This window comes from Phyllobates terribilis, unplaced genomic scaffold (assembly GCF_046119375.1).
Source record: "Phyllobates terribilis strain yellow unplaced genomic scaffold, ASM4611937v1 Scaffold_3__8_contigs__length_932513732, whole genome shotgun sequence".
In the NCBI taxonomy this organism is placed as follows: domain Eukaryota; kingdom Metazoa; phylum Chordata; class Amphibia; order Anura; family Dendrobatidae; genus Phyllobates; species Phyllobates terribilis.
This window is the reverse complement of record NW_027362763.1, coordinates 840781004-840853092: the sequence shown is the minus strand read 5'-3', so window position 1 is coordinate 840853092 and position 72089 is coordinate 840781004.

The following is a 72089-nucleotide window of genomic DNA, read 5'->3' as shown; positions in this document are numbered from 1 at the left end:
TGTGCAGTCTTTACAGGTTTCCACCCCAGGGAAGATCCAGCTGGCATCCGGACCGGAGGACATCCCGTGGCGTCGACCAAGGAGGACCCCACCGGCCAGAGGAAGACCCAGTGACCGATACAGCGAGGACGGACGACCCATCTGCCGCCGCTGCAATCAACCCGGACATATGGAAAGGTACTGTTCTTTAAACGGGCACAACCTGGGGTAGAGGGCCAACCCCCAGGAAAAAGATCACCAGGCCCATCGAACTGGCGCGACAGATATGTGGGAGGACGTCCAGTCTTGCCTGTGGTACTGGATGGCATTCCCATGAGTGCCCTACTGGATACCGGGTCACAGGTCACCACCATCCCGTACGTGCTCTTCAAGCAGTACTGGAATGACTCGGATATTACCCACTACCCTGACGACGACTTGAGTATCATCGCCAGCAATGGCCAGCCCGTGCCACAGATCGGATTTAAGGAGGTGGCCCTCAAAATCGGTAGAGTCGAACTGGCCGCACAGGGACTGATCATTGTAGATATTGATAAACATGAGAGTCACCCAAAAATAACTCTAGGAACTAACGTAATTGAAAATTGTCTTGCAGAGGTGATTTTCCTTTTACAGCAGGTTGCCAAGAACGCCAGCTCCGGCGAGCAGCGGGTGCTCCAGAAAGAGATCCGGGCACTGATGCAACGGCAACAAGTGGAACTCTCCGGCGGTGAGATTGGTAGCGTAAGAATGTGTGACCCTTTTCCTATTGCCATGCCCCCAAAAAGTGAAATGATGATTTGGTGCCGGGCAGCTATTGGTCTGAGAGGAAGAGATTACCAGGCAATGGTAGAACCAGTTTACTCAGACAGTAGGCCCACCATTTTGACAGCACGGGGGGTGGTCAATGTACGCCATGGGAGGGTGCCCATTCGCATAATAAATATCGGGGAGAGGGAAGTGTACCTGCCCCGGTATGCCACGCTAGCCAAATTATATACCACTAATCAAAATTCTATACATTCTGTGGAACCCTTGCCTCCATCTCACCCGGAGGAAGGTAACGGCTCTAAGAAAGACATGGAGGACTGGTGTCAGCAACTACATTTGGGTACTGATTCCACTCCCTCACATCAGAAACAAGGAGTCTATCGGGTGGTTCAAGAGTATGAGAGAGTGTTTAGTAAACACCCGTTAGACTTCGGGCGAGTCAAGGGGGTAGAACACCGCATCCCCACGGGAGATCATCCTCCCATAAAAGAGAGGTATCGACCCGTACCCCCTGCACATTACCAACACGCCAAGGGGATGCTTAGAGACATGAAGGAGGCTGGGGTAATCCGGGATAGCTGTAGCCCCTGGGCAGCCCCACTAGTTTTAGTCAAAAAGAAAGACAACACCATGAGGATGTGTGTAGATTACCGGAAAATCAACCGTATCACACACAAGGATGCGTACCCCTTACCAAGGATAGAGGAGTCATTGGCTGCTTTAAGATCTGCTAACTTCTTCTCTACCTTGGATCTCACTAGCGGGTACTGGCAGGTTCCTGTAGCAGAGGCGGACCGGGAGAAGACCGCATTCACCACCCCGATGGGACTTAGCGAGTTCACCTGCATGCCGTTCGGACTCTGCAACGCCCCAGGAACCTTCCAACGATTAATGGAGTGCTGTCTGGGCCACAGAAACTTCGAGACGGTCCTGTTGTACCTGGACGATGTCATCGTATACTCCAAAACTTATGAGGACCACCTGAAACACCTGGCGGAGGTGTTCGAAGCTCTGGCGAGTTACGGCCTAAAGGTGAAACCCTCCAAGTGTCACCTCCTGAAACCAAAGGTGCAATACCTGGGACACGTGGTGAGCGCTGACGGAGTGGCTCCCGACCCCGATAAGATCACCGCAATTAAGGGATGGCCAAGCCCCTCCAGCGTAAAAGAAGTGCGGCAGTTCCTAGGGTTGGTAGGCTACTACCGAAGGTTTATTCCCGGTTTCACCAAAAAGGCAGCGCCTATGCAGGACCTCCTGATAGGCCAGTCCCGGAAGGCCAAGAACCAGAAGCCGCCCTTCAAATGGGAAGAGCTAGAAGAAGAGTCCTTCCGCCAGCTGAAGATGGCCCTCACGGGGGATGAAATCTTGGCGTACCCAGACTATAGCCAGCCCTTCATCCTCTACACCGACGCCAGTAACATCGGGCTAGGAGCCGTACTATCCCAGATTCAGCAGGGGAGAGAACGAGTGATCTCCTATGCCAGCCGAAAACTGCGACCCACCGAAAGGAACCCCGAGAATTACAGCTCATTTAAGCTAGAGTTCCTGGCCGTGGTATGGGCAGTCACCGAGCGCTTTAGGCATTACCTCGCTTCTTCCCGGTTCACCGTATACACGGATAACAACCCGTTGATACACCTGGACACGGCAAGACTCGGTGCCCTGGAGCAGAGGTGGATGGCCCGTCTGTCCAACTACGAGTTCACAATCAAATACCGGGCAGGACGCTCCAATACTAACGCGGATGCCCTGTCCAGGATGCCCAACCTGCCGGACGAAGGAGAAGATCCGGAGGGACTGGAAGAAGTTGAACTCCCTGCGTTCCACCGTCATGGGACTATCCAGTATTCCCACCGGGTAAGGGGTAAACAGGCTGCTACGTTGAACCCCTTACCCCACTACAACTGGGCGGAAACGCAAGACAGCGACCCTGCCGTCCGACTGGTGAAGGAGATGCTGACTCGGCCGGAGGCTCGACTTGAACCAGACGCTCCGGAGGAAGCCAAACAACTATGGGCGGAGAAGAGTCGACTATTCCTTTACAAGGGGAAGTTGTGCCGCAGAATGGTCAACTCCCGGACGCATGAACTACTCTGGCAAGTAGTGGTGCCACGAAGAGACGCAGCCATGGTGATGGAGGCATACCACGACGGAGCTGGACACTTCGGGTGGAAAAAGCTGGAGTTCCTGCTGCGCGAGCGGTTCCACTGGGTAGGCATGAGGGGAACCATCGAGAAGTGGTGCAGAGACTGTGGCCCGTGCAATCTGAGAAGGAAGGACCGGGCCAGCCAGAAGACTCCCCTGCAGTCCATCGTCACCCGGCAACCGTTGGAACTGGTAGCCTTGGATCATGTAAAACTGACCCCAAGCAGAAGTGGCTACGTCTACGCGTTAACCATCGTGGATCATTACTCCCGGTTCTTGGTTGTCGTCCCCGTCAAGGACTTAACGGCTCAAACAGCAGCTAGAGCCTTCCAGCAGCACTTCTGCCGTCCACACGGGTACCCGGACCAAGTGCTGACGGACCAGGGACCTGCCTTTGAAGCGGAGGTCTTCCAGGAATTCTGCAATATGTATGGCTGCCGGAAGATAAGGACGACACCCTACCATCCGCAAACTAATGGACTTTGTGAAAAAATGAACCAGGTGGTAATGGATCTGCTAAAAACATTGCCCCTGGAAGAACGCAGTCTGTGGCCTGAGAAGTTGCCCGATCTGGTGGACCTATACAACCACATCCCGGTAGGTTCCACCAACTGTACCCCGGCTTACCTAATGAGGGCGAGACCTGGTAAGTTACCTGTTGACCTGGAAATGGGAGTCCTGACACCTGAGGACACTTCACCAGAAACAGACTGGGACACAGAGAGGCAGCAGCAGTACCGGAGAGTACAAGAGAGCGTGGAGCGAAGTCTCTGTCAGGCTAGGGAAAGACAAGAGAAGACTTACAACCAGTATGCTCCCGCTGTTCCCCTGGTACCCGGAGAGCAGGTCTTGAAGAGGAAAAGACGGCTCCACAAGTTGGATGACCAGTGGGAGGAGGACCCGTACACCGTACTGCCCTCAAGCCACGAGAACCCGAAGGTCTGTACCATCAGTAAAGACGGAGGGGAAACCACAGCCATTGTATCCCGGGACCACCTGAAGAAGTGTCCCGAACAACTGAGGAACCCTGAAGAGGAACAAGAAGACCATCGACCCGTGGAAGAAAGGGAAGATATGGTTAGTACCGTGCTCGGGGACTTCCCTCAGTCTTGGACTCAAGTCAATGGTGCAGTTGTGGTACCCGTACTCACCTTCCTCCAACCATCATCCCAAGAACCTACGGAGCAACGGGTAGAGCTGGAAGAACAGCCGGTCCAGGAGGCAGAAGACTCCACACAAACAGAACAGGAGAATCAACCCTCTGCTTATAGTGAGCCTGCCGTACCCCTAGTGAGACAAAGAGCCGGTAGACAGCTGCCCAGTTTACCCTTGACAGCTCCTACACCCTGTAGTTCAGGGCCAGACAGTCAGCTCCGTAGGTCCACTCGGGCCACTAGAGGCCAGTTACCCGCACGCTGGAGAATTTAAAGTGTATAAATTGTTTTATTTATGTTTTTCTGTGTATTGTTGCTTGTGAATAATTTTGTGTTTCCAGTTGTTTTTAGGAAACCTTGGTGGATTTACCGGGAATCCTTGTATATAGTTGGAGCGTAACCCAGGATGGACTAGAGACTGTTAAGGACTCGGGGTAGGACAGACCCCTACCTGGTTACGTCTCCCTGTGTTGGTGAAATGGACACCTTTGCTTTTCTTCAAAGACTGCACCCGGTTGCGGACACGCCGCAACCATCTTATGTGTTTTTCTTATTGTGTTGTTATTGTTATACTTTGTTATGTTTTTCTAAATGTGTTTAGTCCCGGAGTACTAAATTTCACTAGGGGGGAATGTGGCACCCCAGGGGTCTGGTTTTCCACAGTAATGTAATGTTATGTCTGAGAGCAGGTGGGAGGTCCTTTGGTCAGGGATCCTGTGCATGCCACACCTCCTGCCCAGTCTTGGGAGGGGAAGAGCTTCCCCTGTAAAAACCCGGGGCTGAGGCAGGGAGAGTCAGACAAGGAGAGTGGAGACAAGAAGCAGCATAGGAAACAGCAGAGTTCCAAGGAGTCAGGGGCTGGCAGCTGCAGCGCTCGCCCTGACTAAGAAGATTCTTTACCGGACCCGGAGTCCGAGGCTGTGGGGACTAACTTCTACCCAGCAGCAGAATCCGTCAGGCAGGGGATTTCAGGTCCTCTGGCCCAGAAGCCCGAAGGCACGGTCACACGCGTGGGACCAGCACCGCCATCATGGAGCGGAAGCCATTAGAAGGCCCCGAGTCACCGGCCATACGGGTGAGCACCACACGGTACACTCAGGGACGTGGGCTACTTACATCAGCTTCTAGCAAGGTAGCCAGAAGAGTACAGTCAGTTTGTGAGGCCTACAACTACGCCTGGCCAGGGGAGATCCCATCTGCTCAAAGACTGACCAGGCCCCGTTTGCTAGCAAGTACTCCGGGAGGGTCTATCGTTGTTACCAGTAAAGACCCTGAACTACACCGTACCGTCTCTGAGTGGTTCCTGCTACCCCCATCATCCACGTCGGCTGCCCTGAGGCCATACCCCTCCCGTTGGGGGTTATACTATCACGCTGCACAATCCTACCACCGGCCTCAGCGGTCTGCCCTGCAGCAGCAGCTCCCTGGCTGCACTCAACGGGTGGCGTAGTCATCAACTATTTACTACTAATAGACTGCCGTCTAGTTTGACTCCCTGGGCACGGACCGGGTCACCGCCACGAGACTACAACCCTCTACTGATCCGGCTCCGGGTAGGCTCCCGCATGCGCAACGCAGCGCGACACAGGCCCAGGGGCGCGTCATATGCATGTGTCACACAGCACATGGCCAGATAAGGTTGTAAAATGTTAAAATGACATTTCCCAATGAATGCATTTGTCACGGTTGAAAGCAATACAAAAGTGCAAAAACGCATAAAAAATGCTACTTGTGAACATAGCCCAAGGTGTGGAGGAGTATTTTTGTTTTTGGTTATTTATTTTGCCTTATACACAAGTCTTTACCCTGGAAAGGAAGTTCCTTAACATATTTCACAGGAAAACCGTTTCAGTTTAGTTTTTGAACGTTTTATTGTGAGCCCATAAAAGTGGCTTAATACCTCTGACCACGTTGTTGACAGCAGTGACTTGGGGGTCAGAAATGCTTCCTGGGGCGATCCCCATGCTGTCCCCATGTCTTTTGAGCACTGTCTCTATAGTTTTGGACACTTTTTAGGCTTTCTACAGACTGACGGGGGTGCCGCCGCAAAAATGCTCGGGTCTCCCATAGACTAACATTGGGCTCGTTGCTCGGGTCGAGCACCCGAATATCACTGTGAGCTCGGCCCGAGCTTCGAGCACCCGAGCATTTTAGTGCTCGCTCAACACTAATAATTACCACAGGGGAGGTTGTGAGTTTTAAATCACATTATATTGTTAAATAGGAAATTTAATCAGATGTCGATGTGGATTAAGCTGCTGTTATCTAATACTGATAGAATAGCCCTGATTAAGATGATGGTATCTCGCCTCTAGTTCTTTATGTCCTCAGGGTCTGCCCGGTATGGGTGAATGAGAGAATTATTAAATTAATAAAAACTGTTCTGAACAACCTGATTTGTTGGCGAGAAACGGTGAGAATAAAAGTAAATATCTTCTGAAGTCTCAGGAAGAAGGAGGCTTGGCCGTCCCTTACTTCCACAGATATTTCTGGGCAGCACAATTACTTACATTTCAGGATCAGGAATTCTCATTGGGAAAGATTTTTACTAAATAAGAGAAAAGAGGAATTTTGTTACATTGATGAATTTTTGAAATCAGGAATCTTGTTTCACGGAAATCTAGTAGCTGACCAATGTTTTATTCTTGGTATTATACTTGGGAATCTTTAAAGAAGATATTAAATATTAACAGGGCAATTGGATGCACCTTATCATGGGATAATATAAATATACATAAAATTGTTACGATACAAGATACAGGGTTTTGAAGGTGAAAAGGTTTTACTTGGTTAAACATTTAATCCATGACGATAATTTGATGCCATTTATTGTGTTGGAAACACAGCTTAGTTTAAGTAAAGTGCACGATTTTAGATATTGTCAGATTCTACATGCGGTGAAGAGGTTGAAGGAATCAGATAACTTTCACATCGCCTCTCATTGAGGAATGGATTATTTGTTGATTGGTTGCCATTTAAAAAATAATCTATTAAATATTAATAAACTTGTATATACTATACAATATTCTGTAACAAAATATGAATAAAATAGTGGCCATTGATTACTTGTATATTTAATCTTTAAGAAGAAGATTAGTTGAGAAAATATAGAGTAAATACTGCAGAGGTTCAATATATATAAAACATAAGTGGGATGTCAATCAATCAAATCATAAATTAATCCAATTGATCCATTGGTTCTATTATTTTCACCAGGTATTATACAGTATGGAGAAGACAGCTGACAATACTTGTAAACTGTGTAAGAAACAAGGGCAGATTTGATACATTTATCATAGGGTATAAACATATAGAGGGGAAACTGGGGACTTAGATCTCCATTGAGGTCAAATCAACAATTGTAACCTGCTCTCTGGAATGGAAGAGATGAAATGATGAAGAAGAGCTCATAAGTAGATAGCTTTGTACAGCAAGAGTGGATTTTGTTAGAAAATGGATAAGGAAAAAATCAAATACTACAGAATGGAAGAATTTATTTCATAGAGTTATAAAATACGAGAGGGTATAGTTTTGCTCCTCATAGAATTTTAAAAATTGGGGAAAAATTTGGTAAAAAATGTAACACAGAGCATTAAAACTTGATGGAGAGGGATAATCAACCTATAGATTAGTGGAGGTTTCTTTGTTTGTTTGATTTTTATGTTAGCTTTTGTGGATTTTTCTGTTTATTATTTTTTTGTCTGAACAATCAGAAAAAAGGCAGGATTTAGAAGGATTGTTGTCTTTGATGTAATTTTTTGGGTTTGTACAGTATGTTTTGTATATTTAAATAAAGTTATATAAAAAAAAGAAACAATCGCATCATTCCGATGATGCCACAAATGACTGGACGTTATAGAACGCCCGTCATCCAGAGTTCTGTTGAGGGGTGTGATGAACCTGTAGCCGCCATCTTGGTAATGATAAATCATATCCAGGGATGGCCACACTTCAGCAGCCCCCACCCTTGGGACCTTCTGTTAAAACGTCAACTAGATAGTTTCCCCCCATCCAGGCTCCTGTAAGATAAGAAGCCTACTTAACACTTGAATGCTAGGAGCTTCAAAGACTTCGAGAGGAAACACAGCCAGCAGGGGGGGGTGCTTCGTCTATCTGTACCTGACCATTTGTCCCATAGGACTAGTTTCTTTGTCTGTCACAAGCATGGAGGCATAAGATATAGAAACATGAATAGTACACGCATGTTGCGTGGGATGGGCCAATAAAAAAATATCACGGCGTCCTGGAGCCATTGCGCACACAAGCCTCCGCGGTAGACGTTTGTACGTGCTCTGGAAGCCAAGATATAGCGCGGAGCCATTCCTGAGGACCGTATGGTATCATAATTGATATCAAAAGGTCGGTTACGGCGGCCCGAATCCATGGGAACCCCTGGGGGTATCATGAGACCATCCCAGAAGAAGTTATTGGGTTCCATAGAATTTGGGCTTCTGATCGAAGTTAGATGAGGGTGGAGACTGAGCCAGCTGACCTCACCAGCAGTGGGCGGGACGGGGCAGGTAAGATAGCAGGACAGACAAGAGACAAGTCAGTCTTGACCCAAGAGTGGTGTGCTGAACATCTGAGCACCAGCTGAGGCCACCAAGGGGAGGAGCAGTTTGACCATGCGGTGGTAGGCCTCAGCCTGTAACAAAGAACCGTGCCTGCGATCGCAGAATCCTCTCCCTGCGTCACAAGAAAATCAAGAAACCGGTAACTGATATGCTGTGGTGATTCTGTGTGTTGTATTCCATTGTTGTATAGTTTAGCCTGACCTTATACCTGTGTATATTTAGTTGTATATCGTGTATCTAGTGTATTATTATAATCAATTACCTCAAGTAATTGTGGGCCTGCCTTTTATTCTGCATAACGAACGCACGTCCGTGTGAGCTCGGCTCAAGCCAAAAACGCTACCCAGGGTTGGTTCCTGACCCGATATAGGCCCATTCACGGACTGGGCGTATATCTAAAATAGGGACTGGTGGCAGCATACCAACTGGGGATTGGGGAAGGCTGGTAGTGACGGTCGGAGGTTCAGATATATATATTCCTGGCGCGGCCAAGGAAGATATATATACCGCCCTCACTACAGAGGGCCCCGATACCCAGTAGGTTACAGGACAGTCTCTCTGGCGACCGCTTATCCTAGGTGCAGTTCCTTGACTGACCTGAGGCTAAGAGGGCGCTAGCGAGTTGTGCTGTGTAGTGACGTTGAAGGGATAACACACTACCGTGTTCCCTGCGCTGGTTGCAGCTACCTGGCACTACTTTCTCTAGGTGCAGTACCTTGACTGACCTGAGAGGTAAGGGGGCGCCAGAGAGCTGCACCCACCGGCCGGCTTTCATCACATTGGTGGCAGCGGTGGGATTGCAGAATAATAGTGTTGTGGGACCCCTACTCCCAGGCACTAAAGACTGCCAGTGGTAACTTCCACTGCTGGAGTCTTAAGGTCAGCCCAACGTTAGACGGTCAGGCTAAAAGTATAACAAGGTGTGTGCAAACTCAGGGTTGCAGCGGTGTCGGTTACCAAGATGGCAGACGGCACCAGGAGCAAGACCCTGCAAGAGGCTAATGCTACGGTCCGTGTGGCAGGAGGGGAGGACATTGTTACTCATGGCGAGGAGGAGTCCAGCCCGGGCACCTCAGGGAGCCAGTCCCCAGTATACGGTCCCGCAGTGGGCTGCCCACCACCTACCCAGCCCAGCCTGTCCAGATCACAAGCCCTTTTACAAGCGGCTATGGCAAGTCTCCAGTCTCATGGCGATGCCGTCTACAAAACCCTCCTGGCAGCATCAGAGAAGGCAGCGGAGGAGGAGCGTGCAGAGCGGGCTGCGGAGCGGGCTGCGGAGCGGGCTGCGGAGCGTGAAGCTGCAGAGCGCCGGGAGGCTGCGGAGCGTGAAGCTGCAGAGCGCCGGGAGGTTGCGGAGCGTGCAGAGCGAGCTGCGGAGCGCCAGCACCAACTGGACCTGGCCCAGCGGGGGCTTCCGCTAGAGCAACCAACCCATCAGGAGACCAAGTCGTCCAAAGTCCGAGCTGAGGACTTCCCTCTACTGGAGAAGGATGGGGACCTGGACTCCTTTCTGGTGGCATTTGAACGGACCTGTCTTCAGCACCATCTGGCCCGGGATCAGTGGGCCAGATACCTGACCCCCCGTTTGAGGGGTAAGTCCCTGGATGCCTTGGGGGACTTACCTGCCGGGGAGGTACAGAACTACGACTGCATCAAGCGGGCCCTGATCCGGCAGTACAACCTCACTCCCGAGTCGTACCGCCAGAAGTTCCGGAGCCTGCTGCGTGGCCCCAAGGACACCTGGACCGATCATATGCGGGCGCTGTTGAGAGCCGCAGAGCACTGGACCTCGGGTCTAGCGCTTACTACCCGCCAGGAGGTCCAGGAACTGTTCGTCACGGAGCAGTTCTTGTGGAACTGCCCAGAGGACCTCCGACAGTTCCTCCGTGACCGAAAACCAACAGGGGCTTCTGCTACAGCCGCCCTGGCAGACGAGTATGCCAATAACAGGGCGCCTGAGCTGAAGAAGTCTGCCAGCAGCACCTGGAGAGGGGGTAAGCCCAGTCATGCCCCTGTTTCCCCGGCCCCTAGAACACAAGGGGTGTATCCCCCTGTTGCCCTCTCCAGGCAAGGACCAGACGTAAGACGTTGTCATCTATGCAACAAACCAGGACACTTTAGGGCTGAGTGTCCCCAGCGCCAAAAGACCCCATCCCAGTCCCAGAGAGCGCCCAATGTTTTGTGTGTGGGAGGGGGTGGTGGTAGGTCCCTGGACAACATCCAACCCGTCACCATAGGCCGTTCTGCGGTCATGGGACTGCGGGACACTGGCGCTGAACGAACACTGGTACGGCCTGAGGTGGTGTCCCCCCAGGACTTGGTACCAGGAAAGACTCTTTCCGTCTCCGGGGTTGGAGGCGTGGAGCCGGCACTTCCCGTTGCCATGGTGTATTTGGACTGGGGTGCCGGGAGGGGGATGCGGGAGGTGGGAGTAACGCCAAATATTCCCGCAAATGTTTTATTAGGGACCGACTTGGGGCGTCTAGTATCGCAGTATGTACCCTCTGAACCCCCAAGTTCGGCCCCCCAAGAGTGTATTGATTTGTCTGCTGCTAATGCCAACCATGTTGTATGTAGTGTGTGTCCTGCTGAGGAGGAGGGAGTGAAACCTGAGGGTAACACCTGCACAGACACAACACAAACAGGGTTAGTGAAAGCAGGTGGGGAGTGTGGGGATGCCCGCAGAGGTGCTCAGCCGGCGTGCCGTGACCTCTTGTCCTCCGGTGAGGGAGGGGGCGGGCAGGATTCTGTAGAGGGAAGCTCAGGGATGGAGAGGGGGGCAGCTACCGGCAGTGTAGGGCTCCCAGGGGTATCCAGGCTGCTGAGTATAGGCCCACTGCAGGGGGAGGAACAGGCCATGGGAGGTGGGGGTGTCCCAAGAGAGGAGCCGCCAGGTAAGACCCCAGGGCAGGAGTTCCCCACATCCGAGATGTCCAAAGGCCTAGGAAGCCTGCCTGATCGGGCGGCTTGGTCAGAAACAGAGGGGAAGCAGGCACTACCCACGGTCACAGCGGTCATAGCCGCTGTCACCAGGAGTGGGAGCGCCGGAGCCCAAGGAGCCTTGCAGAGGTCCGACGGCTTCCCCACTTCTGACCAAGTGTCTGCTGGGTCAGACAGCGGCCAGGTGACATGCCCGGAGGGGCTGACAGAGGATGTGGCAGTTTCGTCGATTCTGGCCACATCAAGTCAGGAATTTCAGGCTGCGTTGGAAGCAGACGACAGCCTGAAAGCTCTCAAGGAACAGGCGGCACAGCCTCCCATGGAGTCAGACTGCGAGCGTGTGGTCTGGGACCAGGGACGGCTGTACCGGGTAACGGTCCAGCAGGGTTCACCGGAGGCGTGGCCCAGGGACCGACAGTTAGTGGTACCCTATCCGTTCAGGGCGGAATTGTTGCGGATCGCACACGAGATTCCGATGGCCGGACACCTAGGGATCGCTAAAACCAAGGCCAGGATAGCTCAGCATTTCTACTGGCCTGGGATGGGAGCCGCGGTGGGTGCCTACTGCCGTTCGTGTGACACCTGTCAGAGGGTGGGGAAGGCGGGGCCGCGCCCCAAAGCCCCACTGGTAACTCTGCCAATCATCGAAGAGCCTTTCTCGAGGGTCGCTGTGGATCTTATTGGACCTCTGTCCACTCCCAGCCACTCCGGGAAATGCTTCATACTCACGGTAGTGGACTATGCCACCCGGTACCCGGAAGCGGTAGCTTTGTCGTCCATTCGGGCCGACAAGGTGGCTACCGCCTTACTGGAGATCTTCTCCAGAGTGGGTTTCCCCCAAGAAATGCTCACCGACCGAGGGACCCAGTTCATGTCGCGGCTGATGGAGTCCCTCTGTAAGCAAATGCAGGTGCAACATCTGGTGGCCAGCCCGTATCACCCACAGACTAATGGCCTGTGTGAGCGGTTCAATGGCACCTTAAAGCAGATGCTTAAGATGTTGGTCGACTCCCACGGGAGAGACTGGGAGCGTTACCTCCCACACCTCCTATTTGCTTACCGGGAGGTTCCGCAGGCCTCAACGGGGTTCTCCCCCTTTGAGCTCCTGTACGGGCGACGGGTACGGGGCCCCCTGGCTCTGGTGAAGGAAGCATGGGAAGGGGATTTGGCCACCCCCGAGGTGTCGGTCATCGAGTATGTCGTGCGCCACCGGGACAGGATGATGGCCTTGGCAAAGCTGGTGCAGGACAATATGGCCCAGGCCCAGGCCGACCAGAAGCGGTGGTACGACCAGAATGCTTGTGAGAGGACCTACCAGGTGGGTCAAAAGGTGTGGGTACTGGTCCCCGTACCACAGAACAAGCTTCAGGCAGCCTGGGAAGGTCCCTACTTCGTGCACCAGAAACTCAATGCCGTCACCTATCTGGTCACCCTGGATCACGCCCGTGGAAGGAGGAAGGCCTTCCACGTGAACATGATGAAGGCTCATCATGAGCGGGAAGCGACTGCCCACCCAGTGTGCAACCTTCCCGAGGAAGGAGAGGTAGAAACCCTCCTGGATCTGCTCACCCAAGCCAAGGCGGGTGGGTCCATCGAGGATGTGGGGGTTGGCCACCAGCTCACGGAGGACCAACGGTCCCAGCTGGGGACCACCCTGCACCCCTTCCGGGGGCTGTTCAGCAGCCTGCCCGGAAGGACTGAGATGGCTGTCCACGACGTGGACACTGGCGATCACCCGCCGATCCGGCGTTCAGCATATCGGGTCTCTTTCGAGGTGCAGGGAAACATGCGCCAAGAGATAGACGAGATGCTGAAGCTGGGGGTGATCCAGGCATCCAGCAGCGCGTGGGCCTCGCCTGTAGTCCTCGTACCAAAGAAGGACCGAACTACACGGTTCTGCGTGGACTACCGGGGGCTCAACGCTGTAACGGCCACCGATGCGTCCCCCATACCACGCATCGATGACCTGCTCGATCGGATGGCCGGGGCTAAGTACCTGACCATCATGGATCTGAGCCGGGGGTACTGGCAGATTCCTCTGACCCCCGCGGCAAGGGAACGCTCTGCCTTTATCACCCCTTTTGGACTGTACGAGTCCACAGTGATGCCATTCGGCATGAAGAATGCCCCTGCCACTTTTCAGCGGATGGTCAATACGCTGCTTGAGGGACTTGAAGGGTACGCGGCTGCGTACTTGGACGATATTGCAGTCTTCAGTCCCACTTGGGAGGATCACCTAGAGCACCTGCGGCAGGTGCTCGGTCGGATCCACCGGGCAGGCTTGACCATCAAGCCGGAAAAGTGCCAGCTGGGCATGAGTGAGGTCCTCTACCTGGGTCACCGGGTAGGCGGGGGGGGTTCTGAAGCCAGAACCTGGGAAAGTGGATGCCATCGCATCCTGGCCCACTCCTAGGACCAAAAAGCAGGTGATGTCCTTCTTGGGGACCGCCGGGTACTATAGGAGGTTCGTCCCACACTATAGCACCCTGGCCAAGCCCCTGACGGACCTCACCAAGAAGAAGCTGCCCGTCGCAGTCGACTGGACAGTCGCCTGCGAGACAGCTTTCGGGGCACTCAAAGCCGCCCTAAGTAGCTCCCCTGTACTGCAAGCTGCCGACTTCGACCGGCCGTTTGTGGTACAGACCGACGCCAGTGACTTTGGCCTCGGTGCTGTGCTAGGTCAGGTCAACACGACAGGCCAGGAACATCCTGTCTTGTACCTGAGCAGGAAGCTACTGCCCCGGGAGGTGGCTTACTCCACGGTGGAAAAAGAATGCCTGGCAATTGTATGGGCCTTGCAGCGTCTGCAGCCCTACTTGTACGGGAGCCATTTCACCGTGGAGACAGACCACAACCCCCTCAGCTGGTTACACACGGTCTCTGGGTCGAATGGCAGGTTGCTACGCTGGAGCCTCGCTCTCCAGCAGTACCACTTCTCCATTCGCCACAGAAGAGGCCGTGACCACGGTAACGCTGACGGGTTATCCCGGCAAGGGGAGGGTGCAGAAGGACGCACGGGGGAACACAGGAATGTGCTACCCCCTCGCGCCCTCGTATAGGGGGAGGTGTGATGAACCTGTAGCCGCCATCTTGGTAATGATAAATCATATCCAGGGATGGCCACACTTCAGCAGCCCCCACCCTTGGGACCTTCTGTTAAAACGTCAACTAGATAGTTTCCCCCCATCCAGGCTCCTGTAAGATAAGAAGCCTACTTAACACTTGAATGCTAGGAGCTTCAAAGACTTCGAGAGGAAACACAGCCAGCAGGGGGGGGTGCTTCGTCTATCTGTACCTGACCATTTGTCCCATAGGACTAGTTTCTTTGTCTGTCACAAGCATGGAGGCATAAGATATAGAAACATGAATAGTACACGCATGTTGCGTGGGATGGGCCAATAAAAAAATATCACGGCGTCCCGGAGCCATTGCGCACACAAGCCTCCGCGGTAGACGTTTGTACGTGCTCTGGAAGCCAAGATATAGCGCGGAGCCATTCCTGAGGACCGTATGGTATCATAATTGATATCAAAAGGTCGGTTACGGCGGCCCGAATCCATGGGAACCCCTGGGGGTATCATGAGACCATCCCAGAAGAAGTTATTGGGTTCCATAGAATTTGGGCTTCTGATCGAAGTTAGACCTGAGGGTGGAGACTGAGCCAGCTGACCTCACCAGCAGTGGGCGGGACGGGGCAGGTAAGATAGCAGGACAGACAAGAGACAAGTCAGTCTTGACCCAAGAGTGGTGTGCTGAACATCTGAGCACCAGCTGAGGCCACCAAGGGGAGGAGCAGTTTGACCATGCGGTGGTAGGCCTCAGCCTGTAACAAAGAACCGTGCCTGCGATCGCAGAATCCTCTCCCTGCGTCACAAGAAAATCAAGAAACCGGTAACTGATATGCTGTGGTGATTCTGTGTGTTGTATTCCATTGTTGTATAGTTTAGCCTGACCTTATACCTGTGTATATTTAGTTGTATATCGTGTATCTAGTGTATTATTATAATCAATTACCTCAAGTAATTGTGGGCCTGCCTTTTATTCTGCATAACGAACGCACGTCCGTGTGAGCTCGGCTCAAGCCAAAAACGCTACCCAGGGTTGGTTCCTGACCCGATATAGGCCCATTCACGGACTGGGCGTATATCTAAAATAGGGACTGGTGGCAGCATACCAACTGGGGATTGGGGAAGGCTGGTAGTGACGGTCGGAGGTTCAGATATATATATTCCTGGCGCGGCCAAGGAAGATATATATACCGCCCTCACTACAGAGGGCCCCGATACCCAGTAGGTTACAGGACAGTCTCTCTGGCGACCGCTTATCCTAGGTGCAGTTCCTTGACTGACCTGAGGCTAAGAGGGCGCTAGCGAGTTGTGCTGTGTAGTGACGTTGAAGGGATAACACACTACCGTGTTCCCTGCGCTGGTTGCAGCTACCTGGCACTACTTTCTCTAGGTGCAGTACCTTGACTGACCTGAGAGGTAAGGGGGCGCCAGAGAGCTGCACCCACCGGCCGGCTTTCATCACAAGGGGTTTTGTAGGCGTTTGTGGAGAGAGGAGTGTTGTAAGTGACTTTTGCAAATATGATGAGAAAAAAGCGATTTAAGCGTATTATAGTTCTCTCTGACACCGAGGACAGCAGTGATGATGACGATTTCCATCAGGTGAGCGTCACTTTTATATTTTTGAAAAATTAGAAGAAATTTGGAATAAAAATCCCAGAAAAAGATGGGGACACAAAAAATATAGCTCCAGGAAGAGGGATGATGGGGTGATAGTTTGGGTCATGTTTACAGAGTAATGACTGCCCTCAGTTGTGGTACTTGTGACAATTTGTCCATGTACAGGACAGATAATAATATTGTATGAAGACAAGTAAATGTCACCACCGCCCCTATCCATATCCTAACCATAAATGTCCCGTACACCCGTCATACTCTGCACATGAATTAAGCGCAGGTCAATGGTAACTATATTCATATAGGTGTCTACCTGTAAGTCAATAGAATATGGAGTAAGATTATAAATTGGAGATCTTCATGTTTATAGATTTTCTCTGACATCTTTGCCATTTTTTCAGTATCATCCACGAAAGAGGCCACTACCGAGGTCTCCAAGCCAGGTTATCATCAGTGGCTTCAATTCGGGCCCAACTCCGAGTTTACCAGGTACTGTGCTCCGATCCAGTAGAGGCTCTTATATATTGATGTGTAATTATAGCCATTGGGTGCAGCACATTGTGGTCAGGGCTTGAATTTACCTCTATTGTACATCTAAGTTAATGAGTTCATATTAAATATTTCTTTTCAGCATTTGGTCAGGAATATTTATGCAGGCGTTATAAAGTCAGACAGAAATGGGATTTGGGAATTTCTTCTCATGGTGGCCATGCACTGGGCAGGTTACTGTATCTGAATGTGGTCTTTTGCCTCATGTACATATAGGGGTACACTGAATACTGTATTAGGATTTATTTCTTTGATGTCCTTCAGTCATTGTTATTACAATATTCTAATAAGAGATTTATGTTGTGTTGCCCCCACAGATCTGATTTTACCAACTTCAGATCCTGATCCGGACAGTACCACCTGGTAAGAATCACATTTCTCCCATTACTAGGTACATGATGGGGATTAATGATTAATGGTCGGCTCATTATTTGTTACATTTATTTCACAGCTCCGATGACATCATTCTTATTGATGATGAGAATTCCAATAGAGCAGGAACTTCCGCATCTAATAGTAAGTGATCATTTCTAGATACAATCCAGAGATATGTTATTGTAGAAAGAACAATGAGTTTTCTGTACTCTCAGAGATCAGTTTCCAAATGTAACAATTCAAGACAAATTATAGCTTAGTCTGTACATTTTTAAATTAAAGATACATTAAAGGGGTAATCCTATTTTACATAAGCTTTATTGTTGTGGGTCCTATGTCTAGGACACTTTCATAGTGGGAGAACAACATTTCTTTTCAGCATTTGGTCAGGGACATTATTGATGTATTCGCTCTATAGTCAGGCAGGAATGGGATTTGGGGATTTCTCCTCATGGTGGCCATGCACAGGGCAGGTTACTGTAGCTGAAGGTGGTCTATTTTCCAATCTACATATAGGGGTACAATGAATACTGTATTAGAATTTATTTCTTTGATGTTCCTCAATCGTTGTTATTACAATATTCTAATAAGAGATTTATGTTGTGTTGCCCCCACAGATCTGATTTTACCAACTGCAGATCCTGATCCGGACAGTACCACCTGGTAAGATCCACATCTCCTCCATTACTAGGTAACTGATGGGGATTAATGACTAATGGTGACTCATATTCTGTTACATTTATGTCACAGCTCCGATGATGACATCATTATTACTGACGATGATGATTCCAATACTGGAGAATCTTCCATATATAATGGTAAGTGATCATTTCTAGATAAAATTCAGTGGGTTTTCTGTACTGTCACAAATCAGTTTCCAAACCTAACAACTAAACGCAAATTACAGATGAGTCTGTGCCTTTAACCCCTTAGGGACTGGTCAGATTTTAGTTGCCTTATGTCTTTTCCTCTCCTTCTTCCTTGAGACATATCTTTTTTTATATTTCCACCCACATTGCCGGCTTGTTTTTACTGCAATGAGATGTTCTTTTCAATGAAATCCAATTGGAAAAATCCAAGTAAGGGAAATTGAAAGAAAAAAAAACATAATTCAGGATTTTTTTGCTTTGATTTTTAAGGCCTTCATTGCACAGTAAAATTAACATGGAAATATGATTCCCCGTGTCAGTATGATTATGTCCTTATCAAACTTGAAAAGTTTTTCTTTTTAAGTGTCAAAAACAATTCTGAAATTATTAGTAAATATATTTGATTTTGTTGCCATTTTCCGAGATCTGTAACATTTTTATTTTGCTGTTGCTGGAGCTGTATGAGGGCTTGTTTTCTTATAAGGCGACTCAGTGTTTTTGTTGATACTATTATGGGGTTGATGCAACATTTAAATTGCTTCTTATTGCATTTTTTGAGGAGCTGCACAGAGAAAAAAAAACCCACAATTCTGGCATGTTGATTTATTTTCACTTTACAGCATTTATTATTTTTTTCTCTCTAACATCGATCTGCGTTCTGACATGTCTGATTACAAATTTTCACTCTTCCATATTTCTGTACAGATAATTTACCATCTGATAGTGAGGAGAGCTCCGCTACAGAGGAGAGGTGAGTTATGCCGGACGCCTCTACGCCTATATAAAACCATGACCTAGGTAAGAAATGTTTCCTGTGGATTTATATCTGATTTCTTATCTTTCACAGGACACCACTATGTAACATCCCCGGCTGTTTCCTGGAAGACATTATTTCTCCTACCTCCATCTACGTTACCCATTTCCAGGTAACAAAGGAGAAGCTGGTGGAGCGACTGTACCATCTATACAACAGGACAGTCTTCGAGAACAAGGTATCTTATTATCGGTATCTGGGCCACACATGACTTATGCATTATCTCTACCTTCAAACAATCATTTCTATCATTCTAGTTTTCTGAAAAGAAACCTAGCCCCTTTGTCATGGTTGTGAAATTTAGTTATTGAAAATCTCAGGCAAAACTCACTTAGTTTGGTAAATGCCATCACCCTGTTCTTCTCTGAAGGATGAGAGGAGACCTTACTTGATCCATCATGCAGAGATATAGAGATTATTTTACATTTACATATAAAAACCCTTTTGTTGACATCTGGACATTTTAGGAAAGGTTTATTTTTATTTTTGTTCTCATGTGTTGGACTTCTCAGTAGTCCCCATGCCCCATACAAGGAGACCAGTGCTGTAAATCACACATGAGAGTTGGGTACTTGTTAGATTGGGGTCAAAGATTTACAGATTTAGTGGAATTTGTTTCCTTTGTTTTAGCTCCCGAAGAAACTGAACATAGTCTGGAATAAGAGGCTGACATCAGCATCCGGTCAATGTCGTCACAAGTTGGAGAACAACCACCGTTCCTCAGTTATTGAGCTTTCAGATAAAGTCTTGGATTCTGCCGGTAGGTTTCACATCACGTCCATCCTTCAGCTTAATGAGACAACCTCTATACAGGGCAAAAAACTGCTACTTGTGATGTAATACATCTTATAAATTCATTGTACATGCTGTCATAAGAAAAAATAAGTACACCCTCTTTGAATTCTAATGTTTTACATATCAGGAGAAAATAAAAAATGCATCAGATCCTTAGAAGATCTTGAAAGTACAGAAATACAATCTCAGAAAACAACATAATAAATAATACAGCGTAATTATTTATCTAACAAAAAGTAGGCCAAAATGCAAAAGCAGTGTGTGATAAATTAAGTACACCCTTTTGCAACTTCATGTTTTTACTGATAAAGATGATTCTAAAAGCTAGTGATTCATGGGGTGTACTTATTTTTAACTCTCTGCTTCTGCATTTTGAAGTAGTTATTGGTAAATAAATAATGGCACGGTGTGACTTGTCATGTGCTGTTCATCTCAGGATGTATTTACCTAATTTGAAGACGTTTTAAGGACCAGATATTTTATATTATGTCCTAATATGTAAAACCAAAGAGTTTAAGCAGGGTGTATTTAGATTTTCTTATGTCTGTATAAACTCTTATTGTAGTGCGACTACGATCCACACTTGCGCACGAAATGTGCCATGCTGCCTGTTGGATAATCGATGGTGAAGACAGAGACAACCATGGCCCATTATGGCAGACTTATACAAGAAGGGTAAATGACATCCATCCCGAGCTGCCGGAAGTGACGATGTATCACAGCTATACCATCAGCTATAAGTACAACTACCAGTGCTCCCTGTGTGATAACAAGTAAGTAGATTTGATGATTCAGCTCCTCATGAAACACAATCACTGTGCAGAGACGTCAGTGCGGTTCTAATAGTATAAGGCTTTTATACTTTACTACTATCAGAGCGGACTGACGTCTGGGGGCTGTAGGGCTTAGGATGCTACATGTTATATTTTCTGTGTCCTTAATATATTGGTTTCAATTTGTTCTTTTTAACATAATCCATGGTATTAACCAACATTCTTTCCAGTCTGGTAACCAATATTCCTCTTATCTTTCTAGATTTGGGCGTTTTCAAAAAATAGCTGACAATAAATCTTATTGTCGTCGCTGTGGAGGCCGATTACGCCAACTGTCTATCAGCTAAACATGTAACTATTCTTCAGAATATTTAGTCTCTAATTTTAATTATTTATAATTTACAGTTCAGATACTTTTATATGTTTTCCCCTGAGTAGCGAGACAATGAGTATCTGTGTTCATCACCAGCACCAGCAATTAGCACCAAACATTCAGAATTCATCCTCATAGGTTACCATATTAATACTGGATACATTTTCCATAACTTGCTGGATATGGAATGATTGCGAATCCCCATCAATTATCTACGATGCTTTTTAAAACCTTTTCTAATTTCAAGCTTAGTTGGATGTAATTATGTTTCTTTATATTTTTAGGTTCACTAGTTGAACATTGAGATTTATCTAAATATCGTCATCTCATCCACCTAAGATGAAGGTAAGAAAGAATCCTCCACTATCGTCAACAACCCATAATAAGTTATTTTTAAATTATTGAGAATCCTGAGTCTCTAATTTAGTCTCTTATTGCCTTATATCATTTAAAGTTTAAATACTTTCATATATTTTGCCTTTTTTTTACCACGTAGGGAGACAATCAGCATATGTCTTCATCATAAGCAGCTATCAGAAAACATTCAGAATCCACCTATTTTGATTCACACAAAACTTCCAACATGTATTTTCCAGGTAAATATTTTTATGTGTTTTTCCTTTTTTCCTCCATGAGTTTTCTTTAGTTTGTTTTATTTGATAACCAGTACATATTGTCAGTTTTTAAAAACATGTATTTTAATTGTTTTCAGATTAATGAGAAAGTCGTCTTGTTGCTTCTATACAAGCATGAGACATCTTGTTGGAAAGCGTTGAATAACTGCACCGACCTGCACTGACAACATGATCAGATGCATTTTCCAAGACCTGGAAAATTTCTACATGTGTTTTTTCAAAGCTGCCCAGCAATGGATAAGGTGTTGAACATTTGAACATTGTTTTTTTTTTTACATTTAAATATAAAAAACATTAAGAAAAGAAATCTAATAATTCTTTCTAGTTTTGGATTTTTGTTCTGGAAATCAATAGTTTTTGCTAAACATATTACAATCAATAGAAACTATAAGGCACTGCCTCACAAAACCAAAAGCACTGAGAGCCACCTCAGACTAAAATGAGAGAATGAGATCCCCACATGATTAAAAGACATTTTATTGGAAAATAATTAAAAAATACATACAATTCAAGCAAGGTAACTCGAAAAGGAAGGATGAATGACATTACCAGATGTAGTAACCCAACAACAGATAAAAATAAATGAGCCTGTTTACAATAAGAAATACAGAAAGGCCGTCCTTGGCCCAGGGCCTTTTGAGGGAGGCTGGCATGACTGGGTTAACGCAGGAATAAAGGGGGAGAAAAGATGGTTAACTGGGATGGAGGAGGCTACAGGGGAGAGCATTTGGGTACAGGGTTATTATTAGGGGAGGAGTGGGGTTTATAAGGGACGGCCATTTGGGATTTGGCAGCCATTTTAGGTTGCCATCATCCCATAAACACCATCTCCCACCCACCCTTAGAGCCTTCTGCTAAATAGTCAGGTGTAATCTGAGGGCGAATCTTAAATTGTATTATTTCAGTGTAAGCTCAGCCTTGGCAGCTGGTAAAGTGGAGGTCCTCGAAGTTGGTGGACTTGGTTAATGGCGGATCGGTGAGGGGGGGCCTCGGGAAGTTCTGGACCCCCCTACATGGTATTCTGTGGTCACAGGTAGTTGATCCCAAAAAAAAGGTATACGACGGCCTGTATGTCACGCGTGTGAGTGCAACAGAGAGGGAAAAGGGAAAGGGAGCCAAGACACTAGGGTAAGTGGGAAGAGGTGACCTCCTAATCGGGACTAGCGTCACCCTGTCTCCCCCTAACGTCCCTATACAGCCTCCGCAGTTGTCGCCGATCATGTGCCTCGCCCTACTATCCCTGGCGTAAGGCAATAGCTGGGGGTGGAAGTAGATGAGCACTAGTCAACCTCCACTAGCACTCTAAAGACAAAAGGGAAGACAACACAGGGGAACAAAAAATCAGCTATAGAAGAACTCCAACAGGGCACACGGCCTCAAGACTCCAGAGAGGATGTGATGCTGCTTCAGCCGAGTTCCAAGTAGAAATGAGTATAACCGGCGACGCCCACCTAGATACACCAGGTATATATACACCCAGACTAAAGGGAGGTAGTCGCTGGGTCCTAAACACAGCCTCCTATCTAGGTAGCTGTCTGCATTGCCAAACGTGGAGATTTCCTGCAAACCACTACGGAGTGACTGTCTGTCACCTCTGACACACCCGTGACACTGTGTTTGGGGCATAGTACATTGGCCAGGTTGTTTGAATTGGTGCCTCTGAGCTGGTGCTTAGCGGCTGGAGGTAATACGCTATCTGGCCTAAGGCAAAAGAACACAATTGGGTTCTTGGTTAAATTTTGGGGCTACGAGGACCACCCCTCTAGGAGGATGTTTATAATGTGTTGTATTTATATGTTAATGTCAGGGAGATATTAAGAAGATATTAACAATTTTTCCCAAACCCCTCTTGCCTCTCACCCCTCCCTTATCCACCATTTGTCACAAAGCTGACAGTCCAGCATCTGTCTCGCTGAAAATTATCACCCACAGCCAAAGTAGCTTAAACAAACACTGGCACACAAGAGGTGCCACCAACCTACTTAAAATGCGAGTGTGTTTTCCCCTGGTGAGGCAGGGGACAATTAGACGCAGGCTTGCGACAATTAGCATGTAGCTGAGGAAGTTTCATTCCCAGGACTTCAAAGGGAATTTAACTGAAGTCTCCAGACTTTTGGGCACCGATACAAAATATGAAATATTGGAAATTCCATAATTCTGATAATGATGGGACCCATATTTTTAGTGGCAGGGTCAGCCAAGGAACAAGATGCTTATTTTTTCGTAGCCGTAAGCCCCTCCGGGGGGCTGTGGCGCAAATTAACAAAATAGCAGATCACAACTACGCCATGTGTGGTATCTAAGTGAATGTAAAATAATAATAGAAAATATGGTATCACTTTTGGGCTTCTGGGATCAACCAGCGAAAAGTGATCCCAAAAACCAGGTATCTTAGATAAAATGTGCAGACCAGCCCCCGTAATGTCAGCACAGGGGATGTGTGGGCAGACCTCCCCTTAAGCATAAAAGAGTCCACGGAGGATAGATGAGCATTCTTTGCCAGGGGGGTATAGATAATATAAGCAACGGATCGCGTTCGATAATGCTCAAATCAAATCAGGGAGCCCCTCCTCCAGCTATACTGATTCGTCCCTGTGAACTCTATATTAAGTTTCTTCTGTAATCCTGTTTATTTTATGCAACTGTCTATTTTGCATTGTAAATGTCCTTTTGTAAAATCTTGTATATTTTTTATAAGACTGCCTCCCTTTTGGATTAAATATATAATTTAATAGTTCTGTTACTTTTGTCCTGTAATTGTGTTGGGATTCAACATGGTGGAACCGGCTCCATCCTGAATCATGTGGTGAGCCTGCTTTCTGCCATAAGTCTCAGAACAGGCTAAAGTCCCGCCCAATTAATACTAGGTGCAGCAGGTACTTAAGTACTCCAACCTCATGGGACTCAGTGCTGCAGTTTGTTTTTATAGTCACTCTGGCAACAGGGTAGTCTTTGGCATCCCCATGAATACAGCGGACGCTCACGTTTTCCCTGGGGATCAACTGGTGAGGGAGTGTGGCCCTTATCAGAGTCACCAAACTCCTCGACTCCAATAACAAAAAAAGAAAACTGACATTTTGGGGTTTTTTTCTTTGTGTATTTTTGGCGTACACCTTTTTTTTTTTCCCTTCTCCCTTTGGTATGGGTTCAGTTCCAGAGCTCGCAGAGCAGTTCCGTTGTCTGTCTCTGGAGGTGAATGATCTCTGCTGTGAGGTACAGCAGCAGCATCAGCGGTTACAGGTCGCCAATGTGGGAGTCTCTGCAGGTAGGCCTGTCCTGCCTGAACCCAAGGTTGCCCTCCCAGACAGGTTTTCAGGAGGTAGGGACAAGTTTCTTGTATTTAAGGAGGCATGCAAATTGTATTTCAAACTACGTCCCTACTCCTCCGGTAATGAGGAGCAGCGGGTTGGTATTGTGATCTCTCTATTACAGGGCGATCCTCAGTCATGGGCATTTTCGTTACCGCAGGACTCAGTTTGTCTCCAGTCTGTGGAGGGGTTTTTCGGAGCTCTGACCCTCATCTATGATTACCCAGACCGAGTCGCCTTGGCTGAGTCTAGGCTACGTAGAGGATACAGTCAGTGGAAACAAATTGTTCGGAATTCCGTAGATGGGCAACAGATTCCAAATGGAATGACTCAGTCCTTAGAAGTCAATTTTGTGAGGGGCTTACTGAAAGGTTGAAAGATGCCTTGGCTGTATATGAAGACCCTCAGTCCTTGGAGGCTGCCATGTCTTTGGCCATACATCTGGATAGATGCCTTCGGGAAAGACGGGTGTGACCACCTTCTCCGGGGCCTTCTTGTCGGGGTTGTGTACCTCTGCCAGGGGAGCAGTCTGGGGGTGAACCAGTACTGGGGGAGGTGGGGGAACCCATGCAGTTAGGGAGTGTCTCTACATCATACATCTCCCCAGAGATTCACAAGAAAAAAGGCTTATGTTTTATTTGTGGGAAAAAGGGTCAATTTGTTGGAACCTGTCCTTCAATTCCTAAACAAAAGGAGACTCGATTAACTCTTGGTAGTCTGGAGTTGGATAAACAAGGGGTGCATTTGTGGCCAAACTGCAGTTCCCGCTTTGTCCTGACAGCTGAGGTGGTGCTAGAGAGAAAAACCGAAAAAATGTCTGTGTTTGTTGACAGTGGAACCAGAGTTAGCATGGTTGATGCTGAGTTTGTGAAAACTCATGGACTTGCTTGCTGTGCTATAGCTGAACCTATTCCCATCTTTCTCATTGACTCGGTGCCACTTGCACAGAAAGCATTTACTCAGATTGTATATAATGTAAAACTGAGGGAGGGGTCAGTTCATTGTGAAATCATCCCTTGCTATGTTCTGGGCAATCTTCCCACTCCGATTGTTTTGGGTATACCTTGGCTTGTTAAACTGTTATGTTCTGCTACCAGAGCTAAGGAAAGAGAGGAGATCTGTCCCTACGATAGAACTCAGCTGAATCCCTACGATGTAACAGGGGACCTGATCCTGCGATCAGACCTGCTAAAGTCCTAAGCTAGTCTGTACGGAGACCTATAGATGTGGGGATGGAATCCCTACAAGTACTAAGGACTGGGAGGAAAATGGACACCTCCTAACAGAAATAGTAGCAGACAGACGAACATACAAAATACATAGAACATAGAGGTCCGTAGACCAAGCAAACTAACAGAGCAAGACACAGAGCACAGGCTAGCTAGAAAGTAGTTATACAATGAAGTCCAGCAAAGCCAGAAGGGCGGAGCAGGATTAAATAGGCCAACAAGGTCATGTGACCAGCAAAGGAAAAAAAACCTAAGAGCAAGGTTCTAACAGTACCCCCCCTTCTAAGAGGATCCTCCGGATCCCCTAGGACCAGGCTTATCAGGAAATCTCCTGTGAAACGCTCTGATAAGTCTGGACGCGGAAACATCATCCGACCTCACCCAAGAGTTATCCTCGGGACCGAAACCTTTCCAGGCCACAAGATACTGCAAACTACCTCTATACCGTCTAGAGTTAAGGATGCGAGAAATTTCATATTCCCCGTCCTCCACCACCGGAGGAACAGAGGCAGAGGCGTCACAATCCGATACAACAGCTTTTTTCAACAGAGAGACATGAAATACCGGATTAATTCTCCAGGAGGTAGGAACCTCCAACCTAACAGCAGATTGGTTGACAACCTGAAGCACCTTAAAGGGCCCTACAAACTTGGGACCCAATTTCTTTGAAGGAATCCTCAACCGCAGATTCCTAGAGGACAACCAAACCATGTCACCAACAGCGAACAAAACCTCCTGTCGTTTCCTATCAAAGTAGTCTTTAGATTTTCTGTTGGCCTCCTGAAGATTACCACGCACATCCGTCCAAACTCTCTCCAAATCACCGGAAAAATTCTCCTCCTCAGGCACGGCAGATCCCAACTTGGAGAACGACCCAAACGACGGATGTCTCCCAGAACAACAAAAAAAAGGCGAACAACCAGCAGAAGAAGATGTATGATTGTTCAGAGCAAATTCAGCAAGTGGCAGAAACTCAGACCACCCCTCTTGATTGTCTGCCACAAAACAACGCAAGAACTGCTCAACATCCTGGTTTTTCCTTTCTGTCTGGCCATTAGATTCAGGATGATATCCGGACGAGAACGACAAATGAACTCCCAACCTATCACAAAAGGCACGCCAAAAACGAGCCACGAACTGAGGACCCCTATCAGAAACAATGTCAGTAGGAACGCCATGAAGTCTGACAATTTCCTTGACAAAGGCCTTAGCGAGAGTTTTAGCGCAGGGCAGTTTGACGAAAGGAACCAAGTGACACATCTTGCTAAAACGGTCCACGACCACCCAGATGACAGTAAAACCCTCAGAGGGGGGAAGGTCAGTTATAAAGTCCATAGCCAAATGTGTCCAAGGAGCACTGGGAACCTCCAAAGGACAAAGCAACCTCGCAGCAGGAGTATGTGAGGACTTAGATCTAGCACATATAGTACATTGACGCACCCACTTAATGACTTCCTTCTGCCATCCAGGCCACCAAAAACTGCGACCCACCAGTCTCTTGGTCTCAGAGATTCCGGGATGACCTGCCAACCGAGATTCGTGACACTCAACAAACAAATCTCTCCTAAAGGTCCCAGGCACAAACAACCTCCCATGAGGAGTGTTAGAAGGGGCATTCTCCTGTGCTTTAAGAATCTCATTTTCCAAAACGGAGTCCAAAGCAGCTATCACAACACCTTCTTTTAAAATGTTCTCCTCTTTCTCAGCACCGACTATGGGAGAAAAACTGCGAGACAAGGCATCCGCCTTAACATTCTTAGTACCAGGGATGTAAGTAACGGAGAAATTAAACCGCGAGAAAAACAGTGCCCACCTAGCCTGACGGGCATTCAGGCGCTTGGCAGCATCAAGATATATCAGATTTTTATGATCCGTAAGAACCTGAACGGGAAATTCCGCACCTTCCAAGAAGTGGCGCCAGTGTTCAAATGCGAGTTTAATAGCCAATAATTCCCGATTACCAATATCGTAATTCAGTTCAGTCTCCGAAAATTTTTTTGAAAAAAAGGCACAGGGATGTAATCCATCCCCGTTATCCTGAGACAATACTGCGCCAACCCCCACAGAGGAAGCATCAACCTCAACCAAAAACGGCCTAGTAACATCAGGCTGCATAAGGATGGGAGCAGAGGTGAACCACTCCTTGAGATACACAAAAGCTTCAATGGCCTCAGAAGACCACTGAACCGCATCAGCACCTTTCCTGGTGAGATCAGTCAGAGGTTTGACAATACTAGAAAAATTTTTTATGAATTTTCTATAGTAATTGGCGAAACCCAAAAACCTCTGTATCGATTTCAAACCAATAGGCCTAGGCCATTCCTGCACAGCCTGAACCTTAACCGGATCCATCTCAAAACCTTTGCTGGAGATAATGTAGCCCAAAAAACTAATTCTCTGTACAGCGAACTCACATTTCTCCAGCTTAGCAAAAAGCGAATTGTCCATTAATAACTGTAATACCTCACGCACGCTCCGCCAATGAGACTCCAGATCCGGCGAATAAATCAAAATGTCATCCAAATACACAACCACATTTTTACCGATCAAAGGTCTAAGGATGTCATTAATCAGATTCTGAAAAAATGCAGGAGCATTAGTAAGACCAAAAGGCATAACCAGATTCTCAAAATGACCCACAGGAGTGTTAAAAGCAGTCTTCCATTCGTCACCCTCCTTCATGCGCAACAGATTGTATGCCCCCTTAAGGTCAATTTTAGAGAACCACTTGGCCCCCATTAACTGGTTAAACAGATCAGGAATCAATGGCAGTGGGTAAGGATTGCGTACAGTAATTTTGTTAATCTCACGAAAATCCAGACAAGGACGTAAACCGCCGTCCTTTTTTTTTACAAAAAAAAATCCAACCGCCACAGGAGACTTAGAGGGCCTAATGTGACCGGCGGCCAAACTTGTCTGTATGTATTCCTCTAAAGCCTTCCTCTCACGAATAGTAAGGTTAAATAAACGACTTTTAGGAAGAGTCGCTCCAGGGACAAATTCAATAGAACAATCATAGTCTCTATGGGGAGGCAAAACCTGCGATTCCTCCTCAGAAAAAACTCTCCAAAAATCCTGAATAGGAACAGGCAATTCTCCCCTATCCAAAGCTGCAATACGCCCATTACAACACTTGTCATAACATTTATGGCTCCAGGATTTAATTTCACTGGTAGACCAATCCAGTACAGGATTGTGAAATTTTAACCAGGGCAATCCCAATATTACTGGAGAAGGCAAGTTATTCAACACTACCAAATCCAATTTCTCATGGTGAACACCATTAATAGTGAGAGCAAATTCACAGACCTTGAGAGTAATATTCTTTGAAGGGGAACCATCCACAGAAACCACAGCAATGGGGGATGATAAAGGTTCAGGTTTTAAATTGAGTCTTTCCACGAATCCCCCATCAATAACATTCAGAGTAGACCCACAATCGACAAACACCCGAAATTCCATTAATTTTTCCTGAGCAATTGTGGAGGCAGCTAAAAATACACCCTTGGAATTTAAACAGGCAATCCGGGCATGACTGACCATTTTTTTTTCTTTCTTCATACGAAGCTCACAGCCTTTAATCAAATGACCAGATTTTCCGCAATAGAAACACAAGCCTTCAAAAAATCTACGGTCTTTTTCTTGAGAGCGAGGTGCCACCGATCCAATCTCCATCGATTCACCACTGTTAGTACACACATTCTCATAACCAGAAGCTGACATAGCAGAGGATTTGCTCTCATTAACCCTTGCACGCAGTCTTCTATCCACCCGTATAGCTAATTGCATAGCCTGTTGCAAATCTTCAGGTGTAGGATAAGCAATTAGCAGGTCTTTAACCCTTTCACTGAGCCCAGCAAGAAATAGACTTTTCAGAGCAGAATCGTTCCACCCTGTTTGAGTAGACCAACGACGGAAATGAGTACAATATTTTTCCACATTACCTGATCCTTGTTTTAAACGTCTCAACTCAGTCTCAGCTGATGCGACACGGTCAGGATCATCATATAATAGTCCCAAAGCAGAAAAAAAAACTATCCACTGATCTGAAGCATGTATCACTAGGTTGCAAAGAAAAGGCCCACTCCTGAGGCTCTTTGCGCAAAAGTGACATTATGAACCCTACGCGCTGGGATTCATCCCCAGAGGACTTAGGTCTCAAACGAAAATATAATAAGCAAGCATTTTTGAATGAAAAAAATTCTCGGTGTTCACCAAAAAATAAATCCGGCAAACATACCTTAGGCTCCAAGAAATGTGCTCCAGGACAGTTACTCACGTGCTGACGGAGCTCGGCCACCTCCAGAGAGAGTCCCTGCAGGCGATGAACCAAATCCTGAACCGACACCATGATGGAACAGAAAAAATCTTTCCTTAGAGAATTTGCTGGCTGGACTTACTGTTATGTTCTGCTACCAGAGCTAAGGAAAGAGAGGAGATCTGTCCCTACGATAGAACTCAGCTGAATCCCTACGATGTAACAGGGGACCTGATCCTGCGATCAGACCTGCTAAAGTCCTAAGCTAGTCTGTACGGAGACCTATAGATGTGGGGATGGAATCCCTACAAGTACTAAGGACTGGGAGGAAAATGGACACCTCCTAACAGAAATAGTAGCAGACAGACGAACATACAAAATACATAGAACATAGAGGTCCGTAGACCAAGGAAACTAACAGAGCAAGACACAGAGCACAGGCTAGCTAGAAAGTAGTTATATAATGAAGTCCAGCAAAGCCAGAAGGGCAGAGCAGGATTAAATAGGCCAACAAGGTCATGTGACCAGCAAAGGAAAAAAAACCTAAGAGCAAGGTTCTAACATAAACATCATCCGTTGATGGATTGGCAAGCCGGGGAGATTATTAAATGGGGAGATTACTGCCATGAGAACTGTCTAGATATTTCCATTGCTACTGTCTCTATGGAAATATTACCTGCTTTTCCGTCTGGTTTTGAGGATGTTTTTTCTGAGAAGGGGTGTCAGGATTTGCCTCCTCATCATGCTTATGACTGTCCTATTAACCTGACCCCCGGAGCTAAACTACCAAAGTCCAGACTGTAAAATCTTTCTGGCCCTGAGAGACAAGCCATGAAGGATTTCATTGCAGAAAGTCTGGAGATGGGACATATCAGACACTCACCTTCGCCCGTGGTAGCAGGGTTCTTCTTTATGAAGAAAAATGATGGCGGTCTACGTTCCTGTTTAGATTTCCGGGAATTAAATCAAATTACCATCCGTGATCCATACCCTTTTCCTCTGATTCCTGATTTGTTCAGCCAGGTTGTAGGAGCTAAGGTATTCTCCAAGCTGGATTTAAGGGGAGCCTACATTCCAACAGAATTGAAGACAGCGTTCCATATTCCGGAAGGACATTTCGAGAGTCTGGTTATGCCTTTGAGTTTGACCAATGCACCTGTGGTATTCCAGCATTTCATAAATGATATTTCCCATCATTTAGTGGGAAGATTTGTGGTGGTCTATCTGGATGATATTTTGGTTTATTCACCTGATTTTGAGACTCATTGGGGGCATGTTAAGCAGGTGCTTCAGATATTAAGGGATAACAAACTTTATGCCAATCTAGAAAAATGTGTTTTCACTGTTCAGGAGGTGCAGTTTTTGAGGTACTTGTTGTCATCTTCAGGTTTTCGGATGGATCCGGAGAAGATCCGTGCAGTCCTTGACTGGGAATGTCCCGAGAATCTGAAGGCTCTACAACATTTTCTGGGCTTTACTGATTTTTACAGGAAATTCATCCAAAATTACTCTGTTATAGTGAAACCCCTTTCTGACATGACTAAGAAGGGGTCTGATTTTTCCAAATGGTCGGATGCTTCCCTCCAGGCTATTTCTTCCTTAAAGAATAATTTTGCCCCTGCACCTATACTCAGTCAACCCGATGTTTCTCAACCCTTTATTGTGGAGGTCGATGCTTCAGATGTTGGGGGTTGGGGCTGTGTTGCCTCAGGGTTCGTCCCCTGGTAAATGGCGTCCATGTACCTACTTTTCTAAAAAATTGTCTTCGGCTGAGAGAAATCATGACGTTGGTAAAAGGGAACTTTTGGAAATCAAGTTGGCGCTTGAGAAATGGTGACATTGGTTGGAGGGGGCTGTCCAACCTATTACTGTTATTACTGACCATAAGAACCTATCATATCTCCAGTCAGCTAAACCTCTCAACCCTAGGCAAGCTAGATGGTCCCTTTATTTTACTAGGTTCAATTTTGTTGTCACTTTTCGTCCAGGGGTCAAAAATGTCAAGGCTGATGCTTTGTCTCGGAGCTTCCCTGATGGTGGTGACCATGAGAACCCTGCCCAGACATTACTGAAAGGGGTAGTAATTTCAGCTCTTTATCCTGAACTGGAGAGAGAGCTGTTGGAGACTCAGAGGGATGCCCCTGCCTCCTGCCCTTCAGGAAAGTTATTTGTACCATCTGATCTGCGCCGCAAAGTAATCAAGGAACATCATAACTCTTTGTTTGCTGGGCATTCAGGTGGTAAGGAAACTGCGGACCTCCTCTCTCGTCGTTTTTGGGTTGCATCGGGATGTAATTGAACATGTAGCTGCTTGTCGTATTTGTGCACGTTCTATGGTTTCGCATACTCGTCTGTCTGGTACTCTTCTTACGCTACCTATCTCTAGTAGGCCATGGACACACTTGTCCATGAATTTTATTACTGACCTACCAGTTTCTGCAGGCCAAACAGTGGTTTTGGTGGTAGTAGATATGATCAGTAAAATGGTTCACTTTGTCGCATTACCTGAACTTGCCAATGCCAAGACACTTGCTCAGGTGTTCATAAATGAGATTGTGAAGCTTCACGGGGTTCCTTCCAATGTTATGTCTGACCAGAGGACCCAGTTTGTTTCCAAGTTCTGTAAGGCATTGTGTTCTCGACTGGGGTGCAGCTGTCCTTTTCCTATGCCTTCCACCCTCAGTCGAATGGTCAGACCAAGCGTGTGAATCAGAACATATTGCTAAGGGGAGCGGTTGCAGACAACTTTATTTAATGGAACGCAACCGACCCTGGGGTCCACGATGCAGCCTAGAGGACTGCTGCCAAACACTTCCCGGGTGGAAAGGCAAACGACAACTAAAAGATAAACCCTTCCGTGTTAACTACACACTGGACAGGGTATAGCGGTACGCTGTATCTCCGTTTACTGCACGGAGGAGACCGCGACCGGGGACGCACCTAACAAATATCTTAGCCCTTCGTGTTAACGCACACGGAAGGGTAAGACGGTACGCACAATCTCCAAGAACAGCAGGGAGACGTGCGTCCGTGGGAACAGCAGTAGCCCTGTCTTTGATACAGGCACTACGCTATGGGGATTGGCGCTAAAGCGGTTCACACAATCTCCAAGAACCGCAGGGAGACATGTGACCGGACTATGAGCAGTAGCCCTGTCTTCGGTACAGGCGCTATGCTATAGGAGACGGCGCTAGCGTGCGGGTGATTCCCGCCGGGTATTCAAGCACTCAGCCGGCGTGCTACCGGACTGAGCAAACCCGCTCTATTTAGCTTACAGGCGGCTCGGAGTGCAAGGCGAACCCCCAGGTTAGAGCCAGTCAGCGAGGTGATGCTACCTGCCTACTTAAAGCTATGGCTCTTTGAGCCCGGCCTGCCTAGCTAAAGCTATGGCTCTTTGAGCCCGGCCTGCCTAGCTAAAGCTATGGCTCTTTGAGCCCGGAGTAAGCGTGCACACCACAAACAACTAGCTCAAATGATCTGAGCGCGTCGCCATGTTTGTGGGCGGGCCTTTTAAAGATTAAGCCCTGCCTCACTGTCGCACCATAGGTGACGACACCCGTGACCAATCAGGCGGTGCCAGGTCACCGGGTCAGGTGGGTGCCAACCCACCAATCATGATCCGCCAGGTCACGGACATGCTCAGTGCGGCAAATCCTGGACTTAGATTCCGCAAGCCCTGTCTCCCTCTGTAACCCAGGCTTAACATTGCTAGGCACAACTAAATGGGAGACAAACAGTGCTTGCGGACCAGCTAGGCGTTGGGGCTGACGGTGATGCTGAGCAGCATCAGCCCTGGCTGGACTGAAATGGGAGACCACAGAAGGTCCTGGACCCATTTTGAATTCAGCACCAGACCAACGCCTAATACATACCTCAGGTGTTTCGTCTCCGAAAATCAGGAGGATTGGGCATCCTACTTACCGCTGGCAGAATTTGCCATCAGTAATCAACAAGAATCCACTGGCAGATCACAGTTCTATGGTGCATACGGTTATCACCCACAGTTTGGTACTTTCAGTGGGGGTGGTGCTTCAGGAGTCCATGAGGAGGAATGGTTTGCTTTGTTGCTCTCCTTGGTATGGCAGGGTGTTCTGTGTAATTTGAAGACCATGATAGACAGGTATAAACGTATGGATAACAGAAAACGCTTGCCAGGTCTGGACCTGAATGTGAATGACTTTGTGTGGTTTTCTACTAGGAATATAAGATTGAAAGTTCCTTCTTGTAAGCTGGGACCTAGGTTTATTGGTCCCTATAAAATAACCGCCGTTATTAACCCAGCAGCGTTTCGTCTTGAACTTCCTCAGGCCCTTAAGATCCACAATGTGTTCCACAGGTCCTTACTCAAAAGGTATGTGGAACCTCTTGAGCCCTCACCTCTACCACCTCCCCCAGTAATGGTTGAAGGTAATCTGGAGTTCCAGATTTTGAGGATTGTAGATTCTCGTCTCCAACGTCGTTCTCTACAATACTTGGTGCACTGGAGAGGCTATGGTCCAGAGCAGAGGATGTGGGTTTCAGCGTCAGAGGTGAACGCTCCCAGATTGGTTCTCCCATTTCACACCTCTTATCCTGAGAAACCCGGTCCTGAGTGTCCAGAGGCCACTCGTAGAGGATGGGGGTACTGTCACGGGTGTGTCAGAGGTGACAGACAGTCACCCTGCAGTTGGTTGCAGGAGGTCTCTGCGTTTGGCATTGCAGACAGCTTCTTAGATTTGAGGCTGTCTTTAGGACCTAGCGGCTACCTCCCTCTGGCTAATTAGCTCTCTGGCCTGGGTGTATAAATACCCGGTGTGTCTTTTAGGGAGGTGCCGGCTGTATTCATTTGTACTTGTGAGGCTTAGCAGGAGCAGTACTTTGTCCTCTCTGGAGCTTGAGGCCATGTGCATATTTGGAGTCATATAAAGCTAAGCAATTTTCCTCCTGTTTTGCTACCCCCTGTTTTGTATATAGAGTTTAGTGGAGGTTGACTAGTGCTAATCTCCTCCCATCCCTAGCCATAGCTGTACGCCAGGGAAAGTAGGGTGAGGCACGCCTGCGGCGATTGCTGATGAGGCAATAAAGGGATGGTATTTGAGACAGGGTGACGCTAGACCAGACTAGGAGGTCTCCACTTCCCCCTTTCCCTAGTGTCTGGGCTCCCTTTCCCTTTTCCCTCTGTGTTGCACTAAGTCTTTCCCACACCTGGCGTGATATTATCACCGCAATACGCCCAATGGTGGACCCTTTGGGCTCGGACAGAAATAGTCACCTCGGAGCATGCAAGTATCTCAGTTTTCCGTTTGGAATATTCTTGGGCATCCTGTAAGGCTAGGTCATAATAAGTCTTCTGGGGCTCACCGGTCAAATATGGGGCCAGCAACTCTGCACACTGCTCCTGCGGCAGCTGCTCCCATTCGGCTACCCTTTCAAACACAGTCAAAAAGGCTTCCACATCAAGTCCCGGGGTCATTTTTTGCATCGCTCATCTTACCGCCTTCCGGACATATGTGTCGTCATCACCTGGACTTGAGGGAGGGACTGCTGGCCTCCCACAAACTGCCTCAGTAAGCAACTCAATCTGTTGCTGCTGTTGATGGTACTGGTCTTGTTATTGCTGCAGGTGCTGCTGCTGTTGTTCGATCAGTTGCATCAGCAGCTTACTTGTCTCCTGATGTGCCAGTTGTTGCTGCTGTTGGGCCAGCACAAGGTGCTTAATCAGGTCCTCCATTCTGTCTGACTCTGCTTTCTGTCTCACTGCTGCCTTCACCCAGGACATGCAGTCCCACTTGTAGCAGTCACACATGTTCGCTGCGAACGCTGCCCGCACTTCTAACACTACCTGTCGTACATCGGCTCACTCGGCTGCACAGGGAGGTAGACACGGAACACTGTCTCTTTAAATTCTTGTTGGTTTATCAAACAACAAAAACCAATATAGAGTTCATAAAAATAAACACGGCCCTTCTGGCATAATAGCAAAACAAAAGAAAATGTCCAGCATAATCCTTGTACCTGCCGGGGTCCTGGCACTCAGGGTTAGCACAGCGCTCTGTTCAGATTAGCACAAAATAACACAAGCTCCTCTATCTGGAGCTGGCCTGTAGATACTGGCCTGAGTGAAAAGGATGGCTATTTATAGCCCAGACCACACCATAGTGTGGAGATAGGGTGAATGACCTCCCACCCGCACTATGGTCATTTACAAAAAAAACAGCCCTTTTAAAATGGCGGTTTAACCCTCTCAGCACATAACATGTTGGAGAAGACTTCCTGGTTTCACATCACTAAAGCTAATAGCATCAGTGAAACATATCTCCAACACTCTGTCAGTCACTTTGTCACACCTGCATTAGGTAGCACGGTAATAAAAAAGCAATTTCTATTTTATCATGTGTACCCCTGTATGGAGAACAATATCAGCACCAAAGAATTAAAAGATGAAATGTAGCTTGCTTTAAGTAGCACAGTAGTAAGAAAACCAATTTACATTTTATCATGTGTACCCCTATATGGAGCAGAATATCAGCACTAAAGAATAAAAAGATGAAATGTAGCCTGCTTTAGGTAGCACGATAGTAATAAAACCAATTTCAATTTTATCATTGTGTGCCCCTGTATGGAGCTCAATATAAGCATCAAAAAATGTCAAACTGGGATCTGGCCTACTGTATCACGTTAGTAACAGAGGAAATTCGATTTTTTAGTATGGATGAATCCTGTATACAATAAAATATATGCTCCAAACAATTTCAAACTGAGATATCCCCGCTGTATCACCTTAGTAACAGAACAACATTTTTTTTTTACTGTGGATGAGGTCTGTATAACATAGAATATACTGTATGCTCCAAGACATTTCAAACTGAGATCTGGCCTGATGTATCACGTTAGTAACAGAAGAAATTAGATATTTTTTACTCTGAATGGGCTCTGCATACAGCTGAATTTCACCGCCACAAAATGAATGTCACCACCACAAAATGACAAGCCGAGATGTGGCATGCTGTATCACGCTAGTAACAGAAAAATAGATTATTTTTACTCTCAACGAGCTCTGCATTCAGCTGAATTTCACTGTCACAAAATGACAAGCTGAGATATGGCATGCTGTATCAAGTTATTAACAGAAAAAAATCAATTTCCTTACGCTAAACGAGCTCTGCAAACAGCTGAATTTCACCGCCACAAAATGACAAGCTGAGATGTGGCGTGCTGTATCAAGTTTGTAAGGAAAAATTTGATTTTTAAAGGTGTACTCATGCATGGAGCACAATAGAAGCAGTGCACAACAGAGTTGTATGCTGAAATGTGCCCTGCTGTCTTTGTCTGGACCTCACTAGTGGCACAAAAAAAAACTGCTGGATCGTCAATTTCACAGCCACACAGGACCCTATCTATCTAAACTATCTGACTTAGAAGATAACTATCTAGAATAGCTCAGTATCCAGGAGCAGACCAGGAACAGCCTCTCTGATCTGTTATACTGACAAAATGGCGCTAAAACAACATGTTCACTCTTTATATAGAGAGGGACATGTGATTTCAGCAGCCTATGGCACAAGCCCTTATGTTTGGACATTGTGGATGGTTCCTGTGCCCTGATTGGCTAGCCATAATTTGCACACATTAAGTTAGGGAAAAAAAAATTAGATTACATGCATGCCGCTCCTCTGACCTCTCCCCACCCACTCCCCTCAACAAACACGTCCCCCCCACTCATCATACAGCACCACTATCCTAGCCAAAGTGCTGAAAATAATGTAGTGGAAACGCAATCGTTTGTCGGACTTTTTAGTGAATTTTGCCGATTTTAAGTAAAAACACTCTGGTGTTTGATCACGAATCCTAATGTGCAACGTTCGTGCCGAATTTTAAATTGGCGAATGTTTTTCGAACATGTTTGATCATCTCTAGAACACACCCCTTGTCCTAAAAGAAAAAGATAAAACCAGGGGACACAGGCGGAGGTGCACAGGAATAACAATGATCAGAGAGGTATCTGTATTTTAATTTTAAGACTACGCTAGACTCCTTTGTGTCATAAAATATTGGTGAACATCTTTAATATTGGAATTAGCTGGTGTGAATTATCAGCTTTGATCACGGACCTAAAGGAAGAAGTTGTTCTTCATTTGTATCTGTATCCTTAGTGAAATGCAACACATGTTTATATAAATCTGAAGTCCCATGAAATCTGGAGTTTGGGTTCAGAGAGAATTTTATTAGGTGGATTAAACTATTATACCATTCACCCCAAGTCAGAAGAACAAAACGGTGAAGTCCCCTCTCCCCTCTTTTCACTGTATTTTTCTTGAGGAAATAAGGGGTTTCGGCAGCAGAATAGAGGGGTAAAATATGGATCTATGTAGATGATATTTTGCTGATTTGGTTAGAGACAGGAAAATCTCTCATGTGAACCATATAGGTGACCAGGTCTTTTGGTGCCCACTCTGGCTTGGATAGCAACTGTAGTATTATTACCACTTGATGAAAAAATCAGAAAACCATGAAGAGAGTTACCGATTTTAGTAAAAAGATAGCTTTGAATATTTTGGGATAATTACCACAGGGGAGGTTGTGAGTTTTAAATCACATTATATTGTTAAATAGGAAATTAAATCAGATGTCGATGTGGATTAAGCTGCTGTTATCTAATACTGATAGAATAGCCCTGATTAAGATGATGGTATCTCGCCTCTAGTTCTTTATGTCCTCAGGGTCTGCCCGGTATGGGTGAATGAGAGAATTATTAAATTAATAAAAACTGTTCTGAACAACCTGATTTGTTGGCGAGAGAGGGTGAGAATAAAAGTAAATATCTTCTGAAGTCTCAGGAAGAAGGAGGCTTGGCCGTCCCTTACTTCCACAGATATTTCTGGGCAGCACAATTACTTACATTTCAGGATCAGGAATTCTCATTTGGAAAAATTTTTACTAAATAAGATTAAAGAGGAATTTTGTTACATTGATGAATTTTTGAAATCAGGAATCTTGTTTCACGGAAATCTAGTAGCTGACCAATGTTTTATTCTTGGTATTATGCTTGGGAATCTTTAAAGAAGATATTAAATATTAACAGGGCAATTGGATGCACCTTATCATGGGATAATATAAATATACATAAAATTGTTACGATACAAGATACAGGGTTTTGAAGGTAAAAAGGTTTTATTTGGTTAAAAATTTAATCCATGACGATAATTTGATGCCATTTATTGTGTTGGAAACACAGCTTAGCTTAAGTAAAGTGCACGATTTTAGATATTGTCAGATTCTACATGCGGTGAAGAGGTTGAAGGAATCAGATAACTTTCACATCGACTCTCATTGAGGAATGGATTATTTGTTGATTGGTTGCCATTTAAAAAATAATCTATTAAATATTAATAAACTTGTATATACTATACAATATTCTATAACATAATATTAATAAAATATTAGCCATTGATTACTTGTATATTTAATCTTTAAGAAGAAGATTAGTTGAGAAAATATAGAGTAAATACTGCAGAGGTTCAATATATATAAAACATAAGTGGGATGTCAATCAATCAAATCATAAATTAATCCAATTGATCCATTGGTTCTATTATTTTCACCAGGTATTATACAGTATGGAGAAGAAAGCTGACAATACTTGTAAACTGTGTAAGAAACAAGGGCAAATTTGATACATTTATCATAGGGTATAAAGATATAGAGGGGAAACTGGGGACTTAGATCTCCATTGAGGTCAAATCAACAATTGTAACCTGCTCTCTGGAATGGAAGAGATGAAATGGTGAAGAAGAGCTCATAAGTAGATGGCTTTGTACAGCAAGAGTGGATTTTGTTAGAAAATGGATAAGGAAAAAAAATCAAATACTACAGAATGGAAGAATTTATTTCAGAGAGTTATAAAATACAAGAGGGTATAGTTTTGCTCCTCATAGAATTTTAAAAATTGGGGAAAAATTTGGAAAAAAATGTAACACAGAGCATTAAAACTTGATGGAGAGGGATAATCAACCGCCTATACATTAGTGGAGGTTTCTTTGTTTGATTTTTATGTTGGCTTTTGTGGATTCTTCTGTTTATTATTTTTTTCTGAACAATTAGAAAAAAGGCAGGAATTAGAAGGATTGTTGTCTTTGATGTAATTTTTTGTATTTGTACAGTATGTTTTGTATATTTAAATAAAGTTATATAAAAAAAATAAACAATCACATCATTCCGATGATGCCACAAATGACTGGACGATATAGAACGCCTCGTCATCCAGAGTTCCGTTGAGGGGTTTTGTAGGCGTTTGTGGAGAGAGGAGTGTTGTAAGTGACTTTTGCAAATATGATGAGAAAAAAGCGATTTAAGCGTATTATAGTTCTCTCTGACACCGAGGACAGCAGTGATGATGACGATTTCCATCAGGTGAGCGTCACTTTTATATTTTTGAAAAATTAGAAGAAATTTGGAATAAAAATCCCAGAAAAAGATGGGGACACAAAAAATATAGCTCCAGGAAGAGGGATGATGGGGTGATAGTTTGGGTCATGTTTACAGAGTAATGACTGCCCTCAGTTGTGGTACTTGTGACAATTTGTCCATGTACGGGACACATAATAATATTGTATGAAGACAAGTAAATATCACCACCGCCCCTATCCATATCCTAACCATAAATGTCCCGTACACCCGTCATACTCTGCACATGAAGTAAGCGCAGGTCAATGTAACTATATTCATATAGTTGTCTACCTGTAAGTCAGTAGAATATGGAGTAAGATTTTGAATTGGAGATCTTCATGTTTATAGATTTTCTCTGACATCTTTGCCATTTTTTCAGTATCATCCACGAAAGAGGCCACTACCGAGGTCTCCAAGCCAGGTTATCATCAGTGGCTTCAATTCAGGGCCCAACTCCGAGTTTACCAGGTACTGTGCTCCGATCCAGTAGAGACTCTTATATATTGATGTGTAATTATAGCCATTGGGTGCAGCACATTGTGGTCAGAGCTTGAATTTACCTCTATTGTACATCTAAGTTAATGAGTTCATATTAAACATTTCTTTTTAGCATTTGGTCAGGAATATTTATGCAGGCGTTATAAAGTCAGACAGAAATGGGATTTGGGGATTTCTTCTCATGGTGGCCATGCACTGGGCAGGTTACTGTAGCTGAATGTGGTCTTTTGCCTCATGTACATATAGGGGTACACTGAATACTGTATTAGGATTTATTTCTTTGATGTCCTTCAGTCATTGTTATTACAATATTCTAATAAGAGATTTATGTTGTGTTGCCCCCACAGATCTGATTTTACCAACTTCAGATCCTGATCCGGACAGTACCACCTGGTAAGAATCACATCTCCCCATTACTGGGTACATGATGGGGATTAATGATTAATGATCGCCTCATTATTTGTTACATTTATTTCACAGCTCCGATGACATCATTCTTATTGATGATGAGAATTTCAATAGAGCAGGAACTTCCGCATCTAATAGTAAGTGATCATTTCTAGATACAATCCAGAGATATGTTATTGTAGAAAGAACAATGAGTTTTCTGTACTGTCAGAGATTCGTTTCCAAATGTAACAATTCAAGACAAATTATAGCTTAGTCTGTACATTTTTAAATTAAAGATACATTAAAGGGGTAATCCTATTTTACATAAACTTTATTGTTGTGGGTCCTAAGTCTAGGACACTTCCATATTGGGGGAACAACATTTCTTTTCAGCATTTGGTCTGGGACATTATTGATGCATTCGCTCTATAGTCAGGCAGGAATGGGATTTGGGGATTTCTCCTCATGGTGGCCATGAACAGGGCAGGTTACTGTAGCTGAAGGTGGTCTATTTTCCAATCTATATATAGAGGTACACTGAATACTGTATTAGGATTTATTTCTTTGATGTTCCTCAGTCGTTGTTATTACAATATTCTAATAAGAGATTTATGTTGTGTTGCCCCCACAGATCGGATTGTACCAACTTCAGATCCTGATCCGGACAGTACCACCTGGTAAGATCCACATCTCCTCCATTACTAGGTACCTGATGGGGATTAATTACTGATGGTGACTCATATTGTGTTACATTTATGTCACAGCTCCGATGATGACATCATTATTACTGACGATGATGATTTCAATACTGGAGAATCTTCCATATATAATGGTAAGTGATCATTTCTAGATACAATTCAGTGGGTTTTCTGTACTGTCACAAATCAGTTTCCAAACCTAACAACTAAACGCAAATTACAGATGAGTCTGTGCCTTTAACCCCTTAGGGACTGGTCAGTTTTTAGTTGACTTAGGTCTTTTCCTCTCCTTCTTCCTTGAGACATATCTTTTTTTATATTTCCACCCACATTGCCGTATAACGGCTTGTTTTTACTGCAATGAGATGTTCTTTTCAATGAAATCCTATTGAAAAAATCCAAGTAAGGGGAAATTGAAAGAAAAAAAAAACATAATTCAGGATTTTTTTTGTTTTGATTTTTAAGGCCTTCATTGCACAGTAAAATTAACATGGAAATATGATTCCCCGTGTCAGTATGATGATGTCCATACCAAACTTGAAAAGTTTTTCTTTTTAAGTGTCAAAAACAATTCTGAAATTATTAGTAAATATATTTGATTTTGTCGCCATTTTCCGAGATCTGTAACAGTTTTATTTTGCTGTTGCTGGAGCTGTATGAGGGCTTGTTTTCTTATAAGGCGACTCAATGTTTTTGTTGATACTATTATGGGGTTGATGTGACATTTAAATTGCTTCTTATTGCATTTTTTGAGGAGTTGCACAGAGAAAAAACCCCCCACAATTCTGGCATGTTGATTTATTTCCACTTTACAGCATTTATTATTTTTTTCTCTCTAGCATCAATCTGCGTTCTGACATGTCTGATTACAAATTTTCACTCTTCCATATTTCTGTACAGGTAATTTACCATCTGATAGTGAGGAGAGCTCCGCTACAGAGGAGAGGTGAGTTATGCCGGACGCATCTGTGCTTATATAAAACCATTACCTAGGTAAGAAATGTTTCCTGTGGATTTATATCTGATTCCTTATCTTTCACAGGACACCACTATGTAACATCCCCGGCTGTTTCCTGGAAGACATTATTTCTCCTACCTCTATCTACGTTACCCATTTCCAGGTAACAAAGGAGAAGCTGGTGGAGCGACTGTACCATCTATACAACAGGACAGTCTTCGAGAACAAGGTATCTTATTATCGGTATCTGGGCCACACATGATTTATGCATTATCTCTACCTTCAAACAATAATTTATATCATTCTAGTTTTCTGAAGAGAAACCTAACCCCTTTGTCATGGTTGTGAAATTTAGTTATTGAAAATCTCAGGCAAAACTCACCTAGTTTGGTAAATGCCATCACCTTGTTCCTCTCTGTGGGATGAGAGGAGACCTTACTTGATCCATCATGCAGAGATATAAAGATTGCTTTACATTTACATATAAAAACCATTTTGTTGACATCTGGACATTTTAGGAAAGGTTTATTTTTATTTTTGTTCTCATGTGTTGGACTTCTCAGTAGTCCCCATGCCCCATACAAGGAGACCAGTGCTGTAAATCACACATGAGAGTTGGGTACTTGTTAGATTGGGGTCAAAGATTTACAGATTTAGTGGAATTTGTTTCCTTTGTTTTAGCTCCCGAAGAAACTGGACATAGTCTGGAATAAGAGGCTGACATCAGCATCCGGTCAATGTCGTCACAAGTTGGAGAACAACCACCGTTCCTCAGTTATTGAGCTTTCAGATAAAGTCTTGGATTCTGCCGGTAGGTTTCACATCACGTCCATCCTGCAGCTTAATGAGACAACCTCTATACAGGGCAAAAAACTGCTACTTGTGATGTAATACATCTTATAAATTCATTGTACATGCTGTCATAAGAAAAAATAAGTACACCCTCTTTGAATTCTAATGTTTTACATATCAGGAGAAAATCAAAAAAGCATCAGGTCGTTAGAAGATCTTGAAAGTACGGAAATACAATCTCAGAAAACAACATAATAAATAATACAGCGTAATTATTTATCTAACAAAAAGTAGGCCAAAATGCAAAAGCAGTGTGTGTTAAATTAAGTACACGCTTGCTGCAACTTCATGTTTTTACTCATAAAGATGATTCTAAAAGCTAGTGATTCATGGGGTGTACTTATTTTTAACTCTCTGCTTCTGCATTTTGAAGTAGTTATTGGTAAATAAATAATGGCACGGTGTGACTTGTCATGTGCTGTTCATCTCAGGATGTATTTACCTAATTTGAAGATGTTTTAAGTACCAGATATTTTATATTATGTCCTGATATGTAAAACCAAAGAGTTCAAGCAGGGTGTACTTAGATTTTCTTATGTCTGTGTAAACTCTTATTGTAGTGCGACTACGATCCACATTTGCGCACGAGATGTGTCATGCTGCCTGTTGGATAATCGATGGGGAAGACAGAGACAACCATGGCCCATTATGGCAGACTTATACAAGAAGGGTAAATGACATCGATCCCGAGCTGCCGGAAGTGACGATGTGTTACAGCTATACCATCAGCTATAAGTACAACTACCAGTGCTCCCTGTGTGATAACAAGTAAGTAGATTTGATGATTCAGCTCCTTATGAAACACAATCACTGTGCAGAGACGTCAGGGCGGTTCTGTTAGTATAAGGCTTTTATACTTTACTACTATCAGAGCGGACTGACATCTGGGGCTGTAGGGCTTAGGTTGCTACATGTCAAACTTTCTGTGTCCTTAATATATTGGTTTCAATTTGTTCTTTTTAACATAATCCATGGTATTAACCAACATTCTTTCCAGTCTGGTAACCAATATTCCTCTTATCTTTGTAGATTGGGGCGTTTTCAAAAAATAGCTGACAATAAATCTTTTTGCCGCCGGTGTGGAGGCCGATTACTCCAACTCTCTATCAGCTAAACATGTAACTATTCTTCAGAATATTTAGTCTCTAATTTTGTTTCTTTATAATTTACATTTCAGATACTTTTATATGTTTTCCCCTGAGTAGCGAGACAATGAGTGTCTGTGTTCATCACCAGCACCAGCAATTAGCACCAAACATTCAGAATTCATCCACATAGGTTACCATATTAATACTGGATACATTTTCCATAACTTGCTGGATATGGAATGATTGCGAATCCCCATCGATTATCTACGATGTTTTTGAAAACCTTTTATAATTTCAAGCTTAGTTGGATGTAACTATGTTTCTTTATATTTTTAGGTTCACTAGTTGAACATTGAGATTTATCTAAATATCATCATCTCATCTACCTAAGATGAAGGTAAGAAAGAATCCTTCACTATCGTCAACAACCCATAATAAGTTATTTTTAAAATATTGAGAATCCTGAGTCTCTAATTTAGTCTCTTATTGCCTTATATCATTTAAAGTTTAAATTCTTTCATATATTTTGCCTTTTTTTCACCACGTAGGGAGACAATCAGCATATGTCTTCATCATAAGCAGCTAACGGAAAACATTCAGAATCCACCTATTCTGATTCACACAAAGCTTCCAACATGTATTTTCCAGGTAAATATTTTTATATGTTTTTCCTTTTTTCCTCCATGACTTTTCTTTAGTTTGTTTTATTTGATAACCAGTACATATTGTCAGTTTTTAAAAACATGTATTTTAATTGTTTTCAGATTAATGAGAAAGTCGTCTTGGTGCTTCTATACAGGCATGAGACATCTTGATGGAAAGAGGTGAATACCTGCACCGACCTGCGCTGACAACATGATCAGATGCAGTTTCCAAGACCTGGAAAATTTCTACATGTGTTTTTTCAAAGCTGCCCAGCAATGGATATGGTGTTGAACATTTGAACATTGTTTTTTTTTACATTTAAATATAAAAACCATTAAGAAAAGAAATACAATAATTCTTTCTAGTTTTGGATTTTTGTTCTGGAAATCAATGGTTTTTGCTAAACATATTACAATCAATATAAACTATAAGGCACTGCCTCACAAAACCAAAAGCACTGAGAGCCACCTCAGACTAAAATGAGAGAATGAGATCCCCACATGATTAAAAGACATTTTTATTGGAAAATAATTAAAAAATACATACCATTCAAGCAAGGCAACTCGAAAAGGAAGGATGAATGACATTACCAGATGTAGTAACCCAACAACAGATAAAAATAAATGAGCCTGTTTACAGTAAGAAATACAGAAAGGCCGTAGTTGGCCCAGGGCCTTAGAGGGAGGCCGGCATGACAGGGTTAATGCGGAATTAAAGGGGGTGCTGATGTGGGGTTTATCTTTCCTTTGCACGGTGAAAAGGAGGTTAACTGGGATGGAGGAGGCTACAGGGGAGGTCATTTGGGGCAGGGTTATTATTAGGGGAGGAGTGGGGTTTATAAGGGACAGCCATTTGGGATTTGGCAGCCATTTTAGGTTGCCATCATTCCATAAGCACCATCTCCCACCCACCCACCCTTAGAGCCTTCTACTAAATAGTCAGGGGTAATCTGAGGTGAACATTAGATTGTATTATTTCAATGTAAGCTGTCCCTTGGCAGCTGGTATGGGAGGGGGTCCTCGAAGTTGGTGGACTTGGTTAATGGCGGATCGGTGAGGGGGAGCCTCGGGAAGTTCTGGACCCCCTACATGGTATTCAGTGGTCACGGGTAGTTGATCCCAAGGAAAGGGATAGGACGGCTTGTGTGTCACGCCAGTTGTGAGTGCAACACAGAGGGAAAAGGGAAAGGGAGCCCTGACACTAGGGAAAGGGTGAAGAGGTGACCTCCTAATCAGGACTGGCGTCACCCTGTCTCCCACTAACGTCCCTATACAGCCTCCGCAGTTGTCGACCATCATGTGCCTCGCCCTACTATCCCTGGCGTAAGGCTAAAGCTGGGGGTGGAAGGAGATGAGCACTAGTCAACCTCCGCTAGCACTCTAAAGACAAAAGGGAAGACAACACAGGGGAACAACAACTCTGCTGTAGAAGAACTCCAACAGGGCACACGACCTCAAGACTCCAGAGAGGATGTGATGCTGCTTCAGCCAAGTTCCAAGTAGAAATGAGTTTAACCGGCGATGCCCACCTAGACACCCCAGGTATATAAACACCCAGACTAAAGGGAGGTAGTCGCTGGGTCCTAAACACAGCCTTCTATCTAGGTAGCTGTCTGCATTGCCAAACGTGGAGATCTCCTGCAAACCACTACAGAGTGACTGTCTGTCACCTCTGACACACCCGTGACACCGTGTTTGGGGCATAGTTCATTGGCCAGGTTGTTTGAATTGGTGCCTCCGAGCTGGTGCTTAGCGGCTGGAGGTAATACGCTATCTGGCCTAAGGCAAAAAAATACAATTGGGTTCTTGGTTAAAGTTTGGGGCTTCGAGGACCACCCCTCTAGGTGGTTGTTTATAATGTGTTGTATTTATATGTTAATGTCAGGGAGATATTAAGAAGACATTAACAATTTTTCCAAACCCCTATTGCCTCTCACCCCTCCCTTATCCACTATTTGTCACAAAATGAGAGCTGACAGTCCAGCATCTGTCTTGCTGCAAATTATCACCCACAGCAGAAGTAGCTTAAACAAACACTGGCACACAAGAGGTGCCACCAACCTACTTAAAATGCGAGTGTGTTTTCCCCTGGTGAGGCAGGGGATGATTAGACGCAGGCTAGTGACAATTTGCATGTATCTGAGGAAGTTTAATTCCCAGGACTTCAAAGGGAATTTAATCGAAGTCTCCAGACTTTTGGGCACCGATACAAAATAAGGAATATTGGAAATTCCATAATTCTGATAATGATGGGACCCATATTTTTAGTGACAGGGTCAGCCAAGGAACAAGATGCTTATTTTTTCGCAGCCGTAAGCCCCTCAGGGGGGCTGTGGCGCAAAAGTAACAAAATAGCAGATCACAACTACGCCATGTGTGGTCTCTAAATGAATGTAAAATCATAATAGAAAATATGGTATCACTTTTGGGCTTCTGGGATCAACCAGTGAAAAGTTATCCTAAAAACCAGGTATCTTAGATAAACTTTGCAGACCAGCCCCCATAATGTCAGCACAGGAGGTGTGTGGGCAGACCTCTCCTTAGGCATAAAAGAGTCCACGGAAGATAGATAAGCATTCTTTGCCAGGGGGGTATAGATAATATAAGCAAAGGATCGCGTTCGATAATGCTCATATCAAATCAGGGAGCCCCTCCTCCAACTATACTGATTTGTTCCTGCGAACTCTATTGTAAGTTTCTTCTGTAATCCTGTTTATTTTATGTAACTGTCTATTCTGTATTGTAAATGTCCATTTGTAAAATCTTGTATATTTTTTATAAGACTGCCTCCCTTTTGGATTAAATGTAAAATTTAATAGTTCTGCTTCTTTCGTCCTGTAATTGTTACCTCCCCCGAAGCCATATGCTACCAGAACGCAGGTGTCCGCCCAGGACTGTATTATATTTCAGATCTGGCCGGTGGTGGCAGAGAATATTAATAATTGGGCTATCGTGAAGCTGACAATGACCGTACGGGGCGTATACACATAATCCATACCTTGGAATCCGGAGGTGTGACGCCATATGCTCACTGGTTGCTTGCCGATACCTATGTAGTGAGTAGTGGGGTCCCTGACGAAATCCTGACAGAGTGACGGCAACGGCGAGATATTGCGTGATTTCCCCGGTATCGTCGCTGTGGAATACCTGACAGTTAATAAAAGGCTGCTGTATCCAATTTAATCCAACATACTGTACATGTGTGGCGTGTTTATTTAGTAAGGGTAGGCCGGGGAGGTTATAGGTTAAGGGTACCGTTAGCACCATGATTCGCAGATACCCATTGTCAAGACTATATTGTCTCAAGCATACACTACCGTTCAAAAGTTTGGGGTCATTTAGAAATTTCATTATTTTTGAAAGAAAAGTCCATTTTTTTTCAATGAAGCTAACATTAAATCCATCAGAAATACACTCTATACATTGGAAATGTGGTAAATGACTATTCTAGCTGCAAATGTCTTGTTTTTATTGCCATATCTACATAGGTGTATAGAGACCCATTTCCAACAACCACCACTCCAATGTTTTAATGGTACATTGTGTTTGCTAACTATGTAAGAAGGCTAATGGATGTTTAGAAAACCCTAGAAAACACTTGCACAAGTATGTTAGTCCAGCTGAAAACGGTTTGGCTGATTTTAGAAGCTATAAAATTGACCTTCCTTTGAGCTAGTTGAGAATCTGGAGCTTTACATTTGTTTGTTCTATGAAACTTTCAAAATGGCCAGAAAAAGAGAACTTTCATGTGAACCTCAACAGTCTATTCTTGTTCTTAGAAATGAAGGCTATTCCATGCGAGAAGTTGCCAAGAAACTGAAGATTTCCTACAATGGTGTGTACTACTTCCTTCAGAGGAGAGCACAAACAGGCTCTAACCAGAGGAAAAAGAGAAGTGGGAGACCCCGCTGCACAACTGAGCAACAAGACAAGTACATTAGAGTCTCTAGTTTGAGAAGTCGACGCCTCACAGCTCCTCAACTGGCAGTTTCATTAAATAGTACACACAAAACGCCAGTGTCAACGTCTACAGTGAAGAGGCGACTCCAGGATGCTGGCCTTCAAGGCAAAGTGGCAAAGAAAAAGCAATATCTGAGACTGGCTAATAAAAGGAAAAGATTAATATGGGCAAAAGAACACAGACATTGGACAGAGGAAGATTGGAAAAAACTTTTATTGACAGACAAATCAAAGTTTGAGGTGTTTGGATCACACAGAAGAACATTTGTCAGACGCAGAACAACTGAAAAGATGCTGGAAGAGTGCCTGACGCCATCTGTCAAGCATGGTGGAGGTAATGTGATGGTCTTGGGTGTCTTTGGTGCTGGTAAAGTGGGAGATTTGTACAAGGTAAAAGGGATTTTGAACAAGGAAGGCTATCACTCCATTTTGCAATGCCATGCCATACCCTGTGGACAGCGCTTGATTGGAGCCAATTTCATCCTACAACAGGACAATGACCCAAAGCACACCTCCAAATTACGCATGAACTATTTAGGGAAGAAGCAGGCAGCTGGTATTCTATCTGTAATGGAGTGGCCAACGTAGTCACCAGATCTCAACCCCATTGAGCTGTTGTGGGAGCAGCTTGACCGTATGGTACGCAAAAAGTGCCCATCAAGACAATCCAACTTGTGGGAGGGGCTTCAGGAAGCATGGGGTGAAATTTCTCAAGATTACCTCAGCAAATTAACAGCTAGAATGCCAAAGGTCTGCAATGCTGTAATTGCTGCAAAGGGAGCATTCTTTGACGAAAGCCAAGTTTGAAGGAGAAAATTATTCTTTCTAATAAAAACCATTATTTCTAACCTTGTCAATGTCTGGACTATATTTTCTAATCATTTTGCAACTCATTTGATAAATAAAAGTATGAGTTTTCATGGAAAACACAAAATTGTCTGTGTGACCCCAAACTTTTGAACGGTAATGTAGGTCAAAGTAAATATAGATATAAGTATAGCATACTTAGCTGCTGTGTGCCATCTTCACCCTTGTACCCCAATGCGCATTTTGCCCTGCTTCCTCAGGGTGCATGTTTATCATCAAGGGAAACACTCTTATATATGTGCACATTTTACGCCAATCAACAGAAAGGTGTGTAATATTTAATATTGATCCTACTACATGGTGATGGCACATGCCGTGCTATTTCCTTGCTTGCCACCAGGAATTTCCGGTTTCTGATCAATGGAACGCATATGAAGTGCAGGCGCATCGGCAACTAGTATCCGGCATGTCAGTGCATGTGCGCATGCCCCATGGCACCAAACTATCGGAAGAACCAGTAGAAAATATTTTCGCAAATGCACACGGCCAGTTGTGTGTTGTTAAACCTATTCACACTTGGTCACTGACCAATGCCACATCTGTAAGGCCACTTCCTAAAACCGCAGTCATCAGACGTGATCCGATATTATTGACGTAATAATCATCACATTTTTTTAGAGCATGCCAAATATTACACTCTAGTTAAGGTCTGCCAGTTGTGTGTTGCTAAACCTATTCACACTTGGTCAGTGACCAATACCACATCTGTAAGGCCACTACATAAAACCGTGGTCATTAGACGTGATCCCATATTATTGCCGTAATAATCGTCACATTTTTTGGAGCGTGCCAAATATTACACTCCAGTTAAAGTCTGCCAGTTGTGTGTGGCTCAACCTATTCACACTTGGTCGCTGACCAGTACCACAACTTTAAGGCCACTGCCTAAAACCGTGGTCATCAGACATATGAAAATATGCACTAGCTCTCTGGCTACACTCCTGGCGGAGGAGTTTCTCAGAGGTACTGCCTCCGGATACTGAGTGGCATAGTCCAGCACTACCAGGATGTATTGGTGTCCCCTTGCAGACTTAACCAGGGGCCTGGCAAGGTCCATGGCGATCCAGTAAAATGGGACCTCTATAATAGGCAATGGCACTAGAGGGCTTCAGAAGTGGGACACGGGAGCAGTTAGCAGTTAGCTCTTGAGCAACCCCATTTATTACAGACACATTATTAAATGCATTTTTCAATGTGAGATCCTGCATCTGAGCAGTACCAAAATTCCCCCCAGAAATCCCCAACCCAGGAATCTCTGCCTCTTGGGTCACCATCTCGTCCTCGTCACCAGCAAGGGGAATTAATCATCCAGCATGGTGGAACCGGCTCCTTCCTGAGCCATGTCGTGCGCCTTCTTTCCGCCATAAGTCCCAGAACAGGCTAAAGTCCCTCCCTATTATTACTGGGTGTAGCAGGTTCTTAAGTACTCCAAGCTCATGGGACTCAGTGCCGTAGTTTATTTTTATAGTCACTCTGGCAACAGGGTAGTCTTTGGCATCCCCATGAATACAGCAGACACCCACGTTTTTCCTGGGGATCAACTGGTGAGGGAGTGTGGCCCTTATCAAAGTCACCAAACTCCTCGAGTCCAAGAGTCCCATCACTTATTTTCCATTTCTTTTCATGGGACATGCCTGTGGCTCCTCACTGGGCTGACAGTCCACACTGCAGGCTGGATAGGCATAATATGAACAGTGCCTCCCCATGCTGAAGTCTATCTGTTTGGAGGACATAGGAAAATGGATGGCTATGTGTCCAGGACCGTCACATCTCCAACAGGTCAAGTCTTTACCAGCGGCTTTTGGCAACCCCTCAGCGAACCCTTGGGACCTCAAACTTCCCCCAGTGGTGGCTCTACTACCCCTCTTTTGAGATTCGGGCTCCTTCTGGGTACTTCAGTACGGGGATGCAACAATGCCCAGATTCCTCAGGGACCTCTCTACCATCTGGTACCTTTCTACTAAGCCCACTAGATTATCTGCATTTCGGGGGTCCCCCTGGGCAACCTAGGTCTGCGAAAGGAGTGGATAAATCTGTCCATTACGACCCGCTCCACCATTTGGACTGGGGTGGAGAATTCCGGCTGCTACCACTTCTGTACCAAATGCAGCAGATCAAACATTTGGGAGTGAGGGGGTTTATCACTGCAATACGCCCATGTGGTGGACCTATTGGGTTCGGACAGACATAGTCACGCCTGAGCATGCAAGTATCTCAGTTTTCAGTTTGGAATATTCCTGTGCATCCTGTAAGGCTAGGTCATAATAAGCCTTCTGGGGCTTCCCAGTAAATAGGGGGCCAGCACCTCTGCCCACTGCTCCTGCGGCAACTGCTCCCATTCTGCTATCCTTTCAAACACAATCAAAAAGGCTTCCACATCATCTCTCAGGGTCATTTTTTGCATCGCTCATCTTACCGCCTTCCGGACATATGTGTCGTCATCACCTGGACTTGAGGGAGGGGCTGCTGGCCTCCCACAAACTGCCTCAGTGAGCAACTCAATCTGTTGCTGCTGTTGTTGGTACTGGTCTTGTTGTTGCTGCTGCTGCAGGTGCTGCTGCTGTTGTTCAATCAGTTGCATCAGCAGCTTACTTGTCTCCTGATATGCCAGTTGTTGCTGCTGTTGGGCCAGCACAAAGTGCTTAATTAGGTCCTCCATTCTGTCTGACTCTGCTTTCTGTCTCACTGCTGCCTTCACCCAGGACATGCAGTCCCACTTGTAGCAGTCACACGTGTTCGCTGGGAACGCTGCCCGCACTTCTAACACCACCTGTGGTACATCGGCTCACTCGGCTGCACAGGGAGGTAGACACGGAATACTGTCTCTTTAAATTCTTGTTGGTTTTTCAAACAAAATAAACCAATATAGAGTTCATAAAAATAAACACGGCCCTTCTGGCATAATAGCAAAACAAAATGTCCAGCATAATCCTTGTACCTGCCGGAGTCTGGGCACTCAGGGTTAGCACAACGCTCTGTTCAGATTAGCACAAAATAACACAAGCTCCTCTATCTGGAGCTGGCCTTCAGATACTAAACAACACCTGAGTGAAAAGGCTGGCTATTTATAGCCCAGACCACACCATAGGGTGGAGATATGGTGAATGACCTCCCACACGCACTATGGCCATTTACAAAAAAAACAGCCCTTTTAAAATGCCGGTTTAACCCTCTCAGCACATAACTTGCTGGAGAAGACTTCCTGGTTTCACATCACTAAAGCTAATAGCCTCAGTGAAACATATCTCCCGTCCATCACTCTGTCAGTGACTTTGTCACACCTGCGTTAGGTAGCACGATAGTAAAAAAAGCAATTTATATTTTATCATGTGTACCCCTGTATGGAGAACAATATCAGCACCAAAGAATTAAAAGATGAAATGTAGCTTGCTTTAAGTAGCACAGTAGTAAGAAAACCAATTTAGATTTTATCATGTGTACCCCTACATGGAGCAGAATATCAGCACTAAAGAATAAAAAGATGAAATGTAGCCTGCTTTAGGTAGCACGATAGTAATAAAACCAATTTCAATTTTATCATTGTGTACCCCTGTATGGAGCTCAATATCAGCATCAAAAAATGTCAAACTGAGATCTGGCCTACTGTATCACGTTAGTAACAGAGGAAATTAGATTTTTTAGTATGGATGAAGTCTGTATATAATAAAATATATGCTCCAAACTATTTCAAACTGAGATATCCCTGCTGTATCACCTTAGTAACAGAATAAATTTTTTTTTACTGTGGATGAGGCCTGTATAACATAGAATATATGCTCCAAGACATTTTAAACTGAGATCTGGCCTGATGTATCACTTTAGTAACAGAAGAAATTAGATATTTTTTACTCTGAATGGGCTCTGCATACAGCTGAATTTCACCGCCACAAAATGAATTTCACCACCACAAGCCGAGATGTGGCGTGTTGTATCACGTTAGTAACAGAAAAAAATAGATTATATTTACTCTCAACGAGCTCTGCATTCAGCTGAATTTCACTGTTTCACTGTCACAAAATGACAAGCTGAGATATGGCATACTGTATCAAGTTAGTAACTGAAAAAAATCTATTTCCTTACGCTGAATGAGCTCTGCATACCGCTGAATTTCACCGCCACAAAAGAACAAGCTGAGATGTGGCGTGCTGTATCATGTTTGTAAGGAAAAATTAGATTTTTAAAGTTGTACTCATGCATTGAGCACAATAGAAGCAGTACACAACAGAGTTGTATGCTGAAATGTGCCCTGCTGTCTTTGTCTGGACCTCTCGCCGTACCCCCTAGGATCCCTTCTTAGAACGGAGCCTACTCCCTGCTCTCCTCCTGGGCCTCTGACACTGGGCCCTACTTGTGGAGGAGACCTCCTACTGAGACTCTGCTCCTGGACTGTTCACCAACTACTAGTCTGCCACCCTAAGATGGCTTCCCTATTTTATACTCCTACTAAAGTGCTCCCCCTAACTACTTCCTCCACCCACAACCACTACTGGTTCCCCCTACCTTTGGGTTCCCCCCACTCCAGCCAGGGTCAGGGCTCAGCAGAAAACATACATTGCGTCTTGCCCCTCCAGCTGGCCTGGAGCAGTTTAGTGTTGAATGCAGGTGTTTGGGGTTCCAGGCAGCACTCTCTCCTTACCTGAGAGAAGGGGGTACCATACCTCTGGATGAGGTGCAGTACCTCTGTGGCGAGTGAACCCTCAGGGGCGCCACATAACTATCTAGAATCGCTCAGTATCCAGGAGCAGACCAGGAACAGCCTCTCTGATCTGTTATACTGACAAAAAGAAGCTAAAACAACATGTTCACTCTTTATATAGAGAGGGACATGTGATTTCAGCAGCCAATGGCACAAGCTCTTATGTTTGGACATTGTGGATGGTTCATGCGCCCTGATTGGCTAGCCATAATTTGCATACATTAAGTTAGGAAAAAAAATTAGATTACATGCATGCCGCTCCTCTGACCTCTCCCCACTCCCTCCCCTCAACAAAAACACCCTCCCCCACTCATCATACAGCACCACTATCCTAGTCAAAGTGCTGAAAATACTGTAGTGGAAACGCAATCGTTTGTTGGACTTTTTAGTGAATTTTGCCGATTTTAAGTAAAAACACTCTGGTGTTAGATCACGAATCCGAATGTGCAACGTTCGTGCCGAATTTTAAATTGGTGAATGTTTTTCGAACATGTTCGATCATCTCTAAAACACACTCCTTGTCCGAAAAGAAAAAGCTAAACCCAGGGGACACAGGCGGAGGTGCACAGGAATAACAATGATCAGAGAGGTATTTGTATTTTCATTTTAAGACTACGCTAGACTCCTTTGTGTCATCAAATATTGGTGAACATCTCCTTTAATATTGGACTTAGCTGGTGTGAATTATCAGCTTTGATCACGGACCTAAAGGAAGAAGTTGTTCTTCATTTGTATCATTTGTAACTGGATCCTTAGTGAAATGCAACACATGTTTATATAAATCTGAAGTCCCATGAAATCTGGAGTTTGGGCTCAGGTAGAATTTTATTAGGTGGATTAAACTATTATACCATTCACCCCAAGCCAGAGGGACAAAACGGTGATGTCCCCTCTCCCCTCTTTTCACTGTATTTTTCTTGAGGAAATAAGGGGTTTTGGCAGCAGAAGAGAGGGGTAAAATATGTATCTATGCAGATGATATTTTGATGATTTGGTTAGAGACAGGAAAATCTCTCATGTGAACCACATAGGTGATCAGGTCTTTTGGTGCCCACTCTGGCTTGGATAGCAACTGTAGTATTATTACTAGAGATGAGCGTTGTTCTACTCGAACTGTTCGCCAATCTCAAATTCGAGCTGTTTTGGGCGGTGTTCGAGCCGTTCGGCGAACACGAACAATTTGAGAAAAATTCGGCTGTTCGAGGTTATGTTCGATAACTGTTCGTGCACCAAAATCATAACTGGATTTTTTCTCAGTAATGATGAAAATTAATGTTAATACGCAGTTTGAGTGTACAGCGGGGTGGGGGGAGGGGCAGGGGATGGATCTCTGCAGGAACAATGAAGACTCCATTTTTTTTTCTCTTTCCCGCATTTACAGTGGGGAGGTGCAATCTGTCAGCCTATCAGCAGCGCACACACGGAGCGAAGTGCTTTTATTTCACACAAGCAAGGGCATGTGTCATTGGCAGTGTATGTCACATGTCCTTGCCCTATAAGACCAAGCCATTTTCCCCGTCGCCACCATTTTCTCACTGCTGCAGCTGCGTGTTAGACGGCACCGCTGTTGCTGTGTGCGCTATACCTTGTTAATTTCAAGCCAATTTTCGCACAAATATACAGATAGCTTGGGAGTAGGGAATAGTTGTGATTGCAGTCCTTTTAAGGACTAGGTTACAGCATTTCCTACGACTTTTATCAGGGAGGTCTGTGCTCTTAAATAGATAGGTTGTGGGAGTAAAGACTAATTGTAATTGGAGTCCTTTTCAGGACTAGGTTACATGAGTTCCTATCAGTTTTTGCCAGGCAGGTCTGTGCCAGTGCTGTGCAAGTTTTTTTCACAGCATTTGGCTGAATCTAGCAAAGATAATCCTTTTTGGCCTATTGCAGAGTGTGTTAGTCAGTGGAGTAGCCTATCTGTGTTGCAAGATATACCACCTGTGTATAGAATACCAATTTTTTTACTGCACCTAGTGAAGTAAAATCTTTTGGGCATAGCATCATTCTATTAGTCCATCTATACTGACCTCCATCAGGTTGCAAATTAAAACTAATTTTTATCTGCATCTACAGTACCTCTGAAAAAATATTTGGGCTTCTAGCAGTGTGTGGGACTTGTTCTATTAGTCCATCTATACTGACCTCCATCAGGTTGCAAACTGAATATATTTTTTTCTGCATCTACCTCTGAAAAAATATTGGGCTTCTAGCTGTGTGTGGGTCTTGTTCTATTAATCCATCTATACTGACCTCCATCAGGTTGCAAACTGAATATAATTTTTTTCTGCATCTAGCTCTGAAAAAATATTTGGCCTTCTAGTAGTGTGTCGGACTTTCTCTATTAGTCCATCTATACTGACCTCCATCAGGTTGCAAATTAAAACTAATTTTTATCTGCATCTACAGTACCTCTGAAAAAATATTTGGGCTTCTAGCTGTGTGTGGGACTTGTTGTATTAGTCCATCTATACTGACCTCCATCAGGTTGCAAACTGAATATATTTTTTTCTGCATCTACCTCTGAAAAAATATTTGGCCTTCTAGTAGTGTGTCGGACTTTCTCTATTAGTCCATCTATACTGACCTCCATCAGGTTGCAAATTAAAACTAATTTTTATCTGCATCTACAGTACCTCTGAAAAAATATTTGGGCTTCTAGCTGTGTGCGGGACTTGTTGTATTAGTCCATCTATACTGACCTCCATCAGGTTGCAAACTGAATATATTTTTTTCTGCATCTACCTCTGAAAAAATATTGGGCTTCTAGCTGTGTGTGGGTCTTGTTCTATTAATCCATCTATACTGACCTCCATCAGGTTGCAAACTGAATATAATTTTTTTCTGCATCTAGCTCTGAAAAAATATTTGGCCTTCTAGTAGTGTGTCGGACTTTCTCTATTAGTCCATCTATACTGACCTCCATCAGGTTGCAAATTAAAAATAATTTTTATCTGCATCTACAGTACCTCTGAAAAAATATTTGAGCTTCTAGCTGTGTGCGGGACTTGTTGTATTAGTCCATCTATACTGACCTCCATCAGGTTGCAAACTGAATATATTTTTTTCTGCATCTACCTCTGAAAAAATATTTGGCCTTCTAGTAGTGTGTCGGACTTTCTCTATTAGTCCATCTATACTGACCTCCATCAGGTTGCAAATTAAAACTAATTTTTATCTGCATCTACAGTACCTCTGAAAAAATATTTGGGCTTCTAGCAGTGTGTGGGACTTGTTCTATTAGTCCATCTATACTGACCTCCATCGGGTTGCAAACTGAATATATTTTTTTCTGCATCTACCTCTGAAAAAATATTTGGCCTTCTAGTAGTGTGTCGGACTTTCTCTATTAGTCCATCTATACTGACCTCCATCAGGTTGCAAATTAAAACTAATTTTTATCTGCATCTACAGTACCTCTGAAAAAATATTTGGGCTTCTAGCAGTGTGTGGGACTTGTTCTATTAGTCCATCTATACTGACCTCCATCAGGTTGCAAACTGAATATATTTTTTTCTGCATCTACCTCTGAAAAAATATTTGGCCTTCTAGTAGTGTGTCGGACTTTCTCTATTAGTCCATCTATACTGACCTCCATCAGGTTGCAAATTAAAACTAATTTTTATCTGCATCTACAGTACCTCTGAAAAAATATTTGGGCTTCTAGCAGTGTGTGGGACTTGTTCTATTAGTCCATCTATACTGACCTCCATCAGGTTGCAAACTGAATATATTTTTTTCTGCATCTACCTCTGAAAAAATATTGGGCTTCTAGCTGTGTGTGGGTCTTGTTCTATTAATCCATCTATACTGACCTCCATCAGGTTGCAAACTGAATATATTTTTTTCTGCATCTACCTCTGAAAAAATATTTGGCCTTCTAGTAGTGTGTCGGACTTTCTCTATTAGTCCATCTATACTGACCTCCATCAGGTTGCAAATTAAAACTAATTTTTATCTGCATCTACAGTACCTCTGAAAAAATATTTGGGCTTCTAGCAGTGTGTGGGACTTGTTCTATTAGTCCATCTATACTGACCTCCATCAGGTTGCAAACTGAATATATTTTTTTCTGCATCTACCTCTGAAAAAATATTTGGCCTTCTAGTAGTGTGTCGGACTTTCTCTATTAGTCCATCTATACTGACCTCCATCAGGTTGCAAATTAAAACTAATTTTTATCTGCATCTACAGTACCTCTGAAAAAATATTTGGGCTTCTAGCAGTGTGTGGGACTTGTTCTATTTGTCCATCTATACTGACCTCCATCAGGTTGCAAACTGAATATATTTTTTTCTGCATCTACCTCTGAAAAAATATTTGGCCTTCTAGTAGTGTGTCGGACTTTCTCTATTAGTCCATCTATACTGACCTCCATCAGGTTGCAAATTAAAACTAATTTTTATCTGCATCTACAGTACCTCTGAAAAAATATTTGGGCTTCTAGCAGTGTGTGGGACTTGTTCTATTAGTCCATCTATACTGACCTAAATCAGGTTGCAAACTGAATATATTTTTTCTGCATCTACCTCTGAAAAAATATTGGGCTTCTAGCTGTGTGTGGGTCTTGTTCTATTAATCCATCTATACTGACCTCCATCAGGTTGCAAACTGAATATATTTTTTTCTGCATCTATCTCTGAAAAAATATTTGGCCTTCTAGTAGTGTGTCGGACTTTCTCTATTAGTCCATCTATACTGACCTCCATCAGGTTGCAAATTAAAACTAATTTTTATCTGCATCTACAGTACCTCTGAAAAAATATTTGGGCTTCTAGCAGTGTGTGGGACTTGTTCTATTAGTCCATCTATACTGACCTCCATCAGGTTGCAAACTGAATATATTTTTTTCTGCATCTACCTCTGAAAAAATATTTGGCCTTCTAGTAGTGTGTCGGACTTTCTCTATTAGTCCATCTATACTGACCTCCATCAGGTTGCAAATTAAAACAAATTTTTATCTGCATCTACAGTACCTCTGAAAAAATATTTGGGCTTCTAGCAGTGTGTGGGACTTGTTCTATTAGTCCATCTATACTGACCTCCATCAGGTTGCAAACTGAATATATTTTTTTCTGCATCTACCTCTGAAAAAATATTTGGCCTTCTAGTAGTGTGTCGGACTTTCTCTATTAGTCCATCTATACTGACCTCCATCAGGTTGCAAATTAAAACTAATTTTTATCTGCATCTACAGTACCTCTGAAAAAATATTTGGGCTTCTAGCAGTGTGTGGGATTTGTTCTATTAGTCCATCTCTACTGACCTCCATCAGGTTGCAAACTGAATATATTTTTTTCTGCATCTACCTCTGAAAAAATATTTGGCCTTCTAGTAGTGTGTCGGACTTTCTCTATTAGTCCATCTATACTGACCTCCATCAGGTTGCAAATTAAAACTAATTTTTATCTGCATCTACAGTACCTCTGAAAAAATATTTGGGCTTCTAGCAGTGTGTGGGACATGTTCTATTAGTCCATCTATACTGACCTCCATCAGGTTGCAAACTGAATATATTTTTTTCTGCATCTACCTCTGAAAAAATATTTGGCCTTCTAGTAGTGTGTCGGACTTTCTCTATTAGTCCATCTATACTGACCTCCATCAGGTTGCAAATTAAAACTAATTTTTATCTGCATCTACAGTACCTCTGAAAAAATATTTGGGCTTCTAGCAGTGTGTGGGACTTGTTCTATTAGTCCATCTATACTGACCTCCATCAGGTTGCAAACTGAATATATTTTTTTCTGCATCTACCTCTGAAAAAATATTGGGCTTCTAGCTGTGTGTGGGTCTTGTTCTATTAATCCATCTATACTGACCTCCATCAGGTTGCAAACTGAATATATTTTTTTCTGCATCTACCTCTGAAAAAATATTTGGCCTTCTAGTAGTGTGTCGGACTTTCTCTATTAGTCCATCTATACTGACCTCCATCAGGTTGCAAATTAAAACTAATTTTTATCTGCATCTACAGTACCTCTGAAAAAATATTTGGGCTTCTAGCAGTGTGTGGGACTTGTTCTATTAGTCCATCTATACTGACCTCCATCAGGTTGCAAACTGAATATATTTTTTTCTGCATCTACCTCTGAAAAAATATTTGGCCTTCTAGTAGTGTGTCGGACTTTCTCTATTAGTCCATCTATACTGACCTCCATCAGGTTGCAAATTAAAACTAATTTTTATCTGCATCTACAGTACCTCTGAAAAAATATTTGGGCTTCTAGCAGTGTGTGGGACTTGTTCTATTAGTCCATCTATACTGACCTCCATCAGGTTGCAAACTGAATATATTTTTTTCTGCATCTACCTCTGAAAAAATATTTGGCCTTCTAGTAGTGTGTCGGACTTTCTCTATTAGTCCATCTATACTGACCTCCATCAGGTTGCAAATTAAAACTAATTTTTATCTGCATCTACAGTACCTCTGAAAAAATATTTGGGCTTCTAGCAGTGTGTGGGACTTGTTCTATTAGTCCATCTATACTGACCTCCATCAGGTTGCAAACTGAATATATTTTTTTCTGCATCTACCTCTGAAAAAATATTGGGCTTCTAGCTGTGTGTGGGTCTTGTTCTATTAATCCATCTATACTGACCTCCATCAGGTTGCAAACTGAATATATTTTTTTCTGCATCTACCTCTGAAAAAATATTTGGCCTTCTAGTTGTGTGTCGGACTTTCTCTATTAGTCCATCTATACTGACCTCCATCAGGTTGCAAATTAAAACTAATTTTTATCTGCATCTACAGTACCTCTGAAAAAATATTTGGGCTTCTAGCAGTGTGTGGGACTTGTTCTATTAGTCCATCTATACTGACCTCCATCAGGTTGCAAACTGAATATATTTTTTTCTGCATCTACCTCTGAAAAAATATTTGGCCTTCTAGTAGTGTGTCGGACTTTCTCTATTAGTCCATCTATACTGACCTCCATCAGGTTGCAAATTAAAACAAATTTTTATCTGCATCTACAGTACCTCTGAAAAAATATTTGGGCTTCTAGCAGTGTGTGGGACTTGTTCTATTAGTCCATCTATACTGACCTCCATCAGGTTGCAAACTGAATATATTTTTTTCTGCATCTACCTCTGAAAAAATATTTGGCCTTCTAGTAGTGTGTCGGACTTTCTCTATTAGTCCATCTATACTGACCTCCATCAGGTTGCAAATTAAAACTAATTTTTATCTGCATCTACAGTACCTCTGAAAAAATATTTGGGCTTCTAGCAGTGTGTGGGACTTGTTCTATTAGTTCATCTATACTGACCTCCATCAGGTTGCAAACTGAATATATTTTTTTCTGCATCTACCTCTGAAAAAATATTGGGCTTCTAGCTGTGTGTGGGTCTTGTTCTATTAATCCATCTATACTGACCTCCATCAGGTTGCAAACTGAATATATTTTTTTCTGCATCTACCTCTGAAAAAATATTTGGCCTTCTAGTAGTGTGTCGGACTTTCTCTATTAGTCCATCTATACTGACCTCCATCAGGTTGCAAATTAAAACTAATTTTTATCTGCATCTACAGTACCTCTGAAAAAATATTTGGGCTTCTAGCAGTGTGTGGGACTTGTTCTATTAGTCCATCTATACTGACCTCCATCAGGTTGCAAACTGAATATATTTTTTTCTGCATCTACCTCTGAAAAAATATTTGGCCTTCTAGTAGTGTGTCAGACTTTCTCTCTTAGTCCATCAGGTTGCAAATTAAAACTAATTTTTATCTGCATCTACAGTACCTCTGAAAAAATATTTGGGCTTCTAGCAGTGTGTGGGACTTGTTCTATTAGTCCATCTATACTGACCTCCATCAGGTTGCAAACTGAATATATTTTTTTCTGCATCTACCTCTGAAAAAATATTTGGCCTTCTTGTAGTGTGTCGGACTTTCTCTATTAGTCCATCTATACTGACCTCCATCAGGTTGCAAATTAAAACTAATTTTTATCTGCATCTACAGTACCTCTGAAAAAATATTTGGGCTTCTAGCAGTGTGTGGGACTTGTTCTATTAGTCCATCTATACTGACCTCCATCAGGTTGCAAACTGAATATATTTTTTTCTGCATCTACCTCTGAAAAAATATTTGGCCTTCTAGTAGTGTGTCGGACTTTCTCTATTAGTCCATCTATACTGACCTCCATCAGGTTGCAAATTCAAAATAATTTTTTTCTGCATCTAACCCAGCCAATAGTTTTGGCCTAATACCACAGTTTGGCCACTCAGCTCTGCTCAGTTACCATCCATTGTTTTTTTGTGCAAACAACTCCAGAGTTGTGAATTAGTTAACCACCAAAATGAGTGGAAAAAGGCCTGCTGCTGGTGGAAAGGGGAATAGGCGTGTTGGGAAGGGGAAAAAAGGTTGTGTCCGTGGGGTAGGTGTTAAAGCAACAGTAACACCTGCAGAAGAAAGTCCATCTTCCAGCCAAACTAAAATGTCTACTTCTTTTAGCGGACAATGTGATAAGATCCCTTTCTTACGGCCACGCCAATCGCTACAAATTCCAGATGAGGCACAAAAACAGCAGGTGCTTCAACGGATATCAAGTGCTCCTTTAAGTGGGCTCTCCTCCACATCAACTTCAACATCACAAATACTCCAGTCCTCAAAGGTGTCACCCAAATCGCACTTGCTTCCTCACAGCTCCCAAATCTCCAGCTGCCCGTCTGAGTATGAGGTAGAACAGATGGTTGAGTCTGCAGAGCTGTTTACTCATACTATAGCCTGGGAATCAGAGGTCGACTCCAGCGCTTCTGTGAATCCAGACGAGGAAATGATCTGCACTGATGCCCAGAATCTTTATGAGTCGGATCCAGGACCAGACGCAGAAGGTTCTGACCATAATGTAGACCCTCATTCCCAAACTGTAACTCCTGTTGGTGGAGACAATGAGGAAGACGATGATAAGACTCAAATACCTGATTGGAGCGACAACTTTAGTTTTTTGTCAGGGCAGGAACAGGTTGGCTCTGAGGACGACGGGTGTGATAGCGCACAGGGTGATGATGATGAGGTCGGAGATCCCACTTACTGTCAACCCACAGTCAGCCAAGAGATGAGGTCAGCAGAGGAGGTGGAGGAAGATGCTAGTGACGACGAGGTCAGGTTGCGCCTTCCTGGACAGAGACGTAGTACTGGAAGCACGTCAACAACTGCATCCTCAAACACAACTCTGCCTCTCACCACAAGTCGTGGTGGCTCTTCAGGTCGCATGGGTGCTAAGCCTTGCATAGCCTGGGCATTTTTTCAGATCGATAAAGATGACCCAACTCGTGTTATCTGTAACATTTGTCAGCAAAAGCTAAGTAGAGGCCAAAAAATACATAGTTTGAGTACTTCATGCATGAACCGGCACATGGACATGAAGCATAAGTTGCAGTGGGAAGCTCAGTGTGCTACAATGCGGCCTAGCCGGCCGGGCCAACCACCGTCTGCCATATCTTGTGCATCCGCGGCCTCTTCATCCTCTGTGACTGGGGGGACAGCAGTCACACCTGTTTTGGGGCGCAGACCTGCCACCTCTTTACCCGCAACAGCCAGCGTGATTGGCAGGTCATCATTTTCTTTGGAGGTGGTAACACCAGCTGGTGTTGAGCGCTGTCCGACATCGATAGCACCACCTTTGGATGAAGGCAACCTAACATGTCCGCCTGCATCTTCCTCACAGACCGGCAGTTTGCCGGGGACACCCTTATCAACCCCGTCTAAGCACAATAGCCAGCCCTCGGTCCCTCAGATGTGGACAAGTAAAAGACCATTTCCTCCTAGCCATGAGAAAGCTAAGAGGTTGAATTTCACCATCTGCAAGCTCTTGGCTACAGAAATGCTGCCTTTCCGCCTGGTGGACACAGAGGATTTTCGAGACCTTATGTCCGTCGCAGTGCCCCAGTACCAGATGCCCAGTCGGCACTACTTCTCAAAGAAAGGTGTGCCTGCGCTCCACCAGCATGTCGCACACAACATCACCGCTTCTTTGAGAAACTCTGTGTGTGACAGGGTGCATTTCACCACAGACACTTGGACGAGTAGGCATGGACAGGGGCGTTACATGTCGCTGACTGGGCACTGGGTAACTATGGTGACAGCAGGACAAGGGGCTGCTGTCCAAGTCTTGCCGTCCCCACGAGTTGTGCGTCAATCCTCTTTATGTCAAAGTTCCTCCACTGCTTCTGCCTCCTCAACCTCCTCTCGGTCTTCCACCTGCACCCAAAGCCTGTCTGGTCATGCCACAAGCTTTCTAACTGCGCAGAAGGGATCCTGCACACCTCCTTACTATGCTGGCAGTAGGGCTCAACGTCATCAGACGGTTTTTACATTGAAATGTCTGGGAAATGTGAGTCACACAGCTGAGGAGTTGTGGTCAGCTCTGGAGAACCAATTTCATGAATGGTTGTCTCCACTGGACCTGAAACCAGGGAAGGCCGTGTGCGACAATGCTGCAAACCTGGGTGCGGCCCTTCGCCGGGGCAATGTCACACACGTGCCTTGTATGGCTCACGTGTTGAACCTGGTTGTCCAGCAATTTTTAGCCCACTATCCCAGACTAGATGGCCTTCTGCAGAGGGCACGGTCGCTGTGTGCTCACTTCCGCCGTTCGCATCCCGCAGCTCAGCGACTTACATCTCTACTGAAGTCGTTGGGCTTGCCACTTCACCGGCTAAAATGCGATGTGCCTACCCGGTGGAATTCAACTCTGCACATGTTGCAGCGACTGTGGCAGCACCGACAAGCCCTGGTGCAATACGTTCTGACGTATAGCCTGGGCCAACGAGATTCAGAGGTGGGGCAAATCATGCTGGAGGAGTGGTCTCAGATGAGGGTCCTATGCACCCTTCTGCACAGTTTTGAAATGGCGACGAAGATGTTTAGTGCTGACGATGCCATTATCAGCATGACTATTCCGGTGATTTACATGCTGGAGCACATGTTAAACAGAATTCGGAGTCAGGTGGTGGCACAAGAGGAGGTGGAGGAAGTAGAGGAGGAGGAGTTGTATGCGGAAGGGCTAACATCTGCAAGGTCCAGAAGGTCGGCAGCACCAAGGCGGCAAGCATGTGAGGGTGGGGGAGATGGTTTTACCAGGGCGCATGGTAGCAGCCAAACTAGTGAGGAAGGTGCAGGAGCCCAGGAAGAAGTGGAGGACGAACTGATGGAAGAATCATCAGATGAGGGAGACCTTGATCACATTTCTGTTGTGCGAGGTTGGGGGGAGAGGACAGAGGAAGGAAGCATGATTGTTACCTCGCCACCAACACAACAGGGACTTGGTGCTCCTGGATGCGCAACACACATGAGTGCCTTCTTGCTGCACTACCTGCAACATGACCCTCGACTTGTGAGAATTAGAAATAATCCTGACTACTGGGTTGCCACACTGTTAGATCCCCGGTACAAAAGTAAATTTGCAGAAATTATTCCTGCCATAGAAAGGGATGCACGCATGCAGGAGTATCAGCAGAGACTGTTGCAGAATCTTACATGTGCTTTTCCACAAAATACCAGTGGTGCACGTAGTGAATCTCACAGTTCCAACTTGCCAACCGTGGGACCGTCAAGTGTTCAGCACTCAAACCGTAACAGAATCACAGTATCTGCTGGTAACATCAATTTTGCGGAATCATTTCACCACCTTTTTAGCCCATCCTTTGCAAGGCCACAGGAGACAAGAAGTCTGACACATAGTCAACGCCTAGAGACGATGGTACAGGAGTATCTCCAAGTAAACATTGAAGCCACGACTGTGTCACTGGACCCTTGCTCTTTTTGGGCTTCCAATCTGGATAAATGGCCGGAGCTAGCCACTTACGCCTTGGAGATCTTGTCATGCCCCGCAGCCAGCGTTCTGTCTGAACGTGTGTTCAGCGCTGCTGGTGGTGTGCTGACAGATAAGCGCACGCGGCTCTCCACTGATAATGTAGACAGACTCACGTTCATAAAGATGAACAAATCATGGATCCGAAACGACTTTTCTACCCCTGTGTCATCCTGGGGAGAGTAAAAGCTTGATGATTGGTTAAAATCACCCTACCAAATGTTTTAAGCTTTCAAATTACTAATCATGTTTATCTGTATCTTGACTGGAAAATAATTTGGGCTTTGTAGCAGTGTGCAGCACTGATCCTATTAGGCCATCTATAATAAGCTCCACCAGATTTAAAATTAAAAATAATTTTTAGCTGCATCTAGCCCGGAAAATAATTTTGGGGCTCCGAGATGCGCAAGACACATAAGTGCCTTCTTGCTGCACTACCTGCAGCATGACCCTCATATTGTCAGAATTCGAAGTAATCATGACTACTGGGTTGCCACACTCTTAGATCCCCCAAACTTTTCGATCAACCTTTTCATTTTAATAAAGATCAAAAATGGTCATTTTTGAAATTATAAGCATTAGCAGGTTGTTAGAAACTGAAATCAAACAGTTTTCAACTCAAAACTTTATTCTAGGTGATGTTACATTTTCACATAGGACCCCTTGTTCGAAAGGAGCTTCTGAACTCTCTCGTCCATTGAATTTGTCAGGTTTTGGATGGTTTCTGCTTCAATTGTTTTGCATGAGGACAGAATACCCTCCCAGAGCTGTTGCTTAGATGTGAACTGCCTCCCGCCATCATAGACACTCCTTTTAATGATGCTCCAAAGGTTCTGAATGGGGTAGAGGTCAGGGGAGCATGGGGGTCACACCATAAGTTTGTCCCCTTTTATGCCCATATCAGCCAGAGATGCAGATGTTTTATGTGCAGCATGAGATGGTGCATTATCATGCAGAAAAATGATCTTGCTGTGAAATACACGGTTCTTCTTCTTGAACCATGGCAGGAAGTGCTGTTTGAGAAAATCCACATACATTATGGAGTTCATCTTTAGCACCTTCAGGGATCCTAAAGGGGCCGACAATCTCTCTCCCCATGATTCCAGCCCAAAACATTACTCCACCTCCTCCTTGTTGGCGCTGTAGCCGTGTTTGCGTGGGGTGTCCATCAACCAGCCATCCTCCACTCCATCCATCTGGACCATCGAGCGCTGCACGGCACTCATCCGTGAACAAAACAGTTTTGAAATCAGTCTTCATGTAATGTTTGGCCCACTGGAGCCGTTTCTGCTTGTGTGAAGTGGATAGAGGAGGTCGACAGGATGGCGTATGCACAGCTGCAAACCTCTGAAGGACCCTGCATCTTGTTGTTCGGGGGACGTTGGAGGCACCAGCAGCTTCAAAAACTTGTCTGCTGCTATGACAAGGCTTTTTTGCCGCTGCTCTTTCAACCTGACGTAATTGCCTGTAGGAAAGAGTCCTCAATTTGCCCTTATCAGCACGCACACGTGTGTACTGTGAATCAGCTACATACTTCTTGATTGCCAAGACACTTCATCCTGATCATCGCACAATGTTGATTGTAGTCATGCCTTGACCTAAACACTCCACAATTTGTTGCTTCTCAGCAGCCGACACATCCTTTTTCTTTCCCATTTTGGCAGAAAATGTAGGCTGCTTAATAATGTGAGAGAGCCTTCTTAAGTAGTCTTGCCTTTCATTGGACACACCTGCCAAACTAATTAGCACAGGTGTCTGCAATTGCTTACAGTGATATAAAGAGCCCTGACACACATCACCATCAATGAGTTTAACTGACAAACAAACAAATTCTTCCCTTATCACTCCTAAACACTTTTTGCATAATAATTTGGAACGCAGTGTACATGTGCTTTTCCACAAAACACCAGCGGTTCACGTAGTGAATCTTACAGTTCTAACTTGCCAACCGTGGTCTGTATGGAATTGTTCAATAAAGGGCCCAAAATTAAGATAACATAGATGGGAGAGGTCTCTATGAATAGGAATTCCTAAGTATTTGATACCCTGTGAGGGCCAGGCAAAGGGAAAGTTGGACTGGATGGAATACTATATTGATTTGGGGAGGGAGACATCGAGGGCCTCAGACTTCGCTGCATTGATTTTAAAATTTTACCATGTAACAAAGTGATCTATTTCAGCCATAACAGCATGGATGGATATATGTGATTGAGTGATATATACTAGGACATCATCAGCAAATAGAGAGCACTTGTACTCGGTGCCTCCCACCTCAATCCACCTAATATTGGGGTTATGGCGAATTGATGAGAGCAGGTGCTCCGTCACTAGGATGTATAAGAGAGGGGACAGAGGACATCCCTGCCTTGTCCCATTGGTGATTGTGAAAGGTGATGAAAATGTTCTGACGCACCCCCTGGGCCTTGGGACACCCGGAGCCGGACCCTTTTTGGTGGATGCTGGTGGTTGTAGTCTTCGTGGCGGCGACCCGGTTCCGTGGCTCAGAGCGGTCAAACCAGTGGCGGAACTATTTATGTGGTTTTGATGTTTAAATGTCCGACTACGCCACCCGTGGATTGCGGTCAGAGTGAACCGCCGCTACAGGGCAGACCGCTGAGGCTGGTGTTGTGGGTGCAGCAGAGCGTAGCATAACTCCCCACGGGAGGAGTATAGCCTCAGGGCAGTGTATGCGGAGGATGGGGGTGATGGTGCAGGGCAGCAGCAGTAACGACACGGAGTCAGTGATGCAGTCCAGGGCCTTTACTCACAGTTCTTATTATCCAGACCACGTCTGCAGGTAACGGCTGCCCACGTCGTACTGTGCTCACCACCTGAGGGGCTCAGACAACTCCCAGATAACTTTGGAGCACTTCACAGGACCCCCTTTGTGTGTCCTTTGTCTGGCCTTTCTTACCAACACTTCTATCCGGCTGCCTCGGGCCTCCTCTTGGTAAACTTGGCGCCAGTTTCCCTGACCCTATGTGGTGCCTTCCTAGCGGGTGTAGCGAGGGGCTGCGCCACATAAAATGTCAGAGCCTCCGGTTTCTAGCTGAGGGTCGTTTCCTGCCTCCACTAGTTCGAGGACCGGTCTCCCCCTTTGGCCTGACCCCTCCACGGAGGTGGATTCGGGCGTGCGGTGGCGACTCGCCCGTCCGCACCCCTGGGATCCCTTCATTCCTCGTTCCTGGAGCCTTCTCCGCTCCTCTTCCTTCCTTCTCCCTCTTCCAGGCCTGGGCCTCTGTTACTAGGCCCGCCTCCGGAGCAGAGCTCATGCAGAGCCCCTGCTCCCTGCCACTTCTGCTCAGACTTCTCTGCACTGAACTAAGATGGTGCCCACCTTTTATACTCCCTTCTCAATGCACCCAGGAACTGCTTCCTCCCTGCTCCTGCACTACAGGGTTCCCCTTCCTCAGTGTTCCCTCCCCCCACTCCAGCCAGGGACAGGGACTGTCGTGCCCATCTCAGGGGCATATTGGTCGCCCTGCCCCACGGCAATGTGGTGTAATGCATGCAGATGTCGGGTCCTGATCCACACTCCATCCTTACCTGAGAGTGAGATATCACACCTCTGGGTGAGGTGCAATACGTCTGTAGCAACCGAGCCCTCAGGGTGCTACAGTTCCATTTATCTTCAGCCTAGGTGACGTATTGCGATACAGGGCCGTGATTTTGGCTATAAAAGGGTCCCCTAGACCCCTACCCCAAGCTTTTTAAGAGAATCATATATGGCGTGCCAGGAGACTCTATGGAATGCTTTCTCAGCATCCAACGAGAGTATCTAATTACAAATTTTTAACTGCATCTAGCCCAGGAAATACTTTGTGCCTAGTAGCAGTGTCTGCTAGTCAGCGGATTATCCCGGCTGTTAAGCAAGCTACACCACCTGTAGTTTAGACACTTAATTTTTTCAAAGGAAATGCTTCGGGACCATGGGATACTCAGTGAAGAGCATCAGGAGGCACCCCAAGGCATAGGGGCTGGGACTGGCAGTAGGATGCCTTGCGGTGGACAGCCGAGCTCGATCCTTATAAAAGCTTTTTAACTGCAGCAGCTTTAGTGGACGCTACTGGAGCTGGAATTACGCGGCTGCTGGCATGAGACTTGCCCTCCAATAGATCCTTGTAAATGGATTTAAAGTGTATTCATTCAAATTAGAGAGACAATTTAAATTAAAAAGCTTAGAGCTGCCTCCACCACAGGGGGGCTCGCTCGACCCACCAGCGGACAGGCACCAGTATTGGGAGAGGGAGGCTGGCCATCAGGGTTCACCGCGGCTCTGGCACAAACCCGGCGACACGGAGGTGGCACGGGCAGGAGCGGACTGGCCGTGTCGGCTTCTCACTTTTTGGATTTTAGAAGGGCATGACATGCCTATATCTGTGTCTCCCCCTCCTTTTACTCCTCCACCTCTTTTATTTTCGCATGACTATATGTACTTGTCACTTTTCCATGTGTTAGTTGTGTCTTCTGAGCAGTTTGTCAGCTTTTGGACACCTTTGAAGGTGTTTTCTATGTGTTTCTATGTGTTTTTGTTTGCCTGCCATTGGTTTTAACGGTGTTCGAAGGTGTTCGACGAACAGTTCGACGAACAGTTTGGCGAACACACGGGTGTTCGACGAACCGAACCGAACTCGAACACTACGGGGGTGGCTCAACACTAATTATTACCACTTGATGAAAAAATTAGAAAAGCATGAAGAGAATTACAGATTTTAGTAAAAAGATAGATTTGAATATTTAGGGATAATTACCACAGGGGAGGTTGTGAGTTTTAAATCACATTATATTGTTAAATAGTAAATTAAATCAGATGTCGATGTGGATTAAGCTGCTGTTATCTAATACTGATAGAATAGCCCTGATTAAGATGATGGTATCTCGCCTCTAGTTCTTTATGTCCTCAGGGTCTGCCCGGTATGGGTGAATGAGAGAATTATTAAATTAATAAAAACTGTTCTGAACAACCTGATT